Here is a 66,258-nt window from a genome sequence, read left to right as displayed (position 1 = left end):
ACTTCACAGCACTCACCATATCACTTACCCTTCCTAATGTCCATAACCCAAAGATTTTTTTTAATTTTTATTTTTTTATTTTTTAATAAACGTATAATGTAGTTTTAGCCCCAGGGGTACAGGTTTGTGAATCGCCAGGTTTACACACTTGACAGCACTCACCATAGCATAATACCCTCCCCAATGTCCATAACCCCACCACCCTCTCCCAACCCCCCTCCCCCAGCAACCCTCAGGTTGTTTTGTGAGATTGTCTCTTATGGTTTGTCTCCCTCCAATCCCATCTTGTTTCATTTATTCTTTTCCTAACCCCCAAACCCCCCACATTGCATCTCCACTTCCTCACATCAGGGAGATCATATGATAGTTGTCTGTCTCCGACTGACTTATTTCGCTAAGCATGATACCCTCTAGTTCCATCCACGTCGTCGCAAATGGCAAGATTTCATTTCTTTTGATGGCTGCATAGTATTCCATTGTATATATACACCACATCTTCTTTATCCATTCATCTGTTGATGGACATCTAGGTTCTTTCCATAGTTTGGCTATTGTGGGCATTGCTGCTATAAACATTTGGGTGCACGTGCCCCTTCAGATCACTACATTTTTATCTTTAGGGTAAATACCCAGTAGTGCAATTGCTGGGTCATAGGGTAGCTCTATTTTCAACTTTTAAGGAACCTCTATGCTGCTTTCCAGAGTGGTTGCATCAGCTTGCATTCCCACTAACAATGTAGGAGGGTTCCCCTTTCTCCGCATCCTTGCCAGCATCTGTCATTTCCTGACTTGTTAATTTTAGCCATTCTGACTGGTGTGAGGTGGTATCTCATTGTGGTTTTGATCTGTATTTCCTTCATAACCCAAAAATTTTATTTTGAAGTAATTTCTACACCCGAGTGGGGCTTGAACTTACAACCCTGAGATCAAGAGAACTTACAACCCAGAGATCACAAGTCGTATCCTCTATGGACTGAGCCAGCAGGTGCTCCCAAGTTGTTCTTGTTTTAAGATTTATTCATTTGGGGTGCCTGGGTGGCTCAGTTGGTTAAGTATCTGCCTTTGGCTCTGGTCATTATTTCAGGGTCTTGGGATGGAGTCCGGCATAGAACTCTCTGCTCAGCAGGGAGCCTGCTTCTCCCTCTGCCATTCCCCCGACTTGTGCTGTCTGGATCTATCTCTGTGTCAAATAAATGAATGAAATCTTTTTAAAAAAATTTTATTTATTTATTTATTATTTTAGAGAGAGGACACAGGAAGGGAAGAAAGGGAGGGAGAATCTCAAGGAGACTCTTGAGCGTTGAGAGCAGATCCTGACTTGGGGCTCAATATCTCCACCCTGAGATCAGGACCTGAGCAGAAACCAGGAGTCAGAGGCTTAACTGCGCCACCCAGGGCGTCCCTTAAATTTACGTTTTTTATAAGTTTTTTTTTTTTTTGAAGATTTTATTTATTTGATAGACAGATCACAAGCAGGCAGAGAGAGGCAGGCAGATAGAGGAACAGAAAAGCCCGATGCAGGGCTCAATCCCAGGACCCCAGGATCATGACCTGAGCCGAAGGCAGAGGCTTTAATCCACTGAGCCACCCAGGTGCCCCAAATTTATGTTTTTAAAATAATCTCTGCACTCAACATGGGGGTTAAACTCACAACCCCGAGATCAAACATTGCATGATCTTTTTTCTTTCTTTTAAGATTTTATTTATTTAGTTGACACAGAGAGAGAGACAGTGAGAGAGGGAACACAACCAGGGGAGTGGGAGAGGGATAAGCAGGCTTCCCACTGAGCAGGGAGCCCAATGCAGGGCTCAATCCCAGGACCCTGGGATCATGACCCGAGCTAAAGGCAGACGCCTAAGTACTGAGCCACCCAGGCGCCCCAAGTTGCATGCTTTTATGAATGAACCAGACAACTTTGGGATGCAAAAGCCATGAAGACAGTGACTTGTCCATTTTGTCCCCTCTTTATGAAATGTACTTTCTGAGACATAAACAGTCAATTTTTTTAAAAGATATATTTATTTACTTATTTATTTTGAGAGAGAGAGAGCAGGGGAAAGGGAGAGAGAGAATCTTTTTTTTTTAAAGATTTTATTTATTTATTTGATAAACAGAGATCACAAGCAGGCAGAGAGGGAGGAGGAAGCAGGCTTCCTGCTAAGCAGAGAGCCCGATGTGGGGCTCGATCCCAGGACCCTGGGATCATGACCTGAGCTGAAGGAAGAGGCTTTAACCCACCGAGCCACCCAGGCGCCCCATAAACAGTCAATTTTTGAATGAATGTACTGCATGTAGATTATACAGACTTGAAATAAATACCAAGAGTTTTTTTCTTGTCTATGGGAAAAATATCTGGATTAGTGTCCAAAGTTTAGACTCCCAAGATTTCTGAAACATTAGCAGCTAGAAATGGGCGAATTTGCTGTTTCGAAGCTGTTCACAGTTTTCTGACTTATTTCTTGAGTGAAGAGTATTGAAATATATTGAAATATAGTAGTTTGAGGCGCCTGGGTGGCTCAGCTGGTTAAGCCACTGCCTTCGGCTCAGGTCATGATCCCTGAGTCCTGGGATCAAGATCAAGCCCCACTATTGGGCTTTCCCTGCTCTGCAGGGAGCCTGCTTCTCCCTCCCCGTCCCCCTTTACTTCTCCCCCCATTGTTCTCTCTCTCTCTCTCTCCGCCAAATAAATAAATAAAATCCTAAACAATATAATATAATATCCTTCTTTGTTTTTTTAAAGGAAGAAATATAGTAGTTGTACATAGGAGTTCTGAAGCCAAATGTCTGGGTTCAAAACTCAGCTTTAGCACCTTCCAGATGTGATTACTTGGGCAAGTTTCTTAACAACTATAAACTTGTTTCAGCACTGTAAAATGTGCCAGTAACAGTATTCATAGGGTTGTTGTGAAGTTTAAATGAGATCATAGTTTTAAGATCTTTGCCTTCTACCAGGAACAAAATAAGCGATCATTATATGGTAGCTCTTATTACTATTTTTATGGGTATTTATTTTTTTATTTTTATTTTATAAAAGATTTTATTTATTCATTTGACACAGAGAGAGACAGCCAGAGAGGGAACACAAGCTGGGAGAATGGGAGAGGAAGAAGCAGGGAGCCCTGCTGAGCAGGGAGCCCAACGAGGGCCATCCTGGGACCCTGGGATCATTACTTGAGCTGAAGGCGGACACTCAATGACTGAACCACCCAGGCACCCCAGTGTTTATTACTATTAATGAGTCTTTTGTTTATACAGAAGTCTAGATGCTATTATATAATCAGCTGGAACCAAGTTGAGATTATGAGCTAAACCAGAGTGCACAGAAATGGGAAAGGTTTTTTCCCTTGGGGGAAACTTACATTTCTGGAGGTGACTGAAATAACTGTAATATTTATAACCAGGGTTCTCAACCCTGACTGTTCATAGAACCATCTGGAGACCAAGTGCTAAAGCAGTATAAAAATCTAAATCAGGATTAGGGGTGGGAGTACAGAGCCCATATCAATTTTTTTCTCTTAAAATAAGCTCTATGCCCATCATGGACCCCAAGATCAAGAGCCACAAGCCAGCGGATCCTGGGTGGCTCAGTTGGTTAAGCAACTGCCTTCAGCTCAGGTCATGATCCCAGGGTCCTGGGATCGAGCCCTGCATTGGTCTATCTATCTATCTATTTATTTTAAAAAGTGTATTTATTTAGGGGCACCTGGGTGGCTTAGTCGATTAAGCATCTGCCTTCAGCTTTGGTCCAGATCTCAGGGTCCTGGGATCCAGCTTCTTCTCCCTCTGCTCCTCCTCACCCCCGCTCATGCTCTCTCTCTTCCCTCAAATAAATAAAATATTTTTTAAAAGATATCTTTTTAAGATTTATTTATTTATTTGAGTGCAAGAGAGATCATCAGAAGGAGGAGGAGCAGAGGGAGAGGAAGAAGCAGACTCCCAGCTGAGCAAGGAGCCTGACATTGGGCTGGATCCTGGGACTCTGGGATCATGACCTGAGCGACCCAGGTACCCTAAACTCTTTTTTTTTTAAGTTTATTATTTTTAAGTTTGTTTTTTCCTTAGATTTTATTTGAGAGAGTGGGAGAGAGCACGGGCAAGGGGGGCAGAGGGAAAGGGAAAAGCAGACTCCACACTGAGCAGGGAGTCCGATCCCGGGCTCCATCCCAGGACCTGAGTGGAAAGCACATGCCTAACTGACTGAGCCACCCAGGCCACCCCTATTTTTAAGTTTTTAAGTGATCTCTATACCCAGCGTGGAGCCAAAACTCACCACCCTAAGGTCAAAAGTTGCAAGGTCTTCTGACTAAACAAGCCACATGCCCATATTTATTATTTTTTAAATATCTCTACACTCATCGTGGGTCTGGAACTTGGGACCTGAGATCAAGAGTCTCATTCTCCTCTGACTAAGCCAGATAGGCACCCCTATCAATTATTATTTTTTTAAAAGATTTTTATTTATTCATTTGACAGACAGAGATCACAAGTAGGCAGAGAGGCAGGTAGAGAGAGAGGAGGAAGCAGGCTCCCCACTGAGCAGAGAGCCCGATTTGGGGCTCGATCTCAGGACCCTAGGATCATGACCTGAGCTGAAGGCAGAGGCTTTAACCCACTGAGCCACTCAGGTGCCCTCAATTATTTTTTTAAAAAGCTCTTTAGGTTACTCTGGGCACCTGTGTAGCTCAGTCTGTTAAGTGCCTGCCTTTGGCTCGGGTCATGATCCCAGGTCCTGGGATGGAACCCCACGTCAGGCTCCCTGCTCAGCGGGAGTCTGTTTCTCCCTCCCCCTGCTCCTTCTCTCTCTCATATGCTCACTCTCTCTCAAATAAATAAATAAAGTCTTTAAAAAAGAAAATAAAAGTTCTTTAGATTATTCTAATGTTTAGCCAGGGTTGGGTACCACTGGCTTTTTTTTTTTTTTTTAAGATTTTATTTATTTACTTGAGAGAGAATGAGTGAGAGAGAGCATGAGAGAGGAGAAGGTCAGAGGGAGAAGCAGACTCCCCAAAGAGCCGGGAGCCTGATGCGGAACTCGATTCTGGAAGTCCGGGATCATGACCCGAGCCGAAGGCAGTCAGTCGCCCAACCAACTGAGCCACCCAGGCGCCCACCACTGGCTTTTGAAGGGGACATATTTTGCTATGATTGGCCTCAGAGAAGGTGTTAAGGATCTTGAGGAGGAGTGGGCAAATTACAGCTAAATCAGGCCTTTTAAAGGATTCTACAAACAAATTTCAAAGAATATATGAGAGAGACCATATGTAGACTACAAAGCCTGAACTATTACCTGGCTCTTTACAGTAAAGTTTGCACATATCTAGGCTCAAGGTCAAGAGTCACGTGCTCTACTGTCTGAGCCAACCTGGGGCCCAAAAGTATTATTATACTACATTATTTGATCTTGTGTATTTTATAGAAATAAGTTCATTTAAACCATGAAACTTCATTTACTGGGATATATACTTTTGTTTATACAGGGTGGCATGGGTCATTTGAACAAAAAATTTGTCCTTTGATGGTGGAGTTCCGTGCAGATGTGGAAAGGTAACTTCTTCTGGCTTGGCATTGAGTTACCTATTACAATAAGGTCTCGATTTATGAAAAAACAGTATTATAGGACTATCAGTTTCTAGGTACAGACAAAATTGGAAAGAACTGTGAAGGTTAAAGGACACTTTAGAACCTTCTGTTATACTGTGTTCTAGTAGAAAACAATGTACCGGGTTGAGGTGAGTTGGGTAAATTCTGTTACCTACCATGTGAGAGACTTTTTCCTTTGTTGACTAATTAAATAGAAATTCCATTTAAATTTACATTTCTCTCCGGACGCCTGGGTGGCTCAGTGGGTTAAGGCCTCTGCCTTCAGCTCAGGTCATGATCCCAGGGTCCTGGGATCGAGTCCCACATCGGGCTCCTTGCTCAGCAGGGAGCCTGCCTCTCTCTCCGCCTCTGCCTGCCTCTCTGCGTGCTTGTGTGCTTTCTCTCTCTCTCTTTCTGACAAATAAATGAATAAAAATCTTAAAGAAAAAAAAATTTACATTTCTCTCTGCGAGAGGAATGTTGGTGTCAGGCAAACCAGAGCAGGCTGGCAACTGAAAGGTGGCCAAAGAATGGAATCTATGGGGATGAATCTATGTGGTTTGTATGAGCTTCCAGATCTTGCATCCGCTTTTTAAGTTTGTGTTTTTCTGTACCCCTAAGTGCTCAGTGGAGATTTAGGAGACAACACAGCATGGACTTTGGGAGGGAATCGGAATGGGGAAAGAAAAACCAGTAGTGAGCTGGTGAGAGCTGACCCTCAAGCGTAGGACTCTTAAGCGTGGCAGCAAGGACAAATGGCAGTGGTGACAATGTACTGCAGACACTGCACGACATGGTTTGCAGAACACATTCGCTTTCTTGGCAGGTCACAAAAATCAGTTATAAACCTGGTAAGAATGGTCAATATGAAACTCGTTTGTCATAAATTCTATTATTCACAGATGCCATCTTATTGTCACAGGTTGGTAAGGTGGGGACCTTATCTGTTGTATCTTGTTACATTAAAAACTGAAGTTTTCCTCTTAGAGTCACCCCTTTATTTTTATCTATCTTTTATTCATTCATTCAGTTTTAGATAGGCTCCACAACCAGTGTGGGGCCCAATGCAGGGCTTGAACTCAAAACCCAGAGATAAAAGACCTGAGCTGAGATCAAGAGTCAGCAGCTCCACGGAGGTACCCATAATGGTAGCTAAGTACTAAAAAAGTAGGGAGCTCTTTTTTCTTACTGGATTGCTCCATTAATTTGTGTGTCATCCTCAAGTAGGGGCCATGCTAATCTTCTCTGTATTGTTCCAATTTTTCGTTTATGTGCTGCCACAGCGACCATAGGAGGGAGCTCTTTTAACTTTGTAATCAGAAAATTTTGAAGTGGAAAAAAACAAGGAATAGCGGTATTATGAGCTATTAAAATATATCACATGGTCTGGGAAAACAAAAACGCAGACCTCAAGCAGAGATAGAAATTTAGTCAAAGAATCTCCACCTTCTGCTCTGGTTGGGAACCAAAGCAAAGAAGGTGGAAGAAAATGGAAGCAGAGCTGGGTTGGCTCCAGGATGGGTTAGGTCTTTTTTTTTTTTTTAAAGATTTTATTTATTTATTTGACAGAGAGAGATCACAAGCAGGCAGAGAGGCAGGTAGAGAGAGAGGAGGAAGCAGGCTCCCTGCTGAGCAGAGAGCCCGATACGGGGCTCGATCCCAGGACCCCGAGATCATGACCTGAGCTGAAGGCAGCGGCTTAACCCACTGAGTCACCCAGGCGCCCCAATGGGTTAGGGCTTGAACCAAAATACGGACAACAGGAAAAACTGGTCAGGGTCGTGTGAACTGCCACTAAACAACACAAGTGGTTAAGTTTCTGGAACAGGACCAGGCTCAAAATACTTCTTGTTCTCCAAAATGGCTCAAAGAGGATCTGATTATTTTTCAGACTATGGGTTAGGGTCCATTAGACTCATGAAAACATCAGGGCACATAGTGAGTGTGGATACATGTTCTGTGAGATCTTTCTCTTGGTTTTATATGTGTATATTTGGTTATATATGTGTATTTCTTGCCAAAGCTGGAAGCTACAGGTTTATAGAGCTCTGGCAGGGTAAGGGCTTTCCCAGTTGCTCATTTCATCAAACACTTCATATTAATCATGGCACAGCTAAAATGAACGGAGAACCATACATCTCAATTATCTACCAGTAAATGGTACCACAGTGAAGCTCACATTGTTATTTAAAATATATAATGTAAATATGGTATTGACAGTATAAAAAGTAAAGGCTATGGAAAACTCAAGAAAGGTCAAAGGGCATATAAGCAATATACAGATCATTTCCTTAAAAGATAAATTTTAATATACAGAATAAAATCCAAGATTTTCTTTTTCACCTTCCCCAAAATTTGCGGGCATGACTTCTGAATCTGACCAGGAAAGTTTATATTTTGGTCCAATACATTATTACACGAGTAGTATGATCAAGTCCGGCTTGATTATCATAAATCATAGAAGTTAACAGAATTTACCTTCAAAATTGGTTATTCTTATGGATAAAATTTCCAATTTTTTTCTTAGCTAAGAGTTTACTCAACTTTAGCCTCAGAACCAGATTCAAAATAAGGTATCTTCTTTGACAGCTGGTCATCATTTTAGGTTTAATCTATGCAAATTATTTAATACTTTATTGAAGATCATACAAAAACTCCACAATAAATAATGAAAAGAGTATGCAAAATCATTAGCCTCTGTTTGCAATACAGAAAATACGTGTCAGTTCTGGGCCAAAATAACTCCATTGAAATACAAAAAGTGATAGGGAAGAATGGAAGCATTTGCAGTGACAGCTCTGGTGGGTAGCTACAACCAACCAACCACCATCAGCTATTTTGGAAAGTGAGGGTGGGTTTTAATTTGCAGATAAAGAATGTCTTCGGTAGTTTAAAAAAATAGAAACTCTAAAAAAGCTTGTGAATCATATACAAAAGCAGCTGTTTGAGACCAAGGTTGAAAACCAGAAATTGTGTGTTAGCACCGCCAGCAAGCACAGGTTCTGTGACTCATCTGCCCTCCTCTCTTGCGCAGAATGCAGACGTGATGTTGTATACATCATTTACAGGTATAAAAATTGTCCTGGAATACAGGCTTCCTAGAGGATAAAGTCTTAAGCCCTAAGAGGCACCAAGCGGTTACAAAGGCTAAGCAACCGTCCGGATCACAAGTTCCGACGATATAATAAATCCCGTGTTGCTTTATCAACTTTTTGCTGGTAGTCCTCCAATTTGTCAAGTATTTTCTGGGATAGCTGTAGGAGAAAAGAAGGGAATCATTATAGAATAGGTCAAGGACTAAAAAAAGACAAAAGTTTTTAAGCACTTTGATTTCATCAACCAGCCTCCCCCTTATAATGACGTTCGCTGCTCTGCTTCGTTTACTCAACATTCAGTACAGGGGTCTGCACTGTGACTACTGATAAAATTGGACTTCTCTGTTAAATGCAGTACCCCAATCCTGTTATCCCAACGAGTCTTTTAAACATGCAAATCACACCAGTATTTTTTTAAATTTAAATTCAACTAGCCAACACATAATACATCATTAGTTTCAGACATAGTGTTCAATGATTCATTAGTTGCCTGTAACACCCAGTGCTCATCACAGCATATGCCCTCCTAAATGCCCATCACCCAGTGACCCCCCCCACCCTACCCACCCCATCCCAGTATTTTAATAAAAGCATTACAAGCTGTCTTCTGAGAACCAGAGAAGCTATATCTGGCTTAACTAATCATTTTGTAAAGGGATTGGGCCAGCATGTTAAGGGCAACAAATGGCTTCTGCTCTCCCCTTAATCCTTGAGAACTGAAGAGCAAGCTCTAGGAGTAAGTGGTAGTACAAGGGCTTACGGAAGACCCATGCCTCACGAGAGGACAGACTTACGGCAATGTTGTGACTATTGGCGCTGTTCTCTCCCAGAGCCTGGAGAAGCTGGTCAATAGAAGAGTAAGGGAGCCACACCATTGGAGCTGTTGCAGACAGTGGAAACTGAAAGGGAAAATATCTACTATTTGAAGAAAATCTCAAAAGCGGACCATTTCTTCCGGGCAGTTAGTTTCGCAGGTTTGAATTAACATAAAATTCTTTCTTTCTTTATTTTTTTACAATAAGAAATTGCACATACACGCACACGGACACACAATTGTACAACCCCTCCTCCCCACCTTGCTTCTCTTTTCAACTGGGAAACTTGTCCTTTTCTCAGTTAAATCATATGTATGTATGTATGTATGTATTTTCATATGTATTTTTAAATTCATGTCGCCTCTTGTCTTTAAGGAGCCTTAAAGCCTAGTGAGGAAAAATGAACTAAAAAAAAATTCTTAATGTCAATGAATGAGACTATTTACAGTCTGAAACTTAATTCCAATTATCTGGGGAAAAAAGTTTGAGAAAGAGAAAGCTCACCTTTCAGAGTTCTCAATACTTTCCCGAGGTAGCTTAAGAGCTTAGCTTTGTAGTTAACTAGACCTAGATTTTAGACCTGGTTTTTCTATTTACCATCTGTGTGAACTTTGGAAACTTACTTAACCTCTGAGTCTCTGTTTCTTCATGTGTTTAAAAAAAAGGGTTAGGGCGCCTGGGTGGCTCAGTGGGTTAAAGCCTCTGCCTTCGGCTCAGGTCATGATCCCGGGGTCCTGGGATCGAGCCCCACATGGGGCTCTCTGCTCAGCAGAGAGCCTGCTTCCTCTTCTCTCTCTCTCTCTCTCTCTGTCTGCCTGTCTGCCTACTTGTGATCTCTGTCAAATAAATAAATAAAATCTTAAAAAAAAAAAGGGTTAAAACAATCTCTCAGAGGTGGCTGTAAGGATTAAACGAGAAAACACAGAGACTTAGCACAGTCTTTGGCACACAGAACACTTTGTTTTTAATTACTTAACTCCTCCAAATACTAACTAAAGCTACACTCCTTTGATGGAGAAAAATGAAATGTATTCCCGTTTTATAAACAGGAAACTGGAGACCCCTACAGTGCCGGTTCCTGATTGTGGAGAAAACTAGTCGTATAACTACAAAGAGTAAAGGTTAAATCCACTGTCCTATAGTTCAATTTACTTTCAGATCCTGACTTTATTAGGAAGATAAAGTCACAATTAAAAAAAGAAACAAGCATACATGCCTACCTCAATTCCAAAGTACTGATGTCCTTTCCCCAATACAGCATCTACATATTCTGAAACCAAATCCACAGCTTCTTCTAAAAGGTCATAGTTTAAGTACAAACGAAGCAACTCAGCAGCATCAACCTTCTGTAAAAAGTCAGAGATTAAGAATATCTACCTATTTCCATGTTACCTGGGCAATAACTGAAGAATGCTGTGTGTCTAATTCCCTGGCATTTATACTTCTCAATATAAGTAAGTGAGCATTTGAGTTTCCTTATCTTGGGATAAGGGCTATATTCCTAAGAGCCCAGTCACTTCTGGGTACCTGTGAGACTTTATCTTGTTAAGTGGCCTTCCTGCCCTGTTTTGTGATCTAAGGCACACTTTATTTATTTATAAATTTTTAAAGATTTTATTTGTCAGAGAGAGAGAGAGGACAGAGAAAGAGCACAAGCAGGGAGAGGGAGAAACAAGCTCCCTGCTGAGCAAGGAGCCCAACACAGAACTGGATCCCAAGACCCTGGGATCATGACCTAAGCCGAAGACAGACCATTATGACTGAGCCACCGAGGCATCCTAGACTCATTTAACACTTTTCTACTTCAGTTTCCGCAGTAGTAGTAAAAGTCAACATACCTTCTCAGAAATGCTGAATGGTAAAGAGCAATATATTCACATTTTATTCTCAGAAATATATGAATGACAAATGCAAAAGAAGTTTAAAGAATTATCAACTTTAAATATCTGAGTTAGGGGCACCTGGGTGGCTCAGTTGGTTAAGCGTCTGCCTTCAGCTCAGGTCATGATCCCAGGGTCCTGGGATTGAGCCGCACATTGGGCTTCTTGCTCAGCAGCGAGCCTGCTTCTCCCTTTCCCTCTGCCTGTCTGCCTGCCACCCCCCCTGCTTGTCTCTGTCTCTCACTGTCTCTCTGTGTGTCAAATAAATAAAATTAAAACAAACAAAAAACCAAACCTGAGCTAAATTTGTTTAACTCAGGATGAAACAAAAGTGATTACAACTTTGGTTTGGAAGGGCTCTACTAATTAGGTAATAACACTTTCTATATTCTGATTTGATCACAGTCCTTTTACCAGCTTAACCGCCTTTTCTACTTTCTAACTTAAACAAATAACACCCCTCCCAAAAGGAGATAAACTTTCCTGATTTTAAGCTTTACAGCCTCTTTCCCTACCCACCCAATGTATTTCAGATATAGTTTTCAAACTTAAGCATGCACTGTATCAAATTACAAGCTTGTTAAAATACAGATCCCAGATCCTAGCTCCAGATTAATTTGAATGTTTAAGTGTGGAATGGGGCTCAGGAATCTGTATTTGAAGAAGTCCACTACCCAACTAATTCTGAGGTAGGCAGTCCAAAAATCCAATTTTGACAAAAACTTAAACCCTGTTGTAGTTTTGAAAACTACTCTACTCACTTCTATGAATTTTTTGAGTAACAGTAAATACTGTGTCACACATATAGTCATTGTTCTAAGTATATACTCACTGTTCTATGAGCAAATAAGCAGGCATTAATTTAATCACTAACCCGCAGAACTTCAATTCTAAACACCCAGTACTCTATACGGAATTCAAGTTAAGCTATTCTTAGTGTATTTAACTAACACTGAGAAGCTGCCCAAAGCATAGGTCAGTATATTTTCATAAATTACCACCTTTTCTTTTTAAATATCTCATGAAATTTATTCTTAATTGTAAAGATCAGTTTCTTACTCTGTACAAATTAAGATACCATTTACCTTGTAACTGTTTATAAGCCAGTTAGGCAGAGGCACTCCATGAGACAAGAGCTTGTTGATTACACAGTGGTGATATAAGTTATTCTGGACTTTGTACCTTTCCAGGTAAGTCGATAATAGTCGCCATGCTTCATCTGTAGCACTTGAAGAAAGCAGAAGGGACTAATGAATTCTAGATACTTTTTTTTTTTTTTTTTAAAGTTTTTCTTTTTTTTTTGACACAAAGAGAGAGAGCACAAGCAGTGAGGAGTAGCAGAGGGAGAGGGAGAAACAGTCTCCCCGCAGAGCAGGGAGCCTGATGTGGGGCTTGATCCCAGGACCCTGGGATCATGACCTGAGCTGAAGGCAGAGGTTTAACCAACTGAGCTACTCAGGCGCCCCGAGTTCTAGATTCTTAACAGATATTTACAGCACCATTCAAAGCATGTATTTACAAGGAAAAAAAATCTTTAGAGACTCACAACTGAATTGGTAATATAACTAAATGGCAACTAATATTATTAGGGTCAATGTGGTTTAGGGATAGTATTAGAAACCAAATGACTTAGATTCTATATCTCTCCCACTAACCACATCTTTACTTGACTACACAATTCGACTAACTTCTTTGTTCCAGATCCCTAAAACAAAGAAACTGGCTCAGATCACTGTTTCCAAGCCCAATCAAGCATTAGACTCATGTAGAAGTTCCGTTTTAGAAGATGAGGGTGATGTATCTGTATTTTAGTAGTGATATTGGCGTGCTAATTTAGGGATTGAAAACTCATGTCAGAGCACCTCCAAATTGTAAAATGTTCCAATTCTAAAGCACCAAGCTGTGCAACAGAAATCATAAATTATATTAAAAGGAGGGAAGTTTTCTGAAGGTGAAGGTTAGAGAAGGATTCTAAAGAAGCGGAAGTGCATTCCGTAGACACTAACTGGGTGCGCGAGGGAAGTATTGGGAGGGTAAGCCCTTTTGGAGCGGATGAGCACCAAGGCTGTACCTAGACTCCTTAGTGGTGATGACAGAGGAGAGCTGATTGGCTGCTAGCCAGGACCATGCGTCTGCGTGCGCCGCCTCGCCTCCCAGCTGCAACTTGATGCATCTGCAACGAAAACGTTTCCACACATGGTAAACTGACGTGCTGAAAAGAACCACATTCTTTGGTTACCAAAACCAGAGACGAGATGATAACTTTAGCTCCAGTCCGCTGCACCTTCCTCAGAACCACACAAACGGATGACCTGCAAGGCCACTGGTGTTAGGGGGTCATTTGCTTCCAAAGGAAAAATTCTGAAAGTTTAATATTTAGGTACAAGGCATTATTAAAAATGAAGAGAACATAGGCCTTTTCTAAAAAGGACACCACTATTTAGACCACATATCCTACTATCTTGGGGGAATGTGGGGCTAGGGTTGCCAAATTTTTGACTTCTCAAGAGAAGCTATAAATCAAGATTTAAAAAAAATTATAATTAATTAAAAGAAATTTTAAAAAGTCACCGTGGTGGGCTAGAAAAAACACTTCTTCAAAGCACAACTGGCTGTGACCACTGGTTCACACTGGGCAGCAGTGCAATATTTCTGCATTAGAAAATGAAGACAACAGAAAGACAACTTTATACATACTTGAAAGCAAGTCCCTCGAAGACTGGCGTTAAGGGGAGCTTAAAGGTCTGACAAAGTGATATGGCAGTGTCAAAAAGGCCAGCCTGAACCAAGAGAGAGACCATCTCCTCTGCTGATGAACTTCCTGTGGAAATCAAAAAGAGCTATTTAGTGGCAAGTGGTGCCTGCCAGTGACCTGAAGTAATCTCTGGGGACAGGTCTCTCCAAGGAGCAGGAAAAGGTGCTTGGCCCGTCTGGCATGCTGGTCTAGCACACCATGTCTAGCCTGCTGTGTCCCCAGACTGCCACTGTCCCCAGACTGTGACTACCTGCAACCGCAACTGCTGATGGGTCATGCTGAGCTAGAGTGAGGCGAATGCGGGCCAAGGAACACTCTTTCTCGAGGTCGCCCAGTTCCAGAATTTCAATCTGCCGATTGGCTAGAAACCAAAGGAAAATATGTTTGATTCCCAAAGTGCAAAGGAAGTCCCTATCATCACTGCCTATTAACTCAGCCTGTCAATTCCCACTACACATTAAGTAGTTCAATGTCAACTCCAAGGGCACTGGAAGGAAATGGCAGGGGGGAGAAGGAGGGCTCCATAAAAGTGAACTTAAAAATAAAGCAACAGCCCTGCTTCCAGCATGCAGCTCAGTTAAATCAAGCTACTCCAGTAACAACAGCTGCAGCTGAGGAGATGCTTACAATGTGTTTTACATAGAATTTCATTTAACTATTACAACTCAGAAATGCTGTTACTGGGTCAGAAAGAAAGGAACATGCCTATAGTGAGAGAAGCAGAATTAAGGCTTGGTGTGTCCAACCCCAGAGCAGTATTAGGGTTGCTGTGTCCCAGAGCCCAAGCTCTTTAAGGAGGAATATCATGTCTCCATGGTGATATCCAAGGAGTCTGCTGAAACAAGTTTGATACTATGCTGATTTAAATACAGCAAACAACACTCTTTTTAAAGCATTTTCATTTCTCATATAGCCATATGAAGTTTTCAAAGAGCAACCAGACAACTTTTAGCAGATTAAAATACTGAAAATAAGCTAAAAGAAACTTTACATTATTTTTACATTGCTCTACATGTTGCAATCACTATATAAAACCACACATTTAGTACAGATAATACTATAACACAACTACATAATTACTGCTTAAGCCAAGAATCCACAGGAGACCCCCAACTCACTTGGAGCAGCTGTGCATTCTCCATCATGATTCCTCTTAGGGGATGCTCCAGGACGATCATACTGAGAAGACAAAACAAGTGATTAAAAGTTAATGAAAAGTTGAAAAGTTAGTATAGTTGACCCCTGAACAACATGAGGGTTAGGGACGCCAATGCCCTACATAGTTGAAAATTTGCACATAACTTCTGACTCCTCCAAAAACTTAATACTTAATAGCTTGCTGTTGTCTGGATGCTTACCAAGAACATAAACTCTCATTAACATATATTTTTATGTTATCTGTATTATATGCTGTATTCTCAGAATAAAAGAAGCTAAAGAACATGTTATTCAAAAAATTGTAAGAGAAATACATTTACATTTTTAAAAAGATTCCTTAAAAATTTATTTATTTAGACAGAGGATGTGTGAGTGGGGGCAGAAGGAGAAGGAGAGGGAGAATCTCAAGCAGACGCTGCGCTGAGCCCAACGCGGAGCTCGATCCCATGAATCTGAGATCATGACCTGAGCTGAAATCAAGAGTCTGGCGCCTGACTGAGCCACCCAGGCGCCCCTACATTATTCCATTTATTGAAGACAACTGTGTGTAAGTGGACCTGTGCAGTTCAAACTCGTGTTGCTCAAGGGTCATCTGTATCTAATTTTGATATTACTAACTCAATATTTGTGATCCAGAGCTTTCATGCTTAAATTCTCTCTACATAAATTATGTTTATTTCAACTAGCATGACACGTACAAAGGTACTGTAACTATCGGACAAAGGAATGGAGTTGTTTGCCAAGTTGGCCCACTTAGCTAGTTCTAACACTTACTGGGTCTAAGGATGTTGACTTAACCTCCATATAAACCACCTGACCTTCCTTGGTTCCAGAGTTATATTCTCCACCACAGACCCTGGGAAACAGCCTAGTACATGCACGAATGATATACAACATGAGTAGCTGCACATATATGACGCCATCAGCATTTTTTAAAAGTGTAAAACAGTTATGTGTAGATGGAATTAACAAAAATGAACGAAATAAAAGCAGCTACCATTTACTGAGCACTTTTTGCAGGCCAGGCACTGTCACTGTTCTAAGCAATCTACATGAATTACCTCATTTACTACCCAAACAATCCTATAAGGCAGGTATCTTCATCACCATGATCATCCCTATTTTATACAAGAGGATAACTGGGTAGCAAAAAATTAAGTAATTTGCTTGAAGTTAGGTCTAACTCAAGACCATTCTGCAAGTACTTTTTCCTACAATAATTCTAAACTTGAGAACTAAAGGGGTGGTAATATATAACAAAGGAATTGCTGCAAAAATAGATGAAGTTCACAAATATCCCAGCAGAAATTTTAAACAAAACGAAACAAAACGAGGTGATAGTTTCAAAAGGACCAAGCCAAGTAAGTGAAATGATCCCCAAACTCCAAGGTGGAAAGCTTTCATACCACTGCACCAGATGCTGGGTGTACAATCCATGCATATTCTGGACGTATAAGTCGTAAACAGTTAACAGCAGCCAAATAACAGTTGCCTTGTTTCTCAAGTCCCCGCAGAGTTCGAACCTCTCTGCCAAGACGCATTCCGTACTCAAACATCACTGTACCAGCTAGGAGGCAATAATAAATTAAACATCAGAATTTCAAAAATGTGTTTTAGAGGGATGCCTGGCTGGCTCAGAACAGCATACAGCTTTCAAGTTTCAGCTCCATGTTGGGTGTAGCGATTACTTAAAAAATAAAATCTAAAAAAAAAAAAAATGTGTTTTAGAAAATTTGTTATACTTACCAAATATTAAAACGTAAAATAAAACTGATTTAACTTAAAACCACACAAAAATCATGTGTTGGTGAGGATGTGGAAAATCTGGAACTGCTGTACACTGCTGGTGGGAATGTAAATTGATGTAGCGGCTATATAAAACAGTATGGCAGTTCCTCAAAAAATTAAAAATGGGACTACCTTGTGATCAGCAATTTCACTTCTGGGCATAAAGCCTGAAAACTGAAAGCAGGGTCTTGAGGAGATACTTGTATGCCCTTGTTCACAGCAGCCATTCCTCATAATGGCCAAGATGGGGGCAATCCAAGTGTCCATTGATGGATGGATAAACAAAATGTGACATATACATATAACAGAAGAAGGAAGCAATTCTGTCACATACTATAACATGGATGAACTTTGAAGATTATTAGGCTAAGTGAAATAAGCCAGTCACAAAAAGACAAATAAGATATGATTCCAGTAGCCAAATTCACAGAGACAGAAAGTAGAATGATAGTTGCCAGGGGCTGGAGGAGGTAGAAATGGGAAGTTGTTTAATGAGTTTAGTGTTTCCATTTTGCAAGATGAAAAGTTCTGGACATTGGTTACACAGTAATGTGAATATACATAACACTATTGAACACTAAAAATTGGTTGTTATTTATGTGGATTTTATTACAATTAAATAAAGAAAAAATCTGTACATGTTATTTCTGACATTCATTCATTCATTCAATTTTTTTTTTTAAGATTTTATTTATTTGAGAGAGAGGCGAGAATGAGAGCGAGCAAGCATGAGAGGAAGAAAGTCAGATGGAGAAGCAGGCTCCCTGCTGAGCAGGGAGCCCAATGTGGGACTGGATCTGGGAATCCAGGATCATGACCTGAGCTGAAGGCAGTTGCTCAACCAATTGAGCCACGCAGGTGCCCCACTCATTCATTTTTAAAAGTGATCTCAACACCCAACTTGGGGCTTGAACTCATGATCCTAAGATCAAGAGTTGTAAGCTCTACCAACTGAGCCAGCCAGGTGCCCCTACTTCTAACTTTAGATACTACATTCCCAGATAGTACAAAAGATTAGAGTGCTAGTTTCAGCCACATTTTTAACCTAATTCCACCCAGTGCAACCAAGAAATGTTTGGATGCTCTGCTCATGAATGAATTATCTTTACAATACTTGAGTCACACGGGGTGAATGAGATACTGAAAAACACCTTGTTCTGAGGCAGCAGGAGACTCCAGAAACCAAACAGCATTTAACATTTATTTTTTTTTTAAGATTTTTAAAATTATTTATTTGACAGACAGAGATCTCAAATAGGCAGAGAGGCAGGCAGAGGAGGGGGGGCGGGGATGGAGGCTCCCTGCCCAGCAGAGAGCCCGACACAGGGCTCGATCCCAGGACCCTGGGACCATGACCTGAGCTGAAGGCAGAGGCTTTAACCCACTGAGCCACCCACGCGCCCCTTTCTTTTAGTTTTTAAATGAAATTATTTTTCATTCCAACAGTTTTTAAATTCATATAATTTTACTTAAAATGAAATTGACGGGGTGCCTGGGTGGCTCAGTCAGTTAAGCGTCTACCTTCGGCTCAGGTCACGATCCCAGGGTCCTGGGACGGCCCCGCGTCGGGTTCTCTGCTCAGCGGGAAGCCTGCTTCGCCCTCTCCTCTTGCCTGCCACTCCCCCTGCTTGTGCTCTCTCTTTCTGTCAAATAAATAAATAAAATCTTAAAAAAAAAAAAAAAATGAAATTGACTTGACTTTCCCCCGCCAACAAATGTTTCCGAGTGCCTGCCATATTAAGACATTTTTTTAGAAGTACAAGTCTTGCTCCAGAAAGATCTGAACATTAATTCAGCTAAAGTGTTTTTTTTTTTTTAAACATTTTATTTATTTATTTGAGAGAGAGAAAGCACAAGCAGGGGCGGAGGAAGAGAGAGAGAGGGTGAAGCAGACTGTCTGCTGAGTGGGAAGCCCGATGTAGGGCTCCATCCCAGGACCAAAAGATTGTGACCGGAGCCAAAGGCAGACGCTTTAACGGACTGAGCCACACAGGCACTTCCAACTAAAGTGATCTTAACCAGGTTGATGTAATGGATATTGCTATTGTAAAAACAAACAGCGAGAGATCTTTAATCATCTACATGTCCCTGTCTGTATGAGTCAAGAATATAAGGTACATGCAAACATGTTTCACCATTAGGAAAATTAAGAACAAGGTTTATTAATTACTTCCATCTAGTCTTTCAATGAAAATCAGCAATAAACCTTATGAAAAGTTCTCTGAGTGAAAATGGTAAAAAATATTACTAGTTCCAGGGGAGATCCAGTGGTTATCTCGTAAAATGTGATCTTAAAACAGACATACAATCCCTTTGCATTTTAGCTGTTCTTTCTTTTTTTTTTCCGTCTCAAAGATTTTACTTTTTTTTTTTTTTTTTTTTTTTAAGATTTTATTTGACAGATCAAAAGTAGGCAGAGGGGACGCCTGGGTGGCTCAGTTGGTTAAGCCGCTGCCTTCGGCTCAGGTCGTGATCCCAGGGTCCTTGCTCAGTGGGGAGCCTGCTTCTCTCTCTGCCTCTACCTGCTTGTGTTCTCCCGCACGCTCTCTCTCTCTCTGACAAATAAATAAATAAATAAAATCTTAAAAAAAAAAAAAAGTAGGCAGAGAAGCAGGCAGAGGTGGGGGGAGGGGGAAGCAGGCAGAGGTGGGGGGAGGAGGAAGCAGGCTCGCTACTGAGCAGAGAGCCCGACACGGGGCTCGATCCCAGGACCCTGGGATCATGACCCTAGCCGAAGGCAGAGTCTTTAACCCACTGAGCCACCTAGGCACCCCCATTTTAGCTGTTCTGATAAAGACTTCATTAATCATCATACAAGTCCAAACTAAGATACATTCTTTTTTTTTTTTTTTAAAGATTTTATCTATTTATTTGACAGAGATGACAAGCAGGCAGAGAGGCAGGCAGAGAGAGAGGGGGGAAGCAGGCTCCCTGCTGAGTAGAGCCCGATGTGGGGTTCGATCCCAGGACCCTGGGATCATGACCTGAGCTGAAGGCAGAGGCTTTAACCCACTGAGCCACCCAGGCGCCCCCAAACTAAGATACATTCTACAAAAACGACTGGCCTATCTGTACTCTTCAAAAATATCAACGACATCAAAAGGCAAAGTTAGACTAAAAGAATTGCTCCAGATTAAAGGAAACTAAAGACATGACAAATAAATGTAGTATGTGATTCTGGATCAGGGGTAAGGACAGTATGGGAGGAATATGCTATTAAAAAAAAAATCACATTAGCATATTTATAGTTAATTCATGAAAGTAGTTCTGTTTCCTTAATCTGATAATTGTGTTGAGGTTATCTAAGAAAACGCCCTTAGCAAATGCATCTTAAGCATTTATACATCGAAACAAGAGTCTACAACTTACTCTCAAAATAATCAGCAATAAGAAACGGGCAATAGCAAGCTGGCACAAGAAATCAAAACCAGCCACAAGAATTCCAGATGCCTCTAGTAAAAGTTCATTTCTTTTAATATCAGACAGAAGATATAGGTAGAATGACATCTCACTGAAGATTCCTATAGAATGTTCTAGAATGGGATAAGTGCATGTCTTTAAGGCCAGCAGGTAATTCTCAAAAGGGTGAAGCTAATCTTGTAATTAAACATAATTTCCCCCAACGCATATAGAGAACACTCATTCAGTGGTGAAAGTAAGGTAAAAATTACTTAAGTCAAACAGCATTTTTATAAAACATGATTAAACTGCTAAGGTTGCCCCTAACAAATTGGCTTCAACTGCTCACCCTTCCGGTAATTGTGGCGAAAGACGTGAAAGGCATAGAGGAGCTCATAGTAATTGTGAGTCATAAGGTCCACAGCTCGTGCGCGTGATTCAATTATTGCCACAACCTAACGAAGGGGAAGCAATCAGATATCAAAGTTAGTAGGGAGCATGACAACCACCACAGCTGTGTCCAGTCATCAGCGGACAACTAAAATTACCTCGTTATGCAGATTTACATAAGGAAACTCTACAAGATCCTGTAGCTGTGAGCGTTCACAAAGAACTACCACCAGCTGCCGCAGACAATCTAACTGCCTATGAGGAAAAAAATAAAGGGACATGAGGACAAACTGTCTCAGTGGATTAAACAAGGCTGGTAAATTGTCTTTAAAAAAGACTGGGCTTGACTTACCTGCTAGAATCAGGAATTTGGGTTAAGGCTTCATATGCTTGGCTATTGTGACCCAAATCCAAATGATGTTTGAAAATGCATGTCCTCAAGGTAGCCTAAATGTCAAATAGAGGGAAAAAGAACAATGGCAATTAAAATGCCACATCCCTGCCAAATCCGAAGGGAAATAACTAGATTATAGTTAGTTCTTACCTGACTTTTCCAGTCACCACCTACTTCAGTTAATATTGATGAAGCCAACTGAATAACCAGCTCAGGCAAGCCAACAACATCTAGTAGACGCAAAACCTGAGGAGAAACAGGAGTTTCCATTAAAATTAATATGGTAGTGTACTTCAAACTGAAATAGGAATTAATCAGATAACTAGTTAAGATGAAGATTAAATCAAAGACATTGACTATAAGACAGGATTATTTGGTTACTATTTGACTTTCCTTTAGGGGCGCCTGGCTGGCTTAGTCGGAAGAGCATGCGCCTCTTGATCTCGGGGTCGTGAGTTCGAGCCCCACAGTGGGTGTAGAGATTACTTAAAAAAAAAAAAAAAAAAAAAAAAAAAAGACTTTCCTTTAGATTCTACTGTCAAATAACAGGCTGTAAAATTTCCTATTGGGTCTTTTACGTTCAATGTTTAGTACATAGTGGGTACTCAGTATTTGTTGAAGGAACACACTATATTTCACTGCTAGTAACTATTTAGTAACTCCTAGTAACTAGTAACTAAACTAGTAACTCCTAGTAACTATTTAGGTCACAGATGAATTTAAAGCCCAGAAAATAAATTGCCACCATAGCCTTATAAACCCCTGAAGAGAATAATGTTTGAGATAACCCATTTCTAAACAAGATAGAACAGTGCTCTTCAAACTTTTTTGATTGTCCACTCTATTAACAATGTCTGGGTACACATGTGCACATGTATTTTACTTATGTACACACAGCTCTCTAATTTATGTTTAACACACTCAACTTATGAATTTATAGAAGATGAAATAGATAAAAATAGTTTTGAATTATTTTTATTAGTACTTATTTATTCTTTTCTTTATTAATAGTATACAACACCTTTTTATTTTGGGTGCTTAGTTTTTATTTTATACTTTTTCTTGAAATATAACATATATTTAGAAATGTACATAAATTCTAGATACACAGCTGACTGAATGTTCACAAAGTAAACATATCCATGTAACAAGCACCTAAAATAAGAATTAAAACATAGCAGCATTCCAAAGCTCCCAGGTGCCTCCTTCCAGCCACTTCTGACTTTTACTTGTTGTTTTTAATTTCACGGAAATCCAATCTTATGGTATGTATTTTTTTTTGTGTTTCTCTTACTTTGCTTAACATGTTTATAAGACTGATCTGTTATTATATGCAGGATTTCCTTTCATTGCTGTGGTATTCCATTCAAAGAATATACCATAATTTATCGATCCATCCAGTCAATGGACACTTGGGTTTCCAGTGTATGAGTTTTATAAATACCTGCCTGGATCATAATTGCACATCGTTTTGGTAAATACGTACATATTTCCGGATATATTCAGAATTGGAATAACTAGGTCATAGGGTATATCAATGATTGCAGCTAGTAAATATTAACAGTTTTTCTTCTTAAAGATTTTACTCATTTATTTGTTAGAGAGAGAGAGAGATAGCACAGCAGGGGGAGTAGCAGGCAGAGGGAGAAGCAGGCTTCCTACTGAGCAGGGAGCCTGATGTAGGAGTAGACCCCAGGACCCTGGGATCATGACCTGAACCGAAGGCAGATGCTTAACCAACTGAGCCACTCAGGCACCCCCCAACAGTTTTTCAAAGTGGTTGTAACCAATTCATACTTCCTTACAGGTGATTAGGATACATTTAATGCCTTGATAATTTTCTTTCCTTCTTTTTTTTTGGCGGGGGGGGAGGGAGATTTTATTTATTTATATATTTATTTGAGAGAGAGCAGGAGCAGAGGGGAAAAGGAGGAGAGGGAGAAGCAGACTCCCAGCTCAGCAGGGAGCCCCATGTGGGACTCGTTCCCAGGACCCTGGGATCATGTCAAAGGCAAAGGCAGACACTCAACCTACGGAGCCACTCATGTGCCCAATAATTTTCATAGTTTCATATTATCTTGAGTTGACATTTTAATTCAAGGTACACTTACTTATATTTTAAAATAGCATTCCTGAGAAGTCCAACTGTTATCAGCATTCTTGTCAGTTCTGATTATAGACTGTTACTGTTTTTACCTTGCAATATGGCTGATGAAGAGCCTGTATCGAAGGGAGAAGTATCAGCCCTATATTGTCCTCATTTGCTTGTACTTTCTTAATCTGGCTTCTCTGAAGGAATTTTTAAAAAAATTGTGGAGGTGATTTTTATTAAAATGAAGCAATATCATGTGTAAATCAATTTAACTGGGCAAACATAATCTACTGAAATCAAATGGACTAGTGTAGATGCCCCTCTAAACGTGCGTCCCAGCTATGACACCCTCCCACTCTCTTCAGATATCTACCTTGAGACTAAATGACAAGTGACCACGTGGTAAAGGACCACATAAGAGCACCAGAGTTGATCCTTATATTAAACATTAGCATATCTTTTTTTTTTTTTTTTAGAGGTTTTATTTATTTGACATAAGCAGAGGGAGTGGGAGAGGGAGAAGCAGGCTTCTGCTTTCTAGGCAGGGAGCCCGATGTGGGGCTCGATCCCAGGACCCTTGGATCATGACCTGAGCCGAAGGCAGCTTAACCGACTGAGCCACCCAGGTGCCCCAAACATTAGCATATCTTTATTTCTTCTGTGAGAGTTCTAGTATTTTCTTCCCAAGACCCGCTTTGGGGTCCATTGGAGCAGTGATTTTTCATGTTTTTTCAATCAGTAAGTCTCTTCTGATGAAAGATATAGAACTTCTCCACAGAAAAAATACAAGCATCATTTTGCACACAATTTCAGGGGATTTACCAATTCCTCAAATCTAGCCAGCCTCGATTAAAAATCCTTAGAATTCGGGGTGACCGGCTGACTCGGTGGAGTGTGCAACTCTTGATTTTGGGGTTGTTGAGTCTGAGCCCCACAGTGAGTTTGGAGATTACTTAAAAACAAAAAACCTGGGGCGCCTGGGTGGCTCAGTCAGTTAAGTGACCAAGTCTTGATTTCAGTTCAGGTCATGATCTCAGGGTCATGAGATCAAGCCCCTTGGCAGGCTCCATGCTGAGCCTGGAGCCTGCTTAAGATTCTTTCCCTCTCCCTACCCTGCTCATGTGCTTTCTCTCTCCAAAATAAATAAATAAAATAAATCTTGAAAAAATCCTTCAAATTCAAAATAATTTTCTCATCAGAAGGATGTGGATGGTTATTAAGAACTACAAATCTATTTCAGTAAAAATTCATCTATCTTGCGGTGCTGGTTGGCTCAGTCAGTATAGCATGTAACTCTTGATCTCAGGGTCATGAATTCAAGCCTCACAATGGGTGTAGAGCTCACTTAAAAAAAAAAAAAATCATTTGTCTCTTTTACAAGCAAGGAACAAAATGGTTATGCCTGTCTCTGTCGCATTTTTCTTTTTGGTGGGAAATTCAGGTAACAACAAATAGTTACCTAAAGCCTAAACATCAAGCATGTTTAAATGTTGTGGTAACAGATACAGAGACTTCAATGAAATGAGGCTTGAGGCTTGACTCTCTGGGAAAAGGGAAATAGCAGGTAGAAAGGTCTTGAGGGGAACAGAGTGTACGCCTGGCTTGCATGAGATAGTAAGCACACCACTCTTTCTAGAACTGAATGACCAGAGAAAAAACTGACGGGAAGAAAGGTCAGGAGGGACACCGAGGTCCAAATCTTAAACTAAGGCTAAATACAGTATTCCAAGTTAATTCCTTGAGCTTTAGGCAAGACTAGTATCAATAAAGTTCTGATGACCAGGCTAACAAACTGGTATCATGATGGGAATTTCACTTAAGTTAAAAACACTTACCTATTTTATTAAAATACACATTTCTTTAATTTCTCCAGGCAAATTCGTTTCTCTTCTCTTGGAAGTTCAGGGAACGATTAAATTTTTACATTACTTTTCTTCCCAAGTATCAAAACAATGATTTCAGATACATTTTTACACAGGGTGGTTTAAGAAGGACCAAACCACATCATAATGTACCTTATCATAATACTGCATCTTGGGGGTGGACACAATCTCCCCATCCTCTGAGCGAATCAAGCGATCCAAGAATTCCTCTTTGCCCACCTCAGATGCTGCATGGCGGAAGCAATCCAGAGCCTGGAGAAATAAAAGAATACAAAATGACTTACAATGAACTGTTCTAGCTGCTTAAAAGTCACGGATGTGGAGGATGGGGGAGGGGAGGGCGGGGCGGGGGAAGGGCGGGCTGGTTTCAGGTGCTAAAGGAAAGCCAAAAAAGAAAAATCAAGACTTGGCTACATTTACAATGTCTGCCATTCTAAATTCTATTTGACACATTATTTAATATTTTTCTTTAACTTATCTCACTTTTTAACTTAAATGCTATTAAAAAGTTAACTTTAATAAGAAAATTGATGGATAAATATACAGTAGCATAGTAACATGTTAACATTTGCAGAATTTGAGTGGTGAGTATATGATTGTTTAAGTGTTTAAACTTTCCTGTATGTTTGAAAATTTACATAAACAGGATGTCAGGGAACAAATTAGAAAGGTAAACTTTGGGGCGCCTGGGTGGCTTGGTGGGTTAAGCCTCTGCCTTTGGCTCAGGTGATGGTTTCAGGGTCCTGGGATCGAGCCCCGCATCATGCTCTCTGCTCAGCAAGAAGCCCCGCCTCCCTCTCTGCCTACTTGTGATCTCTAATAAATAAATAAAATCTTAAAAAAAAAAAAAGACAGAAAGGTAAACTTCCATAATGAGGGTGAGAAAGCAGCATAAAATTTAAAAAGTGTATGATGAAAACATGTAACTAATAAATCTGATTTACAAAATTCATCCCTAAAAACACCAACACAGAGGCAAAAGGGTTTTAATGCCTTCTTCTTCATGTTTTCCCATGTTCTAACTAATTTGCAAAGCACATGAAAGCTGAACAATCCCCATATGGCTCTTGCTGGTACTAAGCGTCTTTATTATCTAGAGGATTCCACGCCTCCCATCCCCCTAACCTAGTTAAGTGGAGACTGTGTCCTCTTTGCACTGAAGTTGGTTCATCATTCAAATGCAATTTACCTTCTGTCCCTCTCCTGTAACCAGGTAGCACCGTCCCAGCATAAATCGACAGGAACCAACATTGACTTGACACCAGGGACGTAGCAGTTGAATATAATCCTTAAAGGCATAAAAGGTGCTTTCTGATTAGAAAATAAATATAAGGAGATAACCACTCCCAAGTTCTTCAAAGACGGAAAGAAGACAGTGGTCAATCAACACAAAAGGTGTATTTCCTGAAATCATCTGGAAATTAAAATCTAATCCTGTTAATCTACTCTTGTATTAGGTTAGATACTTAAAAAAAAAAAAAAAAAAAAAAAGCAAACAGGACTCTAATAACACCATTACATGTAAACACACATACACTTTTCTGACTTAACAATTTTCAACTTTTGTATTTACTGGTTTAATGACTAAATTCCTTTAAAGGATTTATATGAAGACAATGGTATGTTTGTTTTAGTATAAAGAGAACCTAACAGGATTAAACAAGCAAAACAAGATACTCTAGAAAAAAAACATTAGGAATGACATGTCAAGAAAGAAGAAAATGTCTTTGAGGCATGTTTTGGTGCACTCAAGTTTAAATTATTGTGGTTCTTATTATTAGCCAATTAAAATGCAGATAACATTTACAAAGGAAAAAGTTTCTGAAATCCCATTCTTTACCAGAATGATTAAACCTGAAATATTCAATTGCACTCACCTGCAATTGTACATACTGACAATTTCCCATCAAACATTCCAGAAAGAGACATCCGGGATTGCTAGGCCATCTAGTCACTGGATAAGGAGATTTTTTTTACTTTTTTGGCAAACATACATACGTGTATGTGTGTATATACACACATATTGGATATCAAAGTCCATGCAATGACTTAATTTTTAATTTATTTATAAATAATTTTTAAATTTTTAAATAAACATATAATGTATTATTAGCCCTGGGGTACAGGTCTGTGAATCTCCAGGTTTACACATTTCACAGCACTCACCATAGCACATACCCTCCCCAAATTGACTTAATTTTTAAAAAAGAAGGTAAAGAGAAGGTGGCAGAGCACATGTTCTTATATTAGATGAATATGGTTTGAAGTTTATATACTAGAAGCCTCGTCACCTAACTCAGAACTCAATTAACTATGGGCTAAACCATGTATTTCATCCCTGGGCAACCACTTCCAACTCTGATACACTGCACATACTGGTGGCGCCACTGGACGCCCAGCATCTACCATAGTGTCTGAGATACAGAGCCATTCAATAAATACTTGAGGAACATATAACGTTTCAAAAGAGATCTAGGTTTTAGGCACCCAATCTCATTAAGAATCTTCATTATACAGGGAGAATAAGAGCCTTAGGCTATTTAGACAGAAAACACGTTTTAACTGGCTTTTATTATTTTTTTTAAGATTCACTTATTTATGAGAGAGAGAGAGAGAGAGAGAGAGAGAAAGTGAGTGAGTGAGTCAGGGTAGGAGCAGGAGAGGGATGAGCAAATTCTCAAGTAGACTCCCTGCTGAGGGCGGAGCCTGACGCAGGGCTTGGTACCAGGACCCAGACATCATGACCTGAGGCACTGGCCACTTAGCCAACTTATGGAACCACCCAGAAGCCCCTAACTGGCTTTTAAATAAAAGGATACAAAAGCTGCAGTAAATAATTGGTAGTTGCAGTAATCATCTCGGGCCAATTCAACCCAGTTTGGCTCAGAGGTGCCTTTGGTTGAGAGAAGAGATGAGATATGATATGTTTTCTTGCAACTTCTTGGAAGAATAATTCCACAATTGTCTGAGGGCTAGATACTTAAAAAGAAAAGGTTATGACAATCGTCAATTTGTGATAGTAGAGTCAATTTTCAACTAAGATGGTCTACTAACTCATTTTACACTTCTAATAAATAACATTTATTATTTCAAAATATAAGATGCATCATGGGTGTAAGCAACAGCAATATAAGTAAAAGCAGTTATAAAGTATGAAGTACTATACAAATGCAATAAAAAGCCATTTAAATCAACAGTGCACTCATTTCTTTTTCTTTTCACTGATTTCACTATACCTAAGCGTCTTTGGGAGTATTTACTCTAAATATGGTCTCCAGATTCCAAGATTTATATATCAAAATAATGCAAAGCAAATTCTCCAGAATGGTTCTTAAATATGAGAGATGATGCCTTTTAAATATTTATTAAGATTACAAAAGCTACCATGAACTTAGTAAATTTTAGAAATAATTTTGTTGAATTAATCACCAGAGCATCAATATACAATAGAAAAGCAGCAATATATACATACATATGTATATATATTTTTAAGATCTTGATTTATTTGACAGAGAAAGATATAGTGACAGAGGGAACACAAGCAGGGGGAGTGGGAGAGGGAGAAGCAGGCTTCCAGATGAGCAGGGAGCCTGATGTGGGGCTTGATTCCAGGACCCTGGGTTCATGACCTGAGCCAAAGGCAGACTAACGACTGAGCCACCTGGGTGCCCCCATATATATGTTTATATATGCAATACCCTTAGTTTATGCCTGATTTGGGCTGCCTGGGGTTTCATGGACTCCTTTTGCAGCCCTCAGGCCACAGCTTGCTTATGAACCTCCCCAACAGCAGAAGTGGCAAAGGATCTGTTTAATGAATACCCAATAAATGCCAAATTTAAAATCAAATGCATACAGTCTGGTCCTTACCAAACTTATTTGCCATTACAGCACCAGAGTCCGTCAGTTCCAGCACTGACAAGTGTTGGAGATTGGACTCCCTGTTGAGAACAGAGAAAAAGAGAGCAGTTCTACAAAAATACTACTACAAGTCTCCCAATGACATTGTTAGTAAGTTGTACATAAAAGCTCTATGGAAAGCATATTACCAAAGAGGATAGTTTATCTTATTGAAAGTGTACTTCTTCTAAGTAATGGATTCTCCTTTTTCTTTTGGTTATAAAGCAGCTTGGCCTACCTTTCCTAACTAGTTATGTTTTTGTGTGTGGTCTAACTTGCCCTGTGACCTCATCTATTTGGCCTTCAACAGGATTTATCTTTATATTAAACACACACACACACACACACACACACACACACACACACACACAACAATGGTACACCTGAAACTCATGTAACACTGTTCTGTCAACTCTACATCAATTTTAGAAAAAGCATTAAAAAATGGGTGGTTAGCAAAAAAACTATCTCTCAACAGTTTCTTAGAAAAAACAAATTTTAGAAATTGTGTGTTTTCAATTTCCACTTAAGAATAAACATTTTTTCTTTTCAGAAAACCACATATATAATAACGTATATCTAGTATTTTGATCCTTTTTAGAAACTGCCTTCAACCTTTGGAAATTGAAGCAGCTAAACGCTCTGAATTTTATAGGCAAATCATGGAACTGCATAATGTTTACAATTTTTTTAAAGACAATGAAAAAAAAAAAAACCAAACTCGTACTTTATTTTAAAAATAACCAGAATAATGAAACTCACAGTGTGTCAACTGGAACATCAGTTGCCAAGCATTGACTTCCCCACTTAATGAGATAATAAGACAAGAGTAGAGGAGTTGTTCGGTGTAGTAGGTCTTGCTGGTCTTGAATGAGCTGACCAGCTCCCAAGATCACCTGTACATGACGGGTGGGTGGGTGAGACCATACATAGCGATTAGTGATGAAAACTCTTAAAGTTTGGGTGGAGGTAAAATTTAAAAACAAAAAACAAAAAACACAGTTACAAAGGGCACACACAGAAAGCAACATATATACGTAAAGGCTACACACCTAAATTTTAGGGTAGCAAAAATATCTACCCAAAGATTTAACAGTACAAAAATGTTGATGGTGAAAGAGAAAACAAAAGTGTAACTTTCACTGAATCTGCGGGCTCAGAATTTAAGAACAGGAACAGGGAAATCTAAGCCCTTATGTGGATAAAAATAGTTATGAACATTACAGGAGAATTTGGAAATACCACCAAAAGCCTTAAAAATGTGCATAGGGAGGCACCTGGGTGGCTCAGTGGGTTAAAGCCTCTGCCTTCAGCTCAGGTCATGATCTCAGGGTCCTGGGATTGAGCCCCGCATCGGGATCTCTGCTTAGCAGAGAGCCTGCTTCCTCCTCTCTCCCTCTCTGCCTGCCTCTCTGCCTACTTGTGATCTCTGTCAAATAAATAAATAAAATCTTAAAAAAAAAAAAATGTGCATAGGTTGTGACTAATCAATTCGAGTTTTGAGAATTTATCTCAGAAATATGGTAGAGGTGTATGGATATTTATAGGTATGAGGAAGAAACTGGCAACAACCTGGATGGCCACAAATGTGACTGGTTGAATAAAACTGTACTAGGTTAACTATTAAAAATGATTTTGTAGTAGAATACTTAATGACATGTTAAAATGCTGATTAGCTGTGTGAGGTAGAATAAAAACAATCAGATTACAAAAACACCATGTAGCATATCGTAATTCTAGAAACAAACAAAACGTTTGAGAAAAAAGGGTCTACACCAAAATGTTATCCCAGTTGTCACTGGGTCAATTACAGATGAGTTTTAATTTTTCTTGTTTACAGAGGCTTACATATAAGGGTTCTATAATGAACATCTATTCTATACTTAGAAAAAAAATGGTTATAATTAACAAACAAAAATCCCAATAAAAACCCCTGAAGAAATGTAAGACTGCAAAGACTGAAAAGAACTCACTAATGGCTGCCCTAAGTACCAGCCTCTCAGGAAAGGCCCCTGTATCTCCCTAGTGGTCCTAAACAAATCATCTTCCAAAATGTCCTCCTTATTTTTACCTGAAATTCTACCATTATCAACATATTTGAGTTAATAAATTCTGATTTGAAATATATAAATAGCTCTGGGAGTCCCAAAGGCCTTGAAGTTCTTTTTACATTAACATGAGTTAGTGAGCCAGACTACTCCCTTGTCACGCTTGGATGAAATGACCAACTGAGAGACAAGTGGAGCTCCTGCCAGAAAGGCATTCTCCAAACATTTAGTAGTGTGAGACAAGAGTTGGGTGGCCTAAGATTAGGATGAAGAGGAAGCACAGAATGGAGCTGGGAGGACCCCAAGGTGGCACAGTTGGTTGAGAGTCTGATCACATCGTGATCCCAGGGTCATGACATGGAGCCCTGAGGTGGGCTCCAGGCTGGGCATGGAGCCTCCTCGAGATTCTCTCTCTCCCTCCCAGCCCCCCACCTGTGCACATGCTATCTTTCTCAAATAAATACATATATCCTAAAAAAGAATGTGTTTAGGCTAAATTTTGTACTGCAGAAGTAGAATTCCTTTTCTTCTTCCTTTCTCCTCCACACTAAATGGTACCCTACTATCACATGCAAAGTAGTTACTAACAATACTAAAATTTAGAGCCACCCTGGGAAATTTCCCCACCGCTATACATACAAAGATTAACTGCAAATTAACCTGCTTCACATATGTTCTTTTTTAAAAAGCTTATTTAATTTTTTAAAAAGTAGGCTCCATGCCCAGTGTGGAGCCCAATGCAGGGCTTGAACTCATGACCCTGAGATCGAGACCTGAGCTGAGATCAAGAGTCTGACACTTAACCAACTGAACCACCCAGGCACCCCTATTTACTTTTAAGTAATCTCTATACCCAACATGTGACTCAAACTCAAGAGCTGGATGCTCTTCTGACTGAGTGAGCAGATGGCCCATGTAATGTATGTTTTTTATTTTTTTTAAAGATTTTACTTAATTTATTAATTTTATTTATTTATTGGACAGAGAGAGTGCGCCCACACAAGCAGGGGGAGAAGCAGGCAGAGGGAGAGGGAGAAGCAGGCTCCTGTAGAGCAGGGAGCTCAACATGAGGCTCCATCCCAGGACCCCAGCATCATGACCTGAGCTGAAGGCAGACACTTAACTGACTGGGCCACCCCAGCGTCCCTGTCATGTATTTTCTTAATCTGCATTTTAGACACTCACTACAGGTCAAATGTAGGTGACAGAGCAGCGAACAAAGACAAAAGTCTGCACATTCTGCTCTGTGTGAGGTTTTTTTTTTTTTTTTTTAAAGATTTTATTTATTTATTTGACAGACAGAGATCACAAGTAGACAGAGAGGCAGGCAGAGAGGGAGAAAGAGGAGGAAGCAGGCTCCCCGCCGAGCAGAGAGCCTGATGCGGGACTCGATCCCAGGACCCTGAGATCATGACCCGAGCCGAAGGCAGAGGCTTTAACCCACTGAGCCACCCAGGCACCCCTTTGTGTGAGTAGGTTTTACAAGTTTCCCTCAGGCAGTACTTACAGCATCGCCCAGCCTCATTAACAGATGTTGTAATATCAAAAGGTCTCGGCAGATGAGGAAGCGAGTACTGGCAATTTTACACACACCTCTGCACACAATACACGCTGCTGTGTTGCTACCATACAGCTGGGAAAGATTCATTCGAATATTCAAAGGCTGAGCTATAATGAAGAGGGGAAAAAAAAGGAAAAGAAGTTAAAAGGAGTTAAATCGTTTTCTCTAAATCAAAGAGACACGTTTGTAGTCATTCACCTGGATTGAACCCCTTTTCCATTTCCACTTCTGTCTCATAGTCCATTTCCCGCACAAGTAGCCCAATGGCCTGGATTGGGTTCTTGATCTCTTGCAGTTTACTGCAAATATCCTCCATTACATTTTCTCTGGAAGGACAATCAGAAAACTATTACTACTGAGAATACGTAACAAAGACTCTATAAATCCTATACGCTTAGGGCTCTATGAAACAGGAAGACCAAATACGCAATAAGGGAGTGGAGATAATCACTCTGGCATACAAGATACTTTAACTTCATATAGCAAATTTTTCCTCATTCTTTTAGAAATGACAGACAAAATGCATGTGAGAAAATACTTTTATGTTTTAGAATTTATAGCTCAGTTAGTAGTTAATAGAGCATAATCCATGAGTCTGCTTCCAGATCTGAATTCATGTGTTACATTTCCTGTTTAAAAGCAGAGACACCTATTCAGAATTACAGCAACTCATTTTAACTTCAAACCACTACTTTGCATGGACTTGAATGTAATTAAAAACTTGATGCTGGCACTAAAATTTGCTAAATTTCTATTAGGAAATGCACTTTACCCTAAATTCTCCTTACACATCAATAGTGATCAAATCTTCCAGAATCTGTTCTGCAGCCTTTTCTGGAGACTGTAGGTTGTAACAGCTCATTTCCATCACTGCTGACATATCCACAGTTACTGACTCTCCAATCAGCCGAAGGCATTTTATAAGACACATGACATCCCGAGCAACATCCACATCTACGAGTAAGAGAGAGTTAACATTCATGCCTCAAGCCAATGAAGAGCCACTGATTAATATTATACTAAAATAAAATATCCATCTGAGGTCTTGGAGATGCTCAGGCCTCTTCAGTTTTCCTCACAGTATCTATACTGTGGTAAATTGACTAGGAAAATCGAAGTTTTTTTTTGCATCCACTTGAAACAAAGCATAGGGCTCATGGAGGAAGGGACTTAAATATGGACACAGTAAGTATTATTACCATCAGATATAGCTGCCTCATCCTCTGCCAAAAGGTTCTCATCCGGCAGGAGATACAAATGATCCACTAAGGAGGAAGGCACAAGGAAAGACAGGTACCCCTGGAAATACAAATCTTCCAATTACACTTTTTTCAATGAATGTTTACAGGTATAAAAAAATTGAGACCTGAATCTTATGATAAGGAAACACCAGACACATCCAAGCCAAGAGACACTCTATAAAACAATAGGTATAGTCAAAAAATGTCAGTGTCATCAAAGACAAAGAAAGGCTGACAAAAGCTCAAGATTAAGCTAAATAAACATGACAACCAAATATATCCAAGAGCTTAGATTGGATCCTAGATCAGAGGAAAAATTATGGGCATAAGTGGTAAAATCAGAATGTAACAGTACAATATCATATAAATAACAAATTACCTGATCTTTTAAATTGTGCTGTGGTTATGTAAGAATACACTGTTCTTAAGATACACAGTAAAATATTTAAGGATAAAAGGGCATAATGTCTGTGACTAACTCTCAACTGGCTCAAGAAGAAAAATATGTATGTATAAAAGGAAGGAAAGCAAATGGAAGTTAACAAACGAATCTGGGTGAAGGGTATACAAACGTTCTTTGTGCTACTCCTGTAACTCTTTAAAATTTGAAATCACTTCAATACATAATAAGGTAAATAAAGTAGAATGCAAGAAAATTAAAAATATTAAGGAAGACTATCTAAATATAAATGAACTATAATTCTGAAAGAAAAAAAAAAATACAAAGCCCTAAAAAGTAACTACAACATTTGATAGACTGATAGTTTGGAAGATCTGCAGATGCATCTAAAGGAGTTCTTCTACATGCTTTAGCTCCCTTACTTTTTTCAGTAGGCACACCATGTTTGTGTGTGGATTCAAATGCAGGGCAAGAGGATGAGAGAGGGCTTCTTGGTACTGAAGACAACAGGCATAGAACTTGCACCAGAATTCCTGTTGTAAATTTCGAAATTCCTCCTGGGAAAATTCATATTCTGTTACACTTCCTTGGAGCTGGCAAAGAAGAAAAAGGGGGAAAAGAAGAGAGAGAGAGAGAGAAAAATTCTTAAAACCATTTGGGATCTTTCTTCCCCAAAACATAACTGTCTAATATCATTTTACTAAGTTAGAGCCAAATGAATATCCCTTACGCATTACACACCATTGACTACATATGCATACACACCATTGACTACATATGCATACATATGTAGTCAATATACATATATATAAAGATATTTTATATATATAATTTTCAAATTAAAAGGTTTAAACATTTATACTTCCTACTTACAAGGTCCAGTGAACAATTTGAACAATTCCTCAGTACCAATCTACCCTGTACCAAGAGATTATCATTCTTTCTCTACCCAAACCTCACCTCACTTTCAACAGCTAAAGTGACTTCTTTCTTTATTTCACTCCAGGAAAGATCTAAATTCCTCTCAGTTCCTCGGCAGAAAATCTAAAATTAAAAGAGACATTTTAGAGTATTATATACTAACCAAAACTACATGAAAAATACTTGAGTTTAGAAGGACTGGGCCAATACAGTTATATAGCAGAAACTGAACATGCCTAAACAACTCATCTATATCTAATACTGCAAATAATTACTGTATATGAAATCATAGCAAGTTTGAAATAATTTTCTTTTTTTAAGAAAGTTATTTCTGTAGACCAGAAAAAACAACAGAAATCCACGAATCTGTCAGAATTATAATAGGGTATATAATAGGATAAGCTGGATTACAAAAAAGCAGGAAAAAAAAAATCCCCCAAACCCTGAAAGGCTATTATTACTCAGCCAGAAGGAAGATATGAAATGATGCTAAAAACACACACCCATGACTGGCACAAAAGCCCGTCAGAGTAGTGTTGAGGCTGGTCACTCTAATAGGAATGACTCTCCTCAAGGAGAGCATTTAATAAATGCCTTAGTGAATATTTAACATTTCAGTGTACAAGAGATAATATAAGACATATACATTTAATTGTTAATAGGGAAGAAGTCAGATGGGATGAAAAGAAAAACACCTTAGGAGAAAGTGACCGTGTCACCCTGAAGTTTTAGCAGAGAGAAAGCAAAAACATGCAAGAGCCAGATATTTAAGAATTTATGTAAAAGAAAAGTCAAGGGTCTAGAAATGGTATCACCTGACAGAAAGGAACTGGGTGTATTTAATCTGGAGAAAGACAAGAGGGAAAGATTCCTAAAATATTTGACTAGTTGCTTTCTAAAACAGAGACATGTTCTACGACGTCCCAAGAGAGAGAACCTGCCAAAAGGACAGGGACTAAATTTGATACAATACTGGAAAGAGCATTTATTTTTTATTTTTATTTTTTTACAGGGATAGTGAGAGAGAGAGAGAGAGAGAGAGAGAGAGAGAGAGAGAAAACGAGCAGGGAGGACAGGAAGAAGCAGGCTCCCCGCTTAGCAGGGAACCCCACATGGGGCTCAACCCCAGGACCCTGGGAACATGACCTGAACCAAAAGCAGACACTTAATGGACTGAGCCATCCAGGTGCCCCTAGAAAGAGGTTTTAATGACACAGCTCTGGAAAAATAACTCACAAAAGACCAGTGAGAAACTGATTACTGGAGGCAGAGACAACTGGAAGTTGTTGGAAAAGCCTCAGAAGGTATTTCTTTGTGTGGAAGGTCAGGTGAGGAGATTCTGAGGGACCTTTCAATTCTCTGAGTGATTATTCTATTTTTAATCCACAAAGTTAATGGCAATTTAAGTAAACCAAAGTGACTTTAAAGTAAAGAATCCTTTTGTGACGCATTAATTATCTCTTAAGGCATGTGACTTTGGAGATTAGATTTTTAGAGTTTTTTTTGGAATGTGAACTAAGTCAGACCTTCATGGTATTAGCAGAAAGATAAAATAGAGTACCATCAAAGCTAACCAAGAAAACATTTTAAATTTCTTTCAGGTACTGAGATTACATGCAGGATATTATGATATATTTTTACAATAATGTAGGCACAGATTTCTCTTTTTACTACTAGTCTCTAGGAAAGAACTCACAGCTCTACCTCCCTGTTGGGAGTCTTACTTAACGGAAAAAAACATTTAAAAAATTACACTAAGAGCACATGTATCTACAACTGCAAAAATACATATGGTGTTGAGTGTATATGAAATAACAAAAATAATAATTATTAATTATACAATGATAGTGACAAAGTAAGAAATAGTCTGAAATAAACATTAACTCTTTTCTTGCTGACCTGTAAAGCTTTACATAAAGCTGCTTTTATGAATCGTCCTGGTGTAAATAGATTCTGCAAATACATCTCCTGTTAGAATAGAAAACAAAAATTAATGTCATTCTAAATAGATAAAATTTGGGAAAATTTGAAGGAAGAAGTCATCACATCAGCACCAACATTTGAGTTTCCATTATATGAATACAGCCTTTCTATATTTGAGCAATACCAAGTACTAGAGCAGTTCTATCCTTTCACATTGAGAAGATTGTAGTGTCTCTGCGTTAACTAGGCATACTATAATGAAATCAGTGTTTTTTTTTTTTTTAAAGATTTTATTTATTTATTTGACAGACAGAGATCACAAGTAGGCAGAGAGGCAGGCAGAGAGAGGGGGAAGGGGGAAGCAGGCTCCCCGCTGAGCAGAGAGCCCAATGCGGGGCTCGATCCCAGGACCCTGAGATCATGACCTGAGCTGAAGGCAGAGGCTTTAACCCACTGAGCCACCCAGGCGCCCCTCAGTATGTATCTCATTGGAGTACTTCATAGCGTTCCACTGGAAAATGCAGCTTGTCAAATGCCAACCTTAAATGGAAAAGGCGAACCCAATTTATTGGTGATACACACTGGGAAGAGAACAACTAAACTAAAGTGGTTTCTACACCATCCACAAAGTGGCTCACATAGAAAAGGAACCAAGAATAGGCAATACATGTAAAAACAAACAAAAGCCTGCAATAAGTCATCACTAGCAGGGCAATGAAGTAGAGAGGAAAAAATGGGAAGTTTTATGCTGCCTAATTATTTTGTCCCCCCCCCCCTTTTTTTTTAAAGAGTTTATTTGACAGAGAGACAGACAGCCAGAGGGGAACATAAGCGGGGGGAGTGGGAGAGGGAGGAACAGGCTTCCTGCAGAGCAGGGAACCCAGTGTGGGGCATGACCCCAGGACCATGGAATCATGACCTGAGCCAAAGGCAGACGCTTAACGACTGAGCCAGCCAGGCGCCCCATCCCAATTTTTAAATCACATTTGCCAGGAAGTAGTAAACCTGACTGACCTTCATTCAATTTTCCTTCCTCCTACTGAGGTTCTGGGGAATGACCTAGGGCCCATAATCTTCAATTGCATTTTAACATGAAGGTATCATCTGAAAGCTTTTGCTTCTACTTATCCTGATGGTATCTCTGAAAAAGAGGGAGACTGGCCTGTTTTGCTCGCTATTATATTCCCATTTAAAGTTATTTTCTTCATAGCATATACTGGTACCAGAATTTATCTGATTTCTAGGTTACATGCATGTACCAACATGGTTGGTATAGCGGACACATAGTGTTTATGTCTGCCCAGGATCCATTTCCCTTCTTTTACTAACAAATCCCTACCTTTCTCTGGGTAGCCATACCTCTTCTATCCATATCCCCATACTCAACTGACCTCACAGCCTCCATAAGAGCAAGGTGCAGCTTGGTCAGGTTTCTCATGCTAAGCCAGATTATTCTATTCCTTCTGCTCAGAATGACTATGTCAGAAATCAGCACATGGTTCAAGGCTGGTAAACGAGTCTACTTCAGGACCAGGGACAGAGATTCTCTCGTTCCATTGCAGTTAGTAAGTTCATAGAACGCACAGGCTCACGGAGCCTGCCTGAGAATAGACTCAACAAGGAGGAAAGCAGAATATAGACAAAAGAGAGATCAAGCCCTGAAAGCATTGTTCCAGACATGGCTAAAGCCAGGTTCCGCTCAGCTTCTCAGCTGCACAAATCAATACATTTTCGTTTTAAGCTTAAGTCAGGTGGGTTTCTTTCACCTGCAGCTGAAAGAATTCAGACTAATATAACTGACTCTTCTCAGACTAATGATCAGAGTAAATCATCCCATTACATAAGATTTTAACGTTGCTTACTCTGGGGTCTTGATCATCTCTGAGAATGATCTCTTCCTCTGGCAGAGAGTGCATAAAAACCGAATTCCACTGACCTGCAGCATTACTATAGAGAAACAAAAAAAGACCACAGTCTACATTAAAATGGTAACTAAAAGCTTATGCTGTTGATCTATTAAAAAGTTAAAAATAAATAAATAAAACTTATTTTCAGCAGTCTGGCTTTAGAGAAGTACTCTTAACAGTTTAACATACATCTTCCTGAAATTAAAACTCTAACCACAAATCTACAAACAATAGCTATCTGCATTTACTATATATTAGACATTATGCTAAGTGCCGTTAAGGGTATTACTCTTATAAGCCCATGGTAACTCAAAGGATGTATTACCCCCATTTGGCAGATGGAGAAAGTGAGGCTTAGGGGATCTCACAACTACTCAGTTTCACAACTGGACTCAAACTCTCATCTGACACGGAGTTCTCCTTTTTACCATTTTGCTGGACTGCTATCTATAAGGAGTACTCTCATATTTTTTGAGGTGTGACTCCACTGTCTGGGGCAACTATTCCTTTAATTCTGTTCTAGAATAGAAGGTTATGAAGAGCCCCTAAGGTTCAATTAGCTTAATTTCACAGTAAGCTGTATTCCAGGGAAACCTACACAGGTTATTTCAGGGGTTACACAAGTGTTTTATTCAAAATTATTTTTTAATGTGTTTTTTAACTATTGAAACATTTTATACAATTATCATGTACATTACAAGTAGTAGAGACCAAATATACCTAATATTAGAGAGTATCAACATATTAAATTGTGTTACAATTTTATACTCATAAAATACTAGTTTTATATACTGGAGTTCATTATTTTTGGAAAAAAAGGGTTTCCTATTTTAAAAAAGTCTCAAAAACACTATACTTGTGCAATCAATGTCTCTTCTTATGATGAGGAAACTGAGAACTCAAAAGGTCTGTAGTGTGTTTTGAAAGTTGTGGCTGTCAGAAATATTCTGCTCAGAAGCAAAGAAAACTCCCAAGTTGGAAGTATTTTAGGTATGTGCCATTTCTCCAAGAAATATGGTATTTTCTTTATCTCCCTCAAACCCTAAGAATCCTTTGTTTTAAACCCAAGAGATTAAGAAATGACACAAAATGCAAAAGGAGGAATTTTGGAAAACAGTTAACAACAGGCAAATCCAGGGCTGAATCCTTTCAGTGTGAACACCTGACTTTGGTTCTACATAAAAAACTCTGTTTTCTAAATATGAAACTCCCTGGGGTGAGGCAGGATGACAGAGGTAGTGATCCATACTGTTCATAGTTGATGTATTTCACAACAGTTTGGTTTTCAGCATCATGCCACATGGCCCAGATGTCTGTAGAGGTTATGGCAAAGTCAATCAGTGTCTCCTAGGGAGAAATGTGGGGAAAAACGGGTTAAAATAAGAAAGGGCAATAGTTTAGAGTGACTTAAATTTGTATCAGTAGGAGAGGTAAAAACATAAAAACAAAAGATAGTATCACAAGAACTTGGTAAAACCCAAGTGGAATTCTGTTTGCATAGATCATTAAATATTCCATTTTTAGATTTCCATCCCTTTACAACATAGCTGAGTGAGTCAATACTTCTTTCCTGTACTTGTGTGACATGCAAAGGATAATCCAACCTACCTGAGAAGTGAATAGGGAGGAAATGTGATCTAGACTATAGCGGTTATTCTCAGTGCTCACCAGCTGGAAGAGGCAGAACTGTTGAAACATAAGTTAATCATTTATTACTTGAAATAATCAACATGCTACTTTTCTAAGAGTTATGAGCATCCAAAAACCAATTTTTAAAAAAGTGTGGTAAAATATGCATTACATTTATCATCTTACCATTTTTTTAAAATATATTTTATTTATTTATTTGAGAGAGAGGCAGTGAGAGAGAGCATGAGCAAGGAGAAGGTCAGAGGGAGAAGCAGACTCCCCGTGGAGCTGGGAGCCCGATGTGGGACTCGATCCCGGGACTCCGGGATCATGACCCGAGCCGAAAGCAGTCGTCCAACCAACTGAGCCACCCAGGCATCCCTCATCTTACCATTTTTTTAAAGAAGATTTTATTTATTTGACAGAGAGCACAATTAGGCAGAGAGGCAGGCAGAGAGGGGGAAGCAGGCTCCCTGCTGAGCAGAGAGCCAGATGCAGGGGTCGATCCCAAGACCCGGAGATCCTGACCTGAGCCAAAGACAGAGGCTTAACCCACTGAGCCATCCAGGCACCCCACATCTTAACCATTTTTTTAAAAAATTACATTTATTTATTTGACAGACAGAGATCACAAGTAGGCAGAGAGGCAGGCAGAGAGAGGGGAAAGCAGGCTCCCGCCAAGCAGAGAGCCCGATGTGGGGCTCGATTCCAGGACCCTGAGACCATGACCTGAGCCAAAGGCAGAGGCTTTAACCCACTGAGCCACCCAGGCGCCCCCTTAACCATTTTTAAGATACAGTCCAGTAGTGTTAAATACACTCATATTGTTGTGCAACCTATCTCCAGATTTTGCTCATCTTGTAAAACTGAAACTATATTCATTAAACAACTCCGCACTCCCCTCTCCCCCCAGTTCCGGGCGTCCACCATTCTACTTTCAGTTTCTATGAACTTGACTACTCTAGGCACTTTTTATATAAGTGGAACTTTTTTTTTTTTTTTAAATATAAGTAGAATCTTAACAGTATTTTTTTTTTTTTGTGACTGACTTACTTCACTTAGCGTAAGATCCTCAAGGTCTATCCATGTTGTAGCATGTGTCCTTTTTTAAGGTTAAATAATATTCCATTTTATGTATATGTCATTTTTGTTTATTCATTCATCTGTCAAGGAACACTTGGGCTGTTTCTACCTTTTGGCTACTGTAAATAATGCTATGGATATGGGTGTATAAATATGTCTTTAAGACCTTGCTTTGAATTCTTTGGAGTATATACCCACAAGTGGGATTTGCTGGAGAAAGAACACTGTAATGTTATGATCAATTTTTTGAGGAACTGCCATATTGTTTTCTACAGTGGCTGCAACATTTTACATTTCCACCAGCAATGCACAGGGGTTTCAATTTTTCCATATCCTTGTCAACCCCACTATTATCTGGGGGTTTTTTGGATAGTAGCCATCCCATGGGTGTGAGGTAGTATCTCATTATGGTCAGAAAACTGTTTTAAAGTTTATATTTTTACTAAAGTACCAGAGATAATTAATTTGAAAGAGAGAGAAAGAGAGAGGGAGAAAGAGCACTTATACACCAAGTGCAGGGAGAGAATCTTCAAGCAGACTTCCCACTGAGTGTGGAGCCTGATGGGGGCTTGATCTCATGACACATGAGATCATGACCTGAGCCAAAACCAAGAGTTGGCCGCTCAACCAAGTGAGCCACCCAGGAGCCCTGTATTAGAGATAATTTAAAACATATGTGCAATACAAATTGACACTAGTTAACCTTTACTAAAAATTCAACTCTGTAACTGAAGCGTAGTATTTTTTTTTTTTAAGATTTTATTTATTGGGGTGCCTGAGTGGCTCGGTGGGTTGAGCCTCTGCCTTTGGCTCAGGTCAGGATCTTGGGGTCCTGGGATCAAGCCCCGCACTGGGCTCTCTGCTCAGCGGGGTGCCTGCTTCCCTCCCTCTCTCTGCCTACCTTTCTGCCTTCTTATGATCTCTGTCAAATAAATAATAAAATCTTAAAAAAAAAAAGATCTTATTTATTTATTTGATGGATAGAGATCACAAGTAAGCAGAGAGGTAGGCAGAGAGAGAGGAGGAAGCAGGCTCCCCGCTGAGGAGAGAGCCTGAGGCGGGGCTCGATCCCAGGACCCCGGGATCATGAACTGAGCCAAAGGCAGAGGCTTTAACCCACTGAGCCACCCAGGCGCCCTTGAAGTAAAATATTTAACTCTACTGCCAAAACAAAAAATTTCAAACTGAAAAATGATATTTAATGGACATTTTAAGTAATTTTTTTGGATAAAGAAAATTCACTATATATTGATGTGTGACAATGACTCTATCTTTACAACTAAGCAATTGTCCACAAGGAAGTACTAAAAGAAAATATACAGTGAGTGTCCCTTTTGGGGAAAAAATAGCAGTGTATGAAATATGAAAAATATATGTAGTGTTCATATTCATCCTAACCTAGAGCTATATTTTACAAGTTATAGATCTCAACCCCTTAATGGGATGTAAATTAATTTAGTGGGTCTCAACCATCATTCAAAAAAAAACAAATTATCAGAGTTCATCAGTTCATCACTCCTAGTAAAGGTTAAGTTATATTTCATGAAAATTTTCTGTTACATGTAAATCATCACATATGTGTATAGTAGGCAGTAAAGCAAGGTATTTCTTATTACAGATACTAGCCGAAAAACCAAAAAACAAGTTGGAAAAATGCTGGGCTAGTATAGTGCTTCTCAAATTACCTACCTGTAGTAAAGGACCAGTTTTTTTTTTTTTTTAAATTTCCAACCTGTTGCACATTGATACTTTTATAAAATACAGAAACCTTGAATATGATGCCCATAGCAGTGTCAAAGCACTAAAAATGTTTCTAAAAGCCTTCTTCTCACTTTCTGTAGTTATCTTACTGCAAACCAGTAACCAAGAATTCATGGCCCAGGACCAGTCCACAGACCACACACCACAGGTCTGAAGGACTTCTGTTACAGAGCTGTCTTAGTGTTTTAGTTGGAAAACAGGCAGCAAGCTTATGATATCAATGAGAACAAGATGCTGGGAATGACCGAAGTAATACACTTACTAAAGAATTAGAATCCAAAGAACCAAAACGAAAATAAGAAACAAATGAAATTAATAGGAATGGACATAAGATATCACAGATAAAGAAAAACAGATGTCAGTGCGCCTGGGTGGCTCAGTCATTAAGTGTCTGCCTTCAGCTCAGGTCATGATCCCAGGGTCCTGGGATGGAGCCCTGAATTGGGCTCCCTGCTCAGTGGGAAGCCTGCTTCTCCCTCTCCCACTTGCCCTGCTTGTGTTCCCTCTCTCACTATGTCTCTCTCTGTCAAATAAATAAATAAAATCTTAAAAAAAAAAAAAAAAGAAAAAAGAAAAACAGACATTGACTGTGCAGACTAAGGGAAAAAACAGTCTGAAGAGCAGTTTTTGTGAAGGGGGAAAAAAGGATTACAAGTTCATTGTGACCCGAATAGGCTTAACTGCCAAAAAAGCTGATTTGATTTTAGGTTTCATTAATAGAACCACAATGCTTAAAATGAAGGAAATAATAGCTTTGCTGAGTGCCGCCTGTGGCTCAGGTCATGATCTCGGGGTCCTGGGATTCAGCCCCAAATGGGGCTCCACACTCAGCGGGGAATTTCTTTGTCCTTCTCCCTCTGCCATCTCCACTGCTCATGCTCTCTAAGAAATAAATAAAATCTTAAAAGAAAAAAAAAAGAAGTTCTGCTCAGTTTAACACTACTCCTACATTCAATTCTGAATCTTTTAGAGGAGTGCTTCTCAAAATGTAGGCTCAAAATGTAGGCTACAGCTCTTTCAGGGCATCAGTGAAGCTGAAACCCTCTTCTTTAGAATTTTTTTCCTAAGTAATCTCTACATTCAATGTGGGGCTCAAACTCACCACCCCTGAGATCAAGAGTCGCACGCATCTATTCATTGAGCCAGCTAGCCACCCAGCCCCCACGTGAGGCTGAAAGTCTTTTTTCTTTTTTCAAGCTTTTCTTTATTTACTTGTTGGGGAGAGAGAGCGAGCGAGCGAGCGAGCATAAGCAGGGAGAGTGGCAGGCAGAGGGAGAAGCAGGCTCCCCACTGAGCAAGGAACCCGACTTGGGATTCAATCCCAGGACGCTGGGATCACGGCCTGAGCTGAAGGCAGACCCTTAACTGACTGAGCCACCCAGGCATCCCTGAAAGTCTTTTCATAATATTATATTATCCTTTTTCACTGTGTTGTTATTTTTGCACTGATGATGCAAAAGCCTAAACAGAGAGTAAAATTATTGGTGTTTTAACATGAATCAAGGCAATGGTACCAAACTGAACACTCTTTCATAATAAAAATACTCAATAAACTAGGAGTAGAAAGGAACTTCCTCAACATGATAAAGGGCACTTATGAAAAATTCACAGCTAACACCATACTTGACGGTGAAACATTGAAATCTTTCTCCCCTAGAACAGCAACAAGACAAAGATATAAGCTCTCTTCCCACTGCTATGAATATTGTACTGGGGGATCTATCCACAGCAATTAAGAAAAAAAAAAAAGGGCATTCAAATGACTCAAATGGAAAGGAAGTAATAAAACTGTTTGCAGATGAGTAATAATAAAGTAATAATCTGTTTGCAGATTATCTTGTATATAAGACATTCTAAGGACTCCACTGTAATACTATTAGAACAGAAAAAAAAATAGAAAAGCTTGCAAGATACAAAATCAATATATAAAAATCAACTGTATTTCTATAAACTTGCATTGTACAACCTGAGAATAAAATTGAGAAAATAATAATTTCATTTCAGGGGCGCCTGGGTGGCTCAGTGGGTTAAAGCCTCTGCCTTCGGCTCAGGTCATGATCTCGGGGTCCTGGGATCGAGTCCTGCATCGGGCTCTCTGCTCAGCGGGGAGCCTGCTTCCTCCTCTCTCTCTCTGCCTGCCTCTCTGCCTACTTGTGATCTCTCTCTCTGTCAAATGAATAAATAAAATCTTTAAAAAAAATTTCATTTCAATAATTTCATTTACACTAGCAATAAAATACACTAGCATGTAGACTAGGAATTAAATACCTAGGAATACACAGATCAAAAGAATTACAAAACTTATAGTCTGAAAACTACAGAACATTGTAAAAAGAAATTAAAGATCTAAATAAATAGAAAAGCATCCCCTGCTTATGGACCAAAAGACTTAATATTGCTAGGATGGCAATACTGTCCAATATAATCCATAGAACCAACATTATCTCTTTCAGAATCTGTCAAATAAGACATATATTGGTCTTTGTCCCAGTTTCTGATTCTGAGCTAAAAAGCCTGTAGTTGGGGTGCCTGGGTGGCTCAGTTGTTAAGTGTTTGTCTTCGGCTCAGGTCATGATCCCAGGGTCCTGGGACTGAGCCCCGCATCAGGCTCCCTACTCAGGTTGGAACCTGCTTCTCCCTCTCCCACTCCCTCTGCTCATGTTCCCTCTTTGGCTGTGTGTCTGTCAAATAAATAAATAAAATCTTAAAAAAAAAAAAGCTTGTATTTTCCTAAGTGATGGAAATGATAGGAGCATCTTATACAGAGCCCCCAAATCCCTTCAAATTTCCTGGGTGATGCTTTTTTTTTTTTTTTTTTTAAAGTAGGCTCCTCACCCAATATGGGGCTCCATCTCACCCAGAGATCAAGAGTCACATGTTCTACTGAATGATCCAGCCAGGCGCTCTGGAAACACCTTTTTTCTTTTTCTTTTTTTTAAAGATTTTATTTATTTATTTGACAGAGATCACAAGTAGGCCTAGAGAGAGAGAGAGGAGGAAGCAGGCTCTCCGCCGAACAGAGAGCCCAATTTGGGGCTCGATCCCAGGAGCCTGGGATCATGACCCAAGCCAAAGGCAGAGGCTTTAACCCACTGAGCCACCCAGGCACCCCAAGGAAACACCTTTTTCCTAATGAGGAGACTCCTGGATAGCTTCAGGATAAGGGCTGGTCACCAGGGAAACCAAGCCATGATTAAAGTCTGGAACATTCAGCCCCAAGCCCATTTTCTGGGGAGGGCAGAGAGGCTAGAGATCAAGTTAATAATGGGTCATGTCTATGTCATGATGCTTCCATAAAAATTCCTGAAGTACAATATAGGGAAAGCTTCTAGACTTAATGGCCGTGAACACAGCCATGTGCCAGGAGGGTGGCACGCCCCAACATGACAGGGACAGAGGCCCCTGAACTCAGGACCCTTCTGGACTCATCCTCTAGTTGTTCATCTGTATCCTTCATCATACAGTAAACTGGCAAATGTTAGTTAGTATTTCCCGGAGTTCTGTGGGCTACTCCAGGAAACTGAGACCAAGGATAGGGTCATGGGATGAATCAAGAGCCCAAGGGATAAAGGGGCACCTGGGTGGATTAGCTGATTGAATGTCTGACTCTTGGTTTCAGCTCAGGTCATGATCTCAGGGTTGTGAGATCGAGCCCTGCATTGGGCTCTGCACTCAGCAGGGAGTCTGTTTGGGATTCTTTCTCTCCCTTGACAGCCCCCTCCAACTTCTCTCAAATCATAAATAAATAAATCTTTAAAAAAAGAGCCAAAGGCGGTAAAAAGAGTATCCACATTTGGCTTAGAGTCTAGGTGCATAAGCAAGGTGAGGGCTTCCACACATAGGTAGAAGGGTGGGATGTATGGTGAGGGTATCCACACAGAGTAGCAGTCTATGTTGGTGATTAGAGCCCAAGGAGGGGAGGAGGGTGTCCACTGAATGGGGGTGGCAGAGAATCAGACCAGATAAAGAAGGCATCCAGATGGAGGAGCAACCTGTAGTTGGGCATGAGAGCCCAAGAGAAGTGAAAGGGGCACCCAGATGGGTGCCCCCAGCACAGTGAGGAAAAACCCTACCTCACCGGAATGTTATCAGGATTAAATGGATAATATGTGTAAAGTATGTGAGCCCAGAGTAAGCACAATCCAAGCATTTGCTATTAATGTACTTAAGGGGCCTGGCATCATACCAAACAGAGTATCTGACAAATGGCTGTTTACTCTATGATTACACAGATGTATTATGCCCTAAATACCTCATTTTTATACAACAACTAGTGTCTGGAAGATAAGCAAAATTATTTCTAAAAATTTACTTCCCTCCAACCACTTAGTAACACCTACCTCCCTTTCATAACTCCATTTTTCCACCCAGACATCCAAATTGGCTCTTTCTTGTTCAGCTTTGGTTAACTTTTTCTTTTACATGTCTTTAAACTTTCTATTCCCTTTAATCCTAACTTCTTCAAGATCTTTAAATTCACATATTAGCACAAAACCCATCATCTCCATGGAAACACCACTTGAAACACCTACACTGGTATGAAGAGCTTAAACAGACTCAATGAATCTATAGCTCCCTCCCCATATCGGTACCTACTGCATAGCTTGACGGAGGTCTCATTTGTTTCCTACCTGTCCTTGTTTGGGTGCATGCATGTACACCCCTATGTAGAGTCCCATGGAAGGAGAGTAAGCAAGTCGTAGTTTATGTCCAGTCCCAGCAGCGAGCCGAAGGTCTTTAAATGTGGGAACATACTCCAGCATGTCAGCTGCCATCAGGCACATCTGGTCCTGCCCAAGATGAATCAACAAGTACATGTCAAAGAAAATCCAAGCTAGAAAAACAAACTCCTTCCCTTTCAAAAGGAGGTACATCCATTACATCTACCACTCTTTCTCTTTTATCTGCTGAAGGACACAACAGGTTTTTTGTTTTGTTTCGTTTTGTTTTTTTTAAAGACTGAGATGAAAATATCTATTCAGTCTGATAAATAAAGCCATCAACTGTTTTATGAATCTTAAAAACTACTTTATTGGGCAAACCATTCGGGACCCCTCTCTCTCTAGAGAGCTTCTTTTTCTTACCTTTTTGTTCTCACCTTCACTTAATAAACTTTCACTTCACATTTAAAAAAAAACAATAAACAAAACTATCTTATCAACCTGTATTTAAAAAACACATTTGAGGGGGCGCCTGGGTGGCTCAGTGGGGTAAGGCCTCTGCCTTCAGTGCCGGTCGTGATCCCAGGGTCCTGGGATCGAGCCCCACATACAGCTCTCTGCTCAGCGGGGAGCCTGCTTCTCTCTCTCTCTCTCTGCCTGCCTCTCTGCCTACTTGTGATCTGTCTGTCAAATAAATAAATAAAATCTTAAAAAAAAAACCACACATTTAATCCTTTTTTATTTTTATTTTTTTTAAAGATTTTATTTATTTGACAGACGGAGATCACAAGCAGGCAGAGAGGCAGGCAGAGAGAGAGAGAGGGAAGCAGGCTCCCCAGCGAGCAGAGAGCCCGATATGGGGCTCGATCCCAGGACTCTGAGACCATGACCTGAGCGGAAGGCAGAGGCTTTGACCCACTGAGCCACCCAGGTGCCCCATGATCCTTTTTTAAAAACATTTTTTCCTCTTAAGTGAAGAGCATTCTCTGCACTATTTTAATTCTGTAGGATTCATAATTTATTATTATTATTATTTATTTTTATTATTATTTTTTAAAGATTTTATTTATTTATTTGACAGACAGAGATCACAAGTAGGTAGAGAGGCAGGCAGAGAGAGAGGGGGAAGCAGGCTCCCCGCAGAGCAGAGAGCCCGATGCGGGGCTCGATCCCAGGACTCTGGGATCATGACCTGAGCCGAAGGCAGAGGCTTTAACCCACTGAGCCACCCAGGCGCCCCTAGGATTCATAATTTAAAAGAGAGAGAGCTATATATATACATAGAAATGTGTGAAAAATAAAGCTAAATGGAACTCAGTCTAGAAATGGCCTGTGATTTCCAAACTAAGTGATCTTAATGATCTTTGAGAGAAACAGCAAAATTGCTTTCAATTTTCTTACAATTCACAGTCCTATTTTAATTTATAGTAACTATAAATGTAGCACTTACCTTGTAAGACCACATTCGTAGTTTATGATCCTGGCACAGAGCAAAGATGAAGGCATCGTGCTCAACGCAATGAACAGCAAGAGCGAAGGGACGATCGGAAAGCCCCTGGTCACCTCTAAAAACATAAGGCCCAATTTTGGGGTTTCAGTGTTATAAATACTGGATTAGAATTTGTAATTAAAAAGATAAAACAAAGCTATAAATGTACCCTCTTAAAAGAAGGAGCCAAGAATTTATATACTGGTATAAGATAATTGTATTTTCCAGTGATTTACAATCAATCACTATGATACATTTTAAGGCTCTACATAAGACAGGAATAGAGTTCTAATCATCAAAAATTTCCCACTTCTAGTATTCTATAAAATCAGATTTGGTAAGTCAGGGAAGAGCACTGAATGGAATATTGTGAGAATATTTACAGAAAATCATGTTCTGCAATCAAGGTGTCCAAGATATGGCTCTCCTCTGATAGAATGTGATGTTTTACAGACTCTTCTCCTTTTCAGTATAATGCTTATCTGCTTTAGAGTAAGACTGGAATTACTAATAGGTGCTGACCAGTGCAAGAATTACATTCTTGGGCCCTCTGATTTACCCACTAGACACCACTTACCTGATGGCTGTTGGCATCCAGCCTATAAGCAGTCGTTGCATTACTGAACTTTGTTTCAGCTCCACAACTGACACCGTCCCTATGAGATTGAGAACAGACCAATGAGATCCAAGGCACCTCTGGATCAGACTCAGAGAAACCCAACAACAAGGATGCAGCCATGAATAAGGTCCTTATAACCGGTGACAGGTTTCTACATTTCTATACGAAGAAGTTTTAGGATGCAGCCTATCCAGATACATACCACTTAAAATACTTGGAATCATTCTTGGATCAATAAAAATGGTACTAACACATTCCTAGGGAAAATTTCTGCCATTTACCAATAGTAACCCTATTGGTGCTCAGAACATTCATTCTTTCCAAAACAATCACTGGTTTCCTTTCGCATGGGAGGCACAGTTCCAGATGCTGAAGATGTAACAGTAAACAAAATATAAAAAAATACCTGTCCTCATGGAATTTATATTCCACAGGGAGAAGGGCAGAAGCTGAAACATTAAACTATATTAAGCAGAATGGTAATAGGTGAAAACAGAAAGGGTACAGTGAATGCTGTGTTGGGGGTGGTGCATGTGTACATGCAGTTTTGAAAAGGGTAGTCAGGGAAGGCCTCACACTGATGGATCATTGAGTAAAGACCCAGAGGAGTTGAGGGAATGAGCCAAGTTAGTGGCTGGAGAAAGACTATCTCAGGCAAAAGCCTTGACGTGGGAGTGTGCCCAGTATGTTCAAGGAACTTCAAGAAGGCAGGAGACTGGTGCATAGAAGTGAAGGGGATTGGGTGGGGAAGAAGCTGAGGTTAGAGAAGCAGCAGGGGGTCACTGTAAGATACTGTAAGGACTATGGGTTTATTCAGAATCATCTGAAGAACAAACCCTCATCGGAGGGCTTTGAGCAATGGAGTGACATGGTTCTACTGAGGTTTTAAATGTTACAGTCTGTCCTAGAAGTCTCTGTAGAGAGGTTAAGGAGAGCTCTGAGAGGTACTTAGGAAGCTAATGCAATAATCCAGGCAAGAGACAATGGTGACTTGGAGGAGGTTATCAGCAGCTGAACTTCCTTGCATCGATTAATTTATTTTAATTATAGAACCTTAACCTGAAGGTAGATAAGCAGTCAACACCTCTCTACTATAGACCTTAGAATAGGCTATCTTGTAGTCATCTGTCTTCCCACACTCCAAAAAGGTTTACAATTCCTCATCCACTGTATAAAATCTTACTTTCTCAGGAAAAAGAAAAAAACAGTAAAAGCATTACAGACTCCTTAGGCAAGCAACACTGAATGATCATTTCAGGGGGAGTAGAGAAACAGTTCATGCCATGGATGATGGGTATAGACTTCTAAGGTTTTAGTGCCAACATTCCTTGTTTAAAGTTAAATCCAAGTTCGGTTCCCATTCTTACCAGGTATGTCATAAGGAGGTAGTTTAAGAACAAAGATTCCCCCAGAAGCAGATGGTAGAGCAAACAGAGCCTCCCCATCATTGCTAAGCCAGGCTGCTGAGGTGGTAGAATTAGGGGAGAGTCCAGGTACAGCTGGAATTAATTGAGAGTTGCAAGGATCCCTGAAATCAACTTTTCCAATGTCAGTAAATATGGACTGCATCTGACTTTCAATTACCAACTCCTGTGGAGTAATGAAAAAGAAACACCTGTTAAATCAAAATAAGCTGAATTTTGCTCAGTTCCTTTCAATTGCTATAAAACCTTTTTTTTTTTTTTTTAAAGATTTTATTTATTTGAGAGAGAGAGAGCGAGCCGCGAGAGAGGGAGGAGCGAGCTCGTAAGCTCTAGCAGGAGCAGGGGGAGGGGCAGAGGGAAACAGAGAAGCAGACTCAGACTCCCCAGTGAGGGAGAAGCCTGAGGCAGGGCTTAATCCCAGGATCCCGAGATCAGGACCTGAGCCAAAGTCAGATGCTTAATCGACTGAACCTCCCTGGTGCCCCTACAAAAGTCTTTAAAGTAAAAATGACAGATCCTAAAAGGAAAGCGATTTTTTTAGATAAAAATTATTTCTTCAACTTAAAAATATGTCTGATCATTTTAAATAGTAACTATCAAAGTACGCTTGGTGAGAGGTAACAAATCCCATTTTCCTTCAATTTCTAAAGGACACTGCTCCAACATTAAATTTCTGATAGCTAAGGTAGTCTGAGAAGTAAGGGATATTACCCTTAACCAACTTACACTCCTATACATCCGGGAAGGGTGTGGTAAAAGTAATCTGTGCACTGTTTGATTGGTTAATATCAAGATTATCACATGATTCTGAGTCTCAGAGACATGAACCCCTCCAGGTAAGACGATGCAATTTTGGAATTTGAGGCGAACTGTATTATTCAACAGATTTACGTCCAGTGACTCTTCCACCAGCTCCAATGTATCTCCAGAGGTCTTCCTATTAAAAAAGAAACATTTGTTTACAAAGTTTATGCTTTTCTTTCTAATTGACTCTTGCTTTGAAATATAGGGGAATAGTTTCCAAGTGAATTTTCCCAATTTGAAGGATTTGGGTAAACAAATTTAGATCAATTTTACAATCCAAACCATCACAATATGTTCATTTATAAAATACAGCACAATATAAAATTCAAATCTTATTATATGATTCTCTGTTCAATGGAGGCATTTCCAAACTCGATGACCCGTTAATTTAGAACAATGATATTCAACACAATTGAGCTCCACTATAAAGACAATTCACACCACATCCCCCATTACTTGCAGTGGAATGTGGCCTCCACTATTAGTACCACAGCATCATACTATAGTGACCTTAATAAATGTGACTATTTCCCCTTTTGTGACTAGCTCCTGCTAGGCGGGATGCAGGGCAGACTTCTTCAGGCGCATCTCTGCCATATGGTAGCCTTGGATCATAGAAAACACCATGCTGGGAAAGCCCTAACTTCTCATCATCCGTTTACCATACCGCCTGCATCTGCCCCCAAAGAGCAAGTCTCCTTCCAGTAATTCAAGGGCAATCTCTAACTTTCCCAAGTATATCCCTCCTGCGTCCATCTCTCCTTCTTCCAAAGCCTTCTCTCCACATTCAGAGATACTCTTCCCTGGCCTCTCTCTTTCCGTCACCCTGTTCCTGCCTTCATCTGGCCATTCCAATTTCTCCTTTCCCCTTCAGGGCCGCATCTTGTTTATTTCCTCACCTCCCTCATACTCTTCAACCTGCCCTCTTCTCACCAAGGTCGCCACACCAATTCCAATCAATGGATTCCTCAGTTCTGCTCTTATACTTGACTTCTTTGCAGCATCCCACACACTTGACCATGTTGTCCTGAAAAGTCTTTCTTGACTTCTATGATACCATCCTCTTCTGGTTTTATTCCCCCATCTCTAGGTACTCCTTCTCTTCTTTGACCAGGTGCCTACTTTTTATTTCTCAAACCCTAATCCTGGGTTATCTTACCTGCTCACTGTACACATTCTCTTGAAGCACATCTTATCCACTCCCAAAGTTGTATGTGCCATGTGAATTTTTCTTTCTTTTTTTTTTTTGAAGATTTTATTTATTTATTTGACAGAGAGAGAGATCACAAGTAGGCAGAGAGGCAGGCAGAGAGAGACAGGGAAGCAGGCTCCCTGCTGAGCAGAGAGCCCCATGCGGGCCTCGATCCCAGGATCCTGAGACCATGACCTGAGCTGAAGGCAGAGGCTTAACCCACTGAGCCACCCAGGTGCCCCGCCATGTGAATTCTGATGATTTCCTAGGGTTCCCTTCTGGTAACTCATGGTATGTCATCAGCACAAGTTTCTGGATCTTCAACCTCATATCTGAACAACTGCTTCACCTTCCTGCCTTATGGTTAAAGCTGGGTCCTGGATCTTGCCTGAGCCCCTGGAGCCGTGTCTAATGGTAGTAAGCTTTCTCTACCACACTCCCTTTAGGGGGGCCTCAAGGTCAGGCACATTTGTCTTGCTTGCTCCCCACTGCCATTCTGGGTCATTGTTCCTCCCTCTCTGCCCAAACCACTCAGCTTTCAAGTCTGTGCAACTAGAAACCACCTGTGACCCTTGCCCACTGCAGTTCCCTATAGACCTCTTTCATTCCTTGAAGCCTAGCTCCTGCTCACTCTCTCCCATACTTCCACTGCCATATCTTTACTTTTTCAAATATCCCACTTTCTTCAATTCCCCTCCTTTAGTGATTGCCCTCGACTGCAAATAAATACACTGGTATATTTCTCCCACACCCTGGCGTTGTCTTCCTGCTACCATTTGATTCCTCTGCTTCTCTCATAGTAATACTCCTTAAGAGACCTGTTCTGTTCCCACAATTCCTGTCCTCTTCTTCTCTCCAGAGCTCAGCCACTTCGGGTGTTTGTACCACAATAGGAGCAGTTTCCCACAAGGTCACCAATGATCTCCACCGTTCAAAGGTCTATTTTCACTTCTCTGACTTACATGCAGTATTTAACAGTTTCTCATTCTTCTCCTTGAAATATTTCCGTTAGTTTCTGGGATACCACTCTCTTTTTCCTTCAACTCTTTACTTCCCTAGCTATTCCTTCCCAGTCTCCTTATCTTCCTAAATATTGTAGTGCCCCAGTGGTTAGTCCTCAGACCTCTTTCTCTCATCCTCACAAGTTTTCAACAGAGGGCTCTTCTAGCCTACTCCCTAAGGACATTTAACAGTTACGTGGAGATATTTTTGCTTGTCACAACTGGGAGGGGGATGCTATTGGTCTGAAGTGGGTAGAGACCAGGGATGCTGCTCAATATCCTACAATGTATAGGACAGCCCCCCACAACGAAGACTTTTCTGGCCCCAAATGCCAATAGAGCAGGTGATCTCATTCAGTGTAACAGCTTTAAATGGCATCTAATGCCAGCAATTCCCAAATCTGTAGCTTCAGCCCAAACTTTCCAATGGACTGGCTACTGCTTTAACACTTCCATTTGGATATCTAACAGGGATTTCAAATGAAAACTGTCCAAAACAGAATGCCTAGACTCGCAAACCTGAAAAACACCTGGTCACCTGCACTCTTTTCCAACTCAATTATTGGCATCTCTGTAACTTCCAGTTGCTCAAGGCAAAAATCTTGAGGTCACCCTTGACTCTTCTCTTCCTGTATACTCTAATCTGATCTGGTAGTAATTCTATCAAACTCATCTTTTTTCTTTCTAAAGATTTTATTTATTTGTTTGAGAGAGAGAGCATGCATGTGCACGAAAGCCAGGTGAGGGGCAGGGGAGAAGCAGGCTCTCTGCTGAGCAGGGAGCCCAACTTGGAGCTCTATCCCAGGACCCCAACGAGGGGCTTGATCCTGGGGCCCTGGGATCATGATCTGAGCCAAAGGCAGATGCTTAACCAACTGAGCCACCCAGGTGCCCCCTAACAAAGTCTTCTTTAAAACATATCCACAATCAGAATATTTCTCACTGCCTCTACTAATACCTCCCTGGTCTAAGCTGCCATCATCTCTTGTCTGGAATGTGGCACCAACCTCCTAATCGGTCTCCCTGCTCCCAAACTTTCCCGGCCATATGCTGTTCTCACCACAGCAGCCATAGCAATCCGCTAAAAACACAACTTAGATCATGTCATTCCTCCACTTAAAACTCTTCAATGGCTTCTTGCCATCTAACTCTGTAAAAGTCAAAGCCTTAAAATCACCAACAAAACCCTGATTTGACTCTTGGCTACTTTATTATAATCTATCCTTTGATCACTCAGGGGCAGACTCCCGCTGGCCCCTTGCCATTCTTTAACATAACAAACAAGCTCCTGTCTCAAGGTTCTTTGCATTTTGGTTCCTTTTTCTTGGAAGGTTCTACCTGAAAATCTTATTCCCCAGATTACTTCCTCTGCTCAAATGCCAATTTATCACTGGGTCTTTCCCAAATAAAAGATCAACTCCTGCAGGCATCCCCCTTCCCTTCCATCCCTGTTTTCTATTCCACTTATCACTGCACAAACTTACTTATTTTGGGGGATTCCTCTTGTTTACTGACTATCTGCCTCCTCGAGGGCAGGGAATTTGTTTTGTTCCCTACTGTATTCTCAGTCCCTAAACACTGACTAGAACATATTAGGCACTAAAAAGTATTTTTTTTTTTTTTAAGATTTATTTATTTGAGAGACAGAGAGAGAGAAAGAGCATGAGAGGGGAGAAAGTCCGAGGGAGAAGCAGACTCCCTGTGGAGCCGGGAGCCCGATGTGGGATTCAATCCTGGGACTCCAGGATCATAACCAGAGCTGAAAGCAGCTGTTTTTTTTTTTTGTTTTTTTTTTTTTTTTTAAAGATTTTATTTATTTACTTGACAGAGAGAGATCACAAGCAGGCAGAGAGGCCGGCAGAGAGAGAGGAGGAAGCAGGCTCCCTGCTGAGCAGAGAGCCCGAGGCGGGGCTCGATCCCAGGACTCTGAGATCATGACCTGAGCTGAAGGCAGAGGCTTAACCCACTGAACCACCCAGGCACCCCTGAAAGCAGCTGTTTAATCAACTGAGCCAACCAGGCGCCCTAAAAAGTATTTCTTAAATGAGATTTGTATGTCTAACTAAGTCTCTCTTCTGAGCCTTGGACCTATAAATTTCAATGCCTACGTGACATTTCTGAAGGGCTGCTATAATGGATACTTCAAATTTAATATATCTGAAATAATTATTCACATCTCTCCAAAATCCATCTTCTGTCTTCTGTATATTAATGAAATGCAACCCTACCACTCAATATCTTGTTAGTGATACCAGAAACCAGAGAACTGTCTTTGCTCCCTCCATTTCCCTTCCCATCTTTTACCCCACGTTCAGTCTATCACCAAGCCCTAGTAAAGCTACCTTCTAAATGCATCTTAAATCCATCTATTTCTCCTTTCCTAACTACTCCCACAATTGAACCACCAGCATCTCTTACTCGGTAAGAGCAAGAACAAAATCTTTTTTTGTATAATATCTATCTAATCCAAATTCATTTTCCATGAAATTTGGTTTATGCTAGTAAAGAGTTAGTAACTCTTTTTTTTTTTTTTTAAAGATTTTATTTATTTATTTGACAGACAGAGATCACTAGTAGGCAGAGAGGCAGGCAGAGAGAGAGAAGGAAGCAGGCTCCCCGCTGAGCAGAGAGCCCTGATGTGGGGCTCCATCCTAGGACCCTGAGATTATGACCTGAGCCGAAGACAGAGGTTTTAACCCACTCAGCCACCCAGGCGCCCCAAGAGTTAGTAACTCTTTAAGACCCTTCAATGATTATTCAGTGTACTTGGGGAAAAAAAATCCAAAGTCCTTAGGAAGGATCTGAGTTCTGCTTACCACCCCTGCCATCCCCCAGGCTCAGCATCTCTCACATCACTTTCCATTTCACCCACTGCACTTAAACCACACAGACTTCCAGTCAGTTCCTCAAATCTGCCCAGGTCTTTCTTCTTCTTCTTCTTTTTTTTTTTTTTAAAGATTTTATTTATTTATTTGACAGAGATCACAAGTAGGCAGAAAGGCAGGCAGAGAGAGAGGAAGAAGCAGGCTCCCTGCGGAGCAGAGAGCCCGATGTGGGACTCGATCCCAGGACTCTGAGATCATGACCTGAGCCGAAGGCAGCGGCTTAACCCACTGAGCCACCCAGGCGCCCCTGCCCAGGTCTTTCTATCTCACAGATTTTGCATATAGTGATCCTATATGCAGACCGCTCTCTCTCCAACCACCTGCCTCAGCAACTTTTCATCCTACAGATCTCGGATTAAATGTGATATCAGTGAAGACCTTCCCTGTCCCACCAATAACACTGGTCCTCTCATAAACCTCTCACAGCCCCTATACTTTTCCTCTGAGCCAAGTATGAAAACTTTATGTTTATACACCTATGTTGTGGTCCCTTTCGTGATTTTTTTCCTTCATAAAATTGACCCATGAAAGATGGCTCCATATCTATTGTCAGACAGCTACAACATCTTCCATGATGGAAAGAGTGGTTGTTTTTGTTCACCACTTCATCTCTAGTAAACTCGGCAGAGTGCCTGACATGAAGAAGCTCAAATGTATTCCAAGAATGGAAGAAGCTGTAAAACACAATGAGAACACATTGAGTTCAAGTTTAAAACTCGTCTTGGGGGCTTTATCCCATAAGCTTCATTTCCTCTGTTTTTAGTGCTACCTGGAAGGGCACCTCTCCTAGAACTTTGTGTCTCCTTAATTTTCTCCCGATTCAGAAATCAAGAGAAAACAGTGTTTCTTTTTTCCTGACTGTCCATTACTGCCTTAGAGAAGGACAATCTGGCCAAGAGCCGCGAAAATTCAAGCCAAACAATCCGACCTCCCAGGGGGGTTCGGCGAACACAGCACTTACCAATGAATGAACCTGTTTCTGGTGACGGAGAACAACTTGCCACTTTCCATATAGTAGAAGCCTCCCGCGCTCTCACCGTATTTCACGGCTCCAGCCAAGGCATTTGCAGTCCCTGCAAAAGGAGAGTGGTCAGCCTGCATACCTGGTTCTCTCGGGATGACAGAGACTGAGGGCGCTGAGAAAGCAGAGGGTGACAACTGACAATCCACATGAAGAGAAAGGGAAGAAAGCAGGACGAAGTAGGACACTACGGAAGCTATGATCTCAAGGCTACAGGCATGTGGACTAAAGGAGTATGAACCCGGGGTCAGAGATTTAAGGACCCATGAGAGGAGCCCGAGGGGAAGGATCGGATCGCGTCTTCCTTGGCTGCTGTCGTACCGATGCCGGAAACTGTGAATTCCCGAAAGTGTCTCGGCCTCTCGCGCTCAGCACCGCTGAGCTCCACGAAGCTCCGTTCCAGGGCTCCCGCCGCCGCCATCTTCCCGCCGCCGCCGCAAGGCCCGACGGGACGCGAGCTAGGCCGGGCGGCCATCGTCACTTCCGGGGGCGGGGCGGATGGAGTTGTGGACTGGTGAGGAAGCCTGCGGGGAAGGAGGGGTACAATTGACTCTTCGTTGCGAGGCTTCCAGTCAGTTGGTTGGAGAACGAGAGTGGACAGGGAGGAAGCCAGAAGACAAAGGGGCAAGGGGAACCGACTCTGCTTGCGGGAACTTTAGCCTGGCCAGCTGGGACATCCCCTCAGGGGGCGGTACCCTTTTCCCGGCGTCCTCCGGGCTGGGGGCGGGGCCAGGTTTGTTTCCATTTTGAAAACCCGGGCGCGGGCGGCGGGGTTGAGCTTCCCCGGAGGGGCGAGGTCCGGAGAGTCCCGGTGGCCGAGCGCCCTCTACCGGGTTCCGAGTTCGCGGTCACCATTCTCTGCGTCGGGGTGGCGGTCTGTACGTTGACTGGTCTCCTTTTTGGCCTTCAGCGACACGTGGGATGGGGAGAGGGCGAGTACTGGGGAGAGGAGATCTTTTGTGTTGGAATCTTTTAGAGAGACTGAATTCGTGCATTCTGGAGTTCTGATACGCAGTGCGTTCAGTAAAACGTTGATGCAACACGCTGTGGTTATCTAAATGCTGAAAGGAATTTCATCCCGTCCCTGATCTGGATGTTTGTAAGATATTGTGCCTTTACCGGTATCTAGGGCACCGTAGATGCTCAGTACTGGGAAAAATGCTGATTTTCATGGGAAGAGGATTTTTCCTCGATAGTCAACGTTTGTTAAGCAGTTCTGTTATTCTTGTTATCACCAGTGAATGCAACCCTTCTCTATCATTCTGTTTTATTGATCCTATTCTGACCACTCCGCCCACCCCCACCACCTCATCTTTCCAGCTTGCTCCTAGGACTCCAGTTCTAGCAATGCGATCCCTCCATCCCACCCAGGAACCATTGTTCTACCACCTTTTCACTGTCCCCATTTCCTTGAGATTTCTTTCTTACTCTGCTTAAATTCCATTTAAATTACCCCTTTGCCTAGCTTGCTCTTTCTTCATTATGCTTTGGTAAAACCTAGAAATTTGATTAATCCAAGGCTGCAGCTGAGCAGGGCTGGAGAAAAATATACAATTATCAGACATACCTTCCTCTACCTCCATCATGATTCTAAACCTCCAGTGGGTCCATACTACTACCCAGCGAACACATTGTGTTTCCCTTGTCCACTTACTGTCCTAGATGAGTATTTCACAACTTCTCTAACCTGCAGCGCCTCTCTCCTCCTCCTCACTCTCAGCTTGCTTTTTCACTTAGAAAATTGATGAAATCAAGAGAATTTTCCCCACTGCCTCCTTTCCCTACCCGCCTTCATCAGTACCTGCATAGTCTGCCCTTCTCTCCTGTTACTATAAATTGAACTGTCCCTAAACTTACATCCCTAAACTTACGGGCATAAACTTTACATTTTCCCCTGCTCAAGGACATCATTCCAGCAGTTCTCTCTCTTCTCCATCTTCAGTTCTGCACCACCCCCCATTACTGAGTTGTTTCCCCAAGCACACAAACATGCTGTTATTTCTCCTTCCTGCCGCACACAAAAAACTCATTTGATTTCCACTCTCTTTGGCCACTATCTACTACTTCAGAGCCCCTCTTTATCACTTCAGAGCTCCTCTTCATCGCTACAGCAAAATTCAAGAGCTTTCTGTTTAATTTCTTTTCTTTGAGTCTCTCTTAAATCCACTTTTATCAGGCTTTCGCGCCTGTTGCTCTAATGGAACAGCTTTTTACAAGATCTCCAATGACGTCCATCTTTATCTAACACCGAACTCTCATTCCCTTTTTTTTTTTTTTTTTTTTTTTTAGGTAAACGCTACACTTATCATGGAGCTCCAACTCTTGAGCCTGATATCAGGAGTTGCATGCTTTATGGGCTGAGCCAGCCACGCACCCCTGAACTCTAATTCCTTAACTTTCTTGACTACCTGCAGCATTTGACCATTTAATTGCATTCTTGCCCACTTTCTTCACATGGCTTCCAGGACAACACACGCTTTTGATTTCCTCCCATTTCACAAACTGTTCTTTTTCAGACTTCTTTGCTAGTTGCTTCTCTTTTTCTCCAAACTTCTTAATGTTGGACTGCCCCAGGGCACAGTTCTTGGTCCTGCCTACACACATTCCCCTGACGATTTCATGTAGTCTTCTGCTTTAAATACTAGATCGCAGTAGTCTGATAATTCCCAGATGTATTTCTCCAGGCTAAACTTTTCTCCCTTGAATTCCCACCTTAGGTATCCAACTACCTATTCTTTTTTTTTTTTTTTAAGAGTTTTTATTTTTTAAATAAGCTCTAGGCCCAAGATGCGGTTTGAACTCAAAACCCCAAGATCAAGTCACATGCTCTACGACTGAGCCAGCAAGGGGCCCCTTGAGCCTGCTTTTTACATTCATCTGTCTGCTAACTGGGGCAGATGAATCCCCAGAACTGGGATTCCCCCCCAGACACCTCAGACTCACCATATCCAAGGCATAACTCATTTTACCTCACTCTACACTATCGTGTGATTCTCTATGTGCCTATTACTAGCCAGTGACCTGATTTAGAAATTGAGGAGTCATACTGGGCACAGAGCTCCTGAAACCCTTGGAATTCCCTAAGTGATGAGAAGAGAAAGGTGTTTTTTTTTAATGTTAGTGAAATGACTTTTGGAAAGTCCCTTGGAAGCTTAATGGTGGGGACTGGTTGCCAGGAGAAGCAACCACATGATTTGAAGGTTGGAACTTTCAGCTCCACCTCCATTCCCCAATTTCTGGGGAGGCTTGAGGGGTTGAAGATTGAGTTTAGTCACCAAAGGCCAATGATTTAATCAACTAAGCCTATGTAATGGAGCCTCCATAAAAACCCAGAAGGATGGTTTTGGAGAACTTCCAGGTGGTGAACCAGAATGAACCCAGTTCTGTGCCCCAAACTCCATGGGGACAAAAGCTCCTACATTCAAGACCTGGTCCTAAGTATCTCTTTATTTAGCAGTTCATTCATGTCCTTTAACATCCTTTGTGATAAGCCAGTAATCTAGTAAGTAAATTGGTTTCCTGAGTTCTGTGAGCTGTTCTAGCAGAAAATCGATCCTGAGGAAGGGGTTATGGGAGCTTCCAATTTATAGCCAGGGGTCAGAAGCACACGTGATAACCTAGACTTGTAATTAGCATCTGAAATGGGAGCAGTGTTGTGGGACTGAACCCTTAGCTTGTGGGATCTGACGTTATTTCCAGGTCGGTAGTGTCAGAATTGAGTTAAGTTTGTGGGATACCTGGTCAGTGTCCACAGGAGTTAATTGCTTCGTGGTGTGGAAAAATCCCACCCAGGGGACCTCCAAAAGGCCTACCCTTAAATACCATCATAGTAGGGATTAGGTTTCAACATATGAATTTTGGGGGGGTGGGGAGGACACAAACATTCAGTCTCTAGCACTTTTTAAAAACTTTCAGCGGCTCAAAAAAAACTTTTGGGGGCTCCCTGTTGCCCTGACTTCCAAGGTCTTTTACCACTTCAACATAATCTACCTTCTTTAAACATTTTTATTTATTTATTTTTAAAGATTTTATTTATTTGAGAGAGAGACAGAGATAGTGAGAGAGAGCAAGGGCTGGAAGGAGAAGGAGACTCAGGCTCCCTGCTGAGCAAGGAGCCCAATGCTGGGCTCAATCCCAGGACCCTCTAGGACTGGAGCTGAAGGCAGATGCACAACGACTGAGCCACCCAGGGGCCCCTACCTTCTTTAAGTTCTTGCATCTCCTTGAGAAACACTTATGCTGTCCCAACTGTGGACTGCCTTCATACAGTCCTAGTGGTATTTGGTCATATGTGAGCACATTTGTCAAACCTGTGTGATAGGTATGCCTGAAACCTACTTGCTAAGGGACTGAAAAGGGACTTGGGGAAAAATTTTGCCTTAGGGCAGAAGGAACCTGTAGTAATTTGATTTGGGATTTAGTTGTAGTGGAGCACATTGTGATTTGCCTACCTCCCTGGCCTCTGCTGGACTTGGGTCTGATGCCTATGGAAAGCAGAGTCGGGGGCTAGGAGGACAAAAAGACTAAGTACACTACAGCATCTCTGAAACACTGAGGGCTCTTGAGTACTGCACTGAGACTGCTCTTGCTGAGCGTACAAAAAAGGAGAGCGCCAGTATTTCTCCTGCACAAATGACCCTAGAGCAGGTTTTCCAGTTTAAAGTCTCCAGCATATTGTGTGTGTGTCGGGGGGGAGGGTGCCTTCCAGAAGTCTAGTGACCAAAGGAGTGGGGTGAGTACCTAGCAAGGAGTGGTGTCCTAGAGAGCAGGGATGGTCCCCTGAAGGAGACTGGAGCCTGGCCAGCAAAGCAATTCCTAAGAGTAACTCAGTGGATTTACCTATATTAATTGGAAACTACCTGGAAATGGATTATTTCATTAACAGAGTACTTCATGAACATAGACACTCCCTGGGCACTCCCAGAAATGCTTTAGGGACTGTTTATCAGGGACTGATGGTCTGCTGGCAGGAGTAGGTGGGGGAGAAGTCAGTGGAACATATTCATGTTTTAAATGTAACTGTGCTTTTACCCACGGTCTGGGGAAATGTGGGTATTACTATATTTGGACTATTTCACTTGTATATGTCATGCTTGTAGAGTTCTGTGTGTTTTTCTGTATGAGTTTTCCATTGGTGCTATACTAAATTACTACAGTTAGTGGCTTAAACAGTTACATAGGTTAGAAGCCCAACATAGGTTTTATTGGGCGAAGATTGAGGGATCAGCAGACTGGAGACTGTAAAGGAGAGTCCTTTTCCTTATCTTTTCCATCTTCCTGAGGCCAACACATTCCTTGACTTGTGTCCCCTTCTTTCATCTTCAAAGCCAGTAATGTCACATCTCTCTCTGACCTCAGGGAAAAGTTCTCTGCTGTGATTAGGTTGGGCCCACCTGGATAATCTAGAATAAACTCCCCCATCTCTAAATTCCTGAACTTAATCACATCTCCAAAATTACTTTTGCCATGTGAGGTAATTTAGTCACAGGTTCCAAGATTAGTATATGGACATCTTTCCTGCATGTGTGGGGTGGGGGAAGGGGCATTTTTCTACCCACTATATTTATGATTTACTAAATATATCATATTCTAATTTCATTTTTATAACATCCTTGAATGGTAGTATTATTCCTGTAAGTGAGATAACTTTTCTGAAGCACTGGTTAAAAATATAGTTCCTATCAGTTGTTACCATCTTAACCCAGAGTTCAGTGTTAGCATTACTCACTGATAAGGACAACCAGATTTGAAGTGTCTCCTGGGTGATACAAAGTGAAGGATATGGCATAATCTGTAAAAGATTTTTAAACAAACATGCCATAAAATTCGCCCTTCTAAAGTCTACAGTTCAATTATTTTTGTATATTTATATAGCTAGATAACCATCATGACAATCTAATTTTGAAGTATTCATATCATCCCCAAAAGAAATCTAATACTCATTAACATCACTGCCCGTTTCCCTCCTCCTCGGCCCCTGGAAACTACTAATCAATTTTATGGTCTATAAAAAAATATATTTAATTAATTTATTTATTTGAGAGGGAGAGAGGGAGAAGGGGCAAAGGGAGAGAATCTCAAGTAGAGTCCTTGCTGAATGCAAAGCCCAACATGGGGCTCGATCTCACTACCCTGAGATCATGACCTGAGCCTAAATCAAGGGTTGGATGCTCAACAGACAGAGTCACCCAGGTTCCCCCCCCCACACCCTTTTTGTTTCTTTATTTTTCAAGCCCCAACACAGGGCTTGAATTCATGACCTGAGATCAGGATCTGAGCTGAAATCAAGAGTTGGACGCCTAACCAACTGAGCCACCCAGGTGCCCCTCAGTTTTATGTTTCTGTAGAATCACCTATTCTAGACATCTCATATAAATGAAATCATACATATGTGGTCATTTGGTTTTAACTTAGCATAATGTTTTCAAGGCTCATCTATGGTATAGTACAAATCAGTATTTCATTAATTTTTATGGCCAAACAATACTCCATTGTGTGAATATATGTATTTTATTTATCCATTCATCAGTTGCTAGACATTTGAGTTGTTTTACTTTTTGGCTATTATGAATAATGCAGCTATGAACATATAAAGTATTCTTGCAAAAATGTTTACTACAGATCGTGGTAGGCAGAATAGTGGTCCCCCCTCCCCCGCCAAGTGTCTACATCCTAATCCCTGCATCCTAATCCCTGGCACCTGTAATGTGGTACCTTATATGGCAAAAGAGACTTTGTATGTGTGAGTAATGTTAAGGACCTAGAGGTGGAGAATGTAGCCTGGATCACCCAGATGGGCCCCATCTAATCCCATAGTCCTTAAAAGAAAAGAGCATTGGGGTGCCTCAGTTGTCAAGTGTCTGCCTTTGGCTCAGGTCATGGTCCCAGGGTCCTGGGATCCAGCCCCACACTGGGCTCCCTGCTCAGCAGGAAGCCTGCTTCTCCCTCTCCCACTCCCCTTGGTTGTGTTCCCTCTCTCGCTGTGTCTCTCTCTGTCAAATAAATAAATAAAATCTTAAAAAAAAAGAAAAGAAAAGAAGATGGGGCACCTGGATGGCTCAGTGAGTTAAGCCTCTGCCTTTCGCTTGGGTTATGATCTCAGGGTCGTGGGATTGAGCCCCCCATTGGGCTCTCTGCTCAGCAGGGAGCCTGCTCCCCCGCCACCCACCTGCCTCTCTGCCTACTTGTGATCTTTCTCTCTGTCAAATAAGTAAATAAAACCTTAAAAAATGGAGAAGAAGAGCGCATTTTCCCAGAAAGAGATGCGAGGACAGAAGAAAGGTCAGACATGTGTGATATTGCTGGCATTGGGGATGGACCAAGGAGGCCAGGAACAAGGGATGTGTGCAGCCTCTAGAAGTTGGGAAAGGCAAAGAAACAGATTTTCCCCTACAGCTTTCCGAAAGGAATCGAACCCTGTCAACACCTCAATTTTAGTCCATTGATTTTTGCTCTTAGCCAAAGAGAGCTGCCTTGTCTTTGATTATGCCTCCTGCGTCCAGTGAGTGGTCAATGTGGAAAGTCTAAAGGTCCTGCCCCTTACCTTGATGTAGGACCA

General features: G+C 40.9%; 2 protein-coding genes across 2 annotated transcripts; both read right to left on the bottom strand.

The window, feature by feature from the left end:
* Positions 1 to 7,890: 7,890 nt before the first annotated feature.
* Positions 7,891 to 33,563, bottom strand: LOC111149637 (nuclear pore complex protein Nup160). The gene is made up of 22 exons (XM_022506826.1): positions 33,512 to 33,563; positions 32,938 to 33,065; positions 32,686 to 32,846; positions 29,893 to 30,026; positions 29,101 to 29,171; positions 28,050 to 28,209; positions 27,108 to 27,177; positions 26,420 to 26,518; positions 25,363 to 25,482; positions 21,406 to 21,501; positions 21,214 to 21,308; positions 21,020 to 21,116; positions 20,821 to 20,926; positions 16,691 to 16,851; positions 15,245 to 15,305; positions 14,377 to 14,487; positions 14,069 to 14,192; positions 13,443 to 13,544; positions 12,457 to 12,598; positions 10,712 to 10,837; positions 9,471 to 9,575; positions 7,891 to 8,835 (listed from the first exon to the last, which is right to left on the bottom strand). Exons 1-22 carry the CDS (start codon positions 33,529 to 33,531, stop codon positions 8,746 to 8,748), a joined length of 2,379 nt encoding a protein of 792 aa, XP_022362534.1. The 5' UTR covers positions 33,532 to 33,563; the 3' UTR covers positions 7,891 to 8,745.
* Positions 33,564 to 52,379: 18,816 nt separating this feature from the next.
* LOC111149638 (nuclear pore complex protein Nup160-like) lies at positions 52,380 to 59,175 on the bottom strand. Its single transcript, XM_022506827.1, has 3 exons — positions 59,022 to 59,175; positions 58,641 to 58,752; positions 52,380 to 52,734 (listed from the first exon to the last, which is right to left on the bottom strand). Exons 1-3 carry the CDS (start codon positions 59,173 to 59,175, stop codon positions 52,380 to 52,382), a joined length of 621 nt encoding a protein of 206 aa, XP_022362535.1.
* Between the last annotated feature and the right edge of the window lie 7,083 nt (positions 59,176 to 66,258).

Source organism: Enhydra lutris, unplaced genomic scaffold (assembly GCF_002288905.1).
Source record: "Enhydra lutris kenyoni isolate GAN:26980312 unplaced genomic scaffold, ASM228890v2 scaffoldscaffold22, whole genome shotgun sequence".
Classification (NCBI taxonomy): Eukaryota; Metazoa; Chordata; class Mammalia; order Carnivora; family Mustelidae; genus Enhydra; species Enhydra lutris.
This window is presented reverse-complemented; position numbering and strand designations above follow the sequence as displayed.

What these genes read in the sequence shown, in the direction of transcription:
- LOC111149638 (XM_022506827.1), bottom strand. Translation starts at nt 59,175, where the DNA reads ATGGCCGCCCGGCCTAGCTCGCGTCCCGTCGGGCCTTGCGGCGGCGGC. An exon ending in ATTCACAGTTTCCGGCATCG is followed by an intron (nt 58,753 to 59,021) that starts GTACGACAGCAG and finishes CTCCTTTTGCAG; the next exon opens with GGACTGCAAATGCCTTGGCT. An exon ending in AGAAACAGGTTCATTCATTG is followed by an intron (nt 52,735 to 58,640) that starts GTAAGTGCTGTG and finishes CTTTTTTAATAG; the next exon opens with GAAGACCTCTGGAGATACAT.
- LOC111149637 (XM_022506826.1), bottom strand. Translation starts at nt 33,531, where the DNA reads ATGTGTAAGGAGAATTTAGG. An exon ending in CAAATTCCTGATTCTAGCAG is followed by an intron (nt 21,117 to 21,213) that starts GTAAGTCAAGCC and finishes TTTTCCTCATAG; the next exon opens with GCAGTTAGATTGTCTGCGGC. An exon ending in ATCAGCAGTTGCGGTTGCAG is followed by an intron (nt 14,193 to 14,376) that starts GTAGTCACAGTC and finishes TGATTTCCACAG; the next exon opens with GAAGTTCATCAGCAGAGGAG.